Consider the following 72,089-nt stretch of genomic DNA (forward strand, 5'->3'; position numbering starts at 1 on the left):
ATACTCCCTAAACCAGGCAACATCCTGGTAAATTGCCTCTGTACCCTTTCCAATGCTTCCACATCCTTCCTCTAGTGAGGCAACCAGAACTGGACACAGTACTCCAAGTGTGGCCTAACTAGAGTTTTATAGAGCTGCATCATTACATCGCGTCTCTTAAACTCTATCCCTCGACTTATGAAAGCTAACACCCCATAAGCTTTCTTAACTACCCTATCTACCTGTGAGGCAACTTTTAAGGATCTGTGGACATGTACTCCCAGATCCCTCTGCTCCTCCACACTACCAAGTACCTTGTCATTAACTTTGTGCTCTGCCTTGGAGTTTGTCCTTCCAAAATGTACCACCTCACACTTCTCAGGTAGAAGGAGTCAATTTTAGAAAACCTAGCACATTTATTTTTCCTATATTTACACATTTAGTCCAGCAGTCATGGAGCATACGGATCTCTTCTTTGTAGAAGGGGTCCACCGCAGGGGTGATTGATAAATTTGTGGCCTAGGGTAGAAGGAGATGAGTTATTAACTTCAAACTTTCTGCATTATCACTGAGTTGAACTGCACGTGCATGTAATGAGAGTGTCTCGGACCTCCAGGTGATCCACAGCAGGGGTGATTGATAATTTCAACTGAATGATCTCTGTGAGTTTTTCTGGATCAAACAAAATTGAAGGAGAGTTTTTTCCCAGGGCTGAATTAGTTGCCAAAAGAGGACACAGGTTTAGGGTGCTGGGGAGTAGGTACAGAGGAGATGTCAGGGGTAAGTATTTTTACTCAGAGAGTGGTGAGTGCGTGGAATGGGCTGCCGGCAATGGTGGTGGAGGTGGATACAATAGGGTCTTTTAAGAGACTTTTCGATAGGTACATGGAGCTTAGAAAAATAGAAGGCTATGGGAAAGTCTAGTAATTTCAAGTTCAGGGACATGATCGGCACAAGTTTGTGTGCCAAAGGGCCTGTATTGTGCTATAGGTTTTCTATGAAGGAGACTAAATGCTCAGTAAGCGAGGCAGCATCAACAGAGAGAGGAACAGGATTAATGTTTCTGGCTGAAGACATTTAATTACAATTGTTACTTTTGGTTCGCTGATGACCTGTTGTCATTGTGTCATAGTGAAAACGGATGGAGAATAAACAGTCGTCATATTGTTCACCGTTAAGTCGCATCTGGAATTTCCAGTTGGCGGACGATTTCCCTCCACGCCGTTCTGACATATTGGGAAATCATGTACTCAGCATGTTAGAGCAGTGGTTTGCCTTTGCCTTCTGCCAGGTGAGTTTAAAGAGATCACCACCTCTTGCAGTGGATGACCAGGACATCTGGGAGCCCTGTGGTGCTCTTAGCGCTCCACTAACGCCTGCTGGCCTGCCTTCTTGACCGTTGGACCATTAATCAGTCTCCACCACTCAATCTGCCAGGGCCAGACTTCACACGCTGGGATAGGCAGATCCCCTACCTCATCCAGGGTCGAAGACCTCTCAGCTACCCTCACCGGGTTTGGCCCGTCTGCCGAGACAGTTTATCGGGGTGTGACCGCTATGTGTGCTACAGCTACTTGGAGCGACAGGTAAGAGCTGAGTGCCAGGTGGGGACCAAAGGTTGTCGAGCTGTCCTGAAAAAGGGCATGTCAGGCCCCCTATCAGAGGTGCTACCCCTCCCTAGACACCCCATACACCACGTCAAATTATTAGTGTCATAATAATGTGAAAGATATCATTCCCGAGGACAGGAAGATAATAAATTCGGGAGGTCTGCAACTTTGCATCTTGTTAGCAACCCCTGATATACTGTGCAGCAGCATTGATGTTAAATCAAAATCTGTAGCAAATGCTTACTTTTCAATCTTTGCATGTTGCTTTTTCATCTAAATTATTTCCCTACAGTTCCTTGCACATCACAGTGAGATTTTCAGAGATTTGCAAAAGTAAAATTCAGCACTTTAAGCTCTTGTCCATTGAATTGCAGATGTTCTTGCCTTCTGGCTGTGGGTGATGCTTAGGAATTCCTAGATCGCTCTCCCCACTGAATCAACAGTAGACCACAAGAAATTCTTTGATGTCCATCTAACATGACAGGGAAGCAAACTCAGCATCTACTTCATTTCCAACTGCCTGATGCTGGGCAGCTGATGCAGCACTGAAGTCAGACAAAATAACTGGAAACTTGCTTCAGAATTTGAAACTTTCTAGTTCTGTGCTTGCTGCAGGAAATGGATGCTGGCCTCTTGACTGACATTTACTCTGCATCAGGAGATCAAATTCCTCTCTTCAACCAGCTAGCAAATCCCTCAGCTACCAGTTACCTGGCAATTTAATTCTCCACCCACTCCCACTCTAACGTTTTCACCCTACTTCTCTTTCAATATTTTTATTAGTTTCTGCATAAAGAAATAGAGTACAAGAAGATATATATTATAAGTCAAAAAAAAGTACCAAATACATTGTGTTAAAATACAGTTACAATCACAAAACTGTGTATTCATAAAAATTAAATTATATTGTAATATTGAAATATAATAATTTTGTTATACAGAAGAAAAACCTAAACCCACTACCAAAGCCAGAGCTGTTAGGAAAATCAAGAAAAAAGGGGAAAAACTCTTGTCATTTAGTAAAATATATTATTAGCCACCATCTGTACTTCTACAACAAATCAAAGGTTTTGAAAATAACTCAAAAATGGTCCCAAAAACATTTAAAAGTCTTGACTAGATTCAAAAACTGAACATCAGATTTTCTCTAAACTTAAGCATGACATAACATCCTGTAACCATTGAGCATGAGTAGGCGGAACGGCATCCTTCCATTTAAACAACAGTGCCCTCCTAGCTATAAGAGAAATAAAAGCCAAAATATGCAAATCAGGTGTCTCCAAAATAAAGTATTTTCCTCCAACAAACCCAAATAATGCGGTCAAAGGGTTAGGCTTAAAATTTACTTTGAAAAGTACCAAGAAAGTTTGGAATACTTCCTTCCAGTATCTTTACCCTACTTTTACTAAAAACCGCAACTTATCTTCCCACAATACAGATCAAGACCCAATGTTCATTATGAATACATCACATAATTGCCCGATTTTTGCCATTGCCATCGCCTCTAGACCACCATTTCCTCCTCTTTTACCCCATTTTCATTTCCTTTTGCCTTGCTCAGCTGACCATTTCATCACTGAATAACACTTGCAAATTATACCTTCCATTTTGATCTCTTCCTCGTCACCAGCCTACCTCCTACTATATTCAAAACTGTTTTATTGTTTATTCCACTTCTGATGGAAAAGCATTGATCCAAAGTTTTCACCTCGGGCAGGTTCACATGAATCGATACCTCAGCACAGGATCAGGGGAGTTACTGCAAGTGTATGCTTATTACTAAGCTGTGTGTGAAGTCTAATACTGGAGCATAGATAGGAAAGCATTGGTAAAATTCACCCAGCAAGTCCGGCTCTGCCACATGGCTCCCAAACTTCATGATCCTGGTGGGAGATTAAGTAATTTCCCAGCAAGCTCCTGACCACTAATATTCTTTTATTGAGATACAGCACAGGACAGGCCCCGTTGGTTCCTTGAGCCTTGCCGCCCAACAAACCCAGATTTAATCCCAGCCTGATCATGGGAAAATTCACAATGACCAATTATCCTACTAACCAGTATGTCTTTGTTCTGTGGGAGGAAACCAGAGCTCAGAGGGACCTCATGTGATCACCAGCAGAACGTACAAACTCCTTACAGGCTGCAGCAGGAATTGAACTTGTGTCTCCTATACAGTAAACCGTTGTGCTAACCACTCTACTACCATATTTCCTCAGTCTTGATGTTATACTTGATCTGCACTAACAGTAAATCAGGCAGCTTCTATGGAGGTGACTCAACAGGTGACATTTTGGGCCAAGACCCTTCACCAGGAGCCCTGATAAAGGAGCTCGGTATGAAGCATCGACTGTTTATTCCCCTGCTGAACTCCTACAGCATTTTGTGTGTTGCTCAAGATCTCGGCATCTGTAGGATCTTGTCTGTTTATATTTTCACAATACCTTTAACCTCACCCTTGTCTCAGCTGTTCTGCTGCCGAAACTGTTCCAATTGACAACTACAAATGAGCTCTCTGAATTTTTTAATAAAAATGCTGGCAACACATGACGCGTCAGGCAGTATCTGTGGTGAGAGAATCAGAAGTACTGTTTCAGGTTGATGACTTTCCACTCATTTATTTATTTCGAGACACGACGCGGAATGAGCCCTTCTGGCCCTTTGAGCCATGTTGCCCAGCAACCTCACAACCCTGATTTTACCCTAACCTAATCACTGGGCAATTTATAATGACCAATTAGCCTACCTGATATGACTTTGGACTGTGGGAGGAAACCCGAGCATTTGGGGAAAAGCCACACATTCCATGGAGAGGCCATGCGGAGAGTCCTAACAGAACGACGTTGGAACTGAAGTCGGAAACACCCAAGATTGTAATAGCATCACGCTAGCCACTGCACTACCGTGGGGCTAAATATGAGATAATATGTAAAGATAAGGTAAACTTAACATACACCAAGTGACTCTTGTGCTTTCTTGCTCTCAGTGGCTCAACAATACCTTGATTTGAACACTATTATTCTTGTTTTCAAGTCCTTCTAGAGCCAAAGGTTCAAAGGTCAAATTTAATGTCAGAGAAGTGTATACAATATACATCCTGAAATGCTTTTTCTTCGCAAACATCCACGAAAACAGAGAAGTGTCCCAAAGAATGAACAACAGATAAACATAAGAACCCAGAAGTACCCCCCCTAGCTCCCCCCTCCCGTGCATAGGCAGCAGTAAGCAACAATCCCCCCCTCCCCCCACCGGCAAAAAAAAGTATTGGTACCACCACTGAGCACTCAAGCGTGAACAAAACAATAGCACGGACACAGACTTGCAGTTACCCAAGACTTTGTGTTTCACCTAGCATTCAATGTACCACAGGTTCCCTCTCTCCCTCATAACAGAGAAGAAGTTGTCTCCATTTTCCCAGCGAACAGGGAGACATAACAAGCAACTCGTTGGTTTACGATATTAAAAGTCTGTTGTGTTGCTTTTTCCGAGCTCCGTTCCCAAAGATTGCAAAGATCCCAGGTCTCTGGGCACACAGCAGTAGATTTTCCAACTCCCCCAATGACACATGGTTCTCCTGCCGACCCTTGATCCACCCGTCTCCAGAGCCCCAAGATCTTAGGCGCCCAAATCTGAGCCGGGCTCTCAGGCCAAACCCTTGGCGTGCAGAACAATGGCAAGTCCTGAGGCCCTGAGAACGGGTCCCATTCCCACAAAGAACTGAACTCAGCATGTAACTCCAGGTCAGGGTCTTCAAAAGAACACTGAAAGGGAAAAATGAAGATATTAAAGATGGAAATAGAGCTGTTCCCAAAAATGCAAGCAAAGGAGTCGCTGTTTAACGTCATCTTAACTTTGCTCTGCCTCCTTACTTCTTCCCTGTACTGACACCTCTTCAAGACCTATCTATCTCCAAGTTCTCTCCATTTCTTAAACACCTCTCATTGAGCTCCACACAGGCACAACTCTCTCCACCAGCAAGAACATCATCAAAAAGTGGTTTGTCAAGAAGACAGCATCCATCACTAAGGATCCTCACAATTTGCACGTGCCCTTTTCTCATTATGGGGAGGAGATACAACAGCCTAAAGATCCAAACTCAGCGACTGACTAACAGCTCCTTCCTCTCCACTGTCAGATTTTGAGTAGTCCATGAATCTACCTGGTAATTCCTTATTTTGCACTGTTCATGTAGTTCCGTAATTTATAGTAATTTTATATCTTTGCACTGTTCTGCTGCCAGAAAAGAATAAATATCATGTCATCTATGTCAGTGATAATAAATCTGAATATGGTTCTGATTTATCAATCCACTGTTGGCAGGAGTGCCTTCAGAGCAACACACACAAAATTCTGGAGGAACTCAGCAGGCCAGTCAGCATCTATGGAAAAGAGTAAATAGTCGACGTTTCAGGCCAAGACCCTTTGTCGGGACTGGAGAAAAAGGATGAGAAGTTAAAGTAAGAAGGCAGAGGGAGGGGAGGCCTCAGAGGGTAAGTTCAAAGCTCCGCCATTCCTCCTTGAACCCTCTCTTCCTCTCTATGCTTCTTCTCTCTCAAAGGACCTTGAAATCTATGACCTATAAGACCTTAAGTGTTACCAAGCCCTCACAGCGATTTGCAGCGAGGCATGGGATGTTTGGTACGTTCAAAAACAACTTTTAAATGGAATATGAAACAAAATGCAGGATGCATTCAGGAGCTCAAACAACATTTGGCCAGAAGCCCATTATTAGAAGGTCCAGTTCTGATAAAAGGTCTTCAATTCAGAATAGTAACTCTGTTTCTCTTTCCACAGTTGCTGCCCAACACGTCAGGTGTTTCCAGCATGTCCTGGTTTGTTCTAGATTTCTGGCACATGCATTTTATTGGTTTTTGCTTTTCATTTAAATAGAGCATTGTTGTTGTTGTTGACAGGGAGGTCACCTACCGAGGTAACATGAGCACTCTTGACTAGCTCAGTTCTATCCAGATTCAATCACCTTATACTAATGAGATTAGCAAGCAATCCTTCCCGTAACCAGATATTAGGCAATACCCATAATGTGTCATCAACGTGTTAAGTGGGACTGTGGGGACTACGCGTCCATCCAGCTCTCTCTTATCTTTAGTCTCATGCTGCTGAAATGTTTGATTTATTTTCCCTGGAGCCAGAATGCTTGTAATCCAGCATCCATTGCAACTTTTAAAATATTAATGGAATGGTCATAGACAGGTTGAATCAATTTCCTAACTCCAGAGCCAGAGGGAAATAAAGAATAAATGGTTTCATAATGGAACTTTACTTCCCTGCAACAGTATTGCAGTGCAATATGAGGCTACTTGTTAAAAGAGAGAGAAGTAGAACAGAGAAGAGAGACGGAGATGAGGCCGCTCTGTTTTTTCATCATTCCTCTTTATTATGAGAGGGTTTCCTCACAGGGGTAAGAAAGTCTTCTGGAATCTGTATAGGGCCTCAGGAATTTTGCACCTGGAGTACTATTCTTATCTACAGTAAGAACACTTTACGTAGAGGGATTGTAAAAGATGTAATCAACTGTTTTTGGTGGGCTTCCCATTCAAAGCAAGGTTGAGTAGAGTGAGTGGAATCTAGAAGAATGAGAAGAGATCTCAGCAAAATATTCAAAGTTTTTGAAGATCTTGACAAACCTGATGCAGGGAAGGTGTTTCTCCTGCCCAGGGAACAAAGTCGAGGGATAATGAAAAGGCTCCTTAGGACTGGCAATAGGGAATGCTGAAGCTGAGGGCCAGGAGATTCTCAGTCACTGAGTTCATTTGGAACACAGTCCAATTGATTATTGGATATCCAGGGGACCAAAGGACCATGGGGATAGTGTAGGATAATAATGCTGAGGTGCAGGATCACTCATGATCTTGATGATGGAGTGAGCTGAAAGGGCTGGAAGGTCCACTCTTGTTCCTAATTCCTATCTTCATATGTAACAGAGCCAGTCCTTTCAGGAGTGAAATTAAACAGATTCTTCTCTGAGGCAGTGGGAATTTTTGGAACTCTCTTCATTGGGATAGGTGGTGAAAAGACCTAAACTTGGGTCATGGTCAAGGCTGCAGGTAAATTTCTTTCAGTTAGCTTCCTTGTCTGACTTTTCTCCATTTTACCATTCCACCCTTTCCTTGAAGATTTATATGCATCAACCTTTCCATATAGGATATCTATATTCCATTAGTTCTGGCCTTAATGTACTTGAGGCTCCCAACCTCGGCTTAAATCATTTCCCTGAATAGTGCCACCCCCACCATAATCATCTTTTTAGCTCTCCAACTAGTCACCTTCCTATATCACATTATCCACACCACTCCACTCAGCTTTGTCTTCTTCCTGATCAACCACAGACCCTTCCAAAACGAGAATACTTCTTAACCCCACCCTACTCCATTAACTCTACATCTGCCCTCAGGCACACATTTCCATCTGATCGCTGCTCATTAGTTTCCTCTCCCTACCATGCTACCAAAGTTTTCCTCATTAATCATCCCTTCCCCTTAAATCCTTTGGACCTTGTGTATGCCAGAATTTTGGAGTTTGGGGGCTTCATTCCAAACAGGCATGGACCTCCCCCATGACAACTTTTATTTCTATATGGAGAAGAATTTTTAAGCCAGCCATTGGACTTCTTAACCCTTCTGACTTCTGAACACTAGCCATTTGTCTTCAAGACTGAATGGGCAGGAGACCAGAAGATAGATTAATGGTCTGTGCAACTGTCACTTTAAGAAGAAACAATAAAAGGACATTCAGCCCTTCAAGCTCTGCTCTGATCCTTCAAGATCACTTTCCTACCCACTCACCATGCTCCTTTACTTGCTTGCCTGACAATCTATCTTTTTCAGCCTTACATTACATGTACCTACCAGTCAGCCCTGTTCGCAGTAAACAACAATGTGTCCTGCATAACTAATACTTAGAGTTTACACATGGAAGCTTGTTTACAAATTTTTGCCTCTCGCTGTATGCGTAAACACTGCCAGCTTTATAACCCTGTAGGCTATCTATGCTCCATTAACTCTGGCCTTTTGAAACACCTCAGTTGTAATCTCTCCACCGCTGGAAAATGTGCTTACACCTGTCTGACCTCAAGGCTCTAGAATTCCCTTGTAAGTCTCTTACCCTTTTCTCTCTCGTATAAAATGCTTCTTAAAACTATAACTAAAGCCATGGTTCAACACAGTGGCACAGCTGGTAGAGCCACTGCGCAAAGCAGCAGAGTTGAGGGTTTGATCCTGAACTCTGCTGTTGCAAATGAACCAAGTTATTGTTTAAAAGGAGCATCTTGAAGACAGATTCACACAGCTCTCTGCATATAAAAGGAGAAGGACTGCACATTGGTGTAATTAGTAGAACCATTGCCTCAAGCACTAGAATCATGGGTTCAGTCCTGATATCGGTTACTGTATCACACACAAAATGATGGAGGGACTCGGCAGGTCAGGCAACTTCCATGGGAATGAACAAACATTCAACATTTTGGGCTGAGTCTCTTCTTCAGGACCGGAAAGGAAGGGCGAAGATACCAGAGTAAACAGGTCAGGGTAGGGGAAGCAGGAAAGCTGGAAGATGATAGGGGAAGCCAGGCGGATGGGAAAGGTAAAGAGCAGGAGAGGAGAGCAGACCACAGGAGAAAGGGGAGGAGGAGGAGTACCTGGGGGAGGTGATAGGCATAAGAAGAGGTAAGAGGACAGAGTAGGGAATAGAAAAAGAGAGGCGGGGAAGGGAAGATCTTTTCACCGGAAGGAGAAACCGATATTCATGTCATCAGTTTGGAGTCTACCCTGATGGAATGTCACTCCTCCACCCTGAGGATGGCCTCATTGTGGCACAAGAGGACGCCATGAAACAACATGTCAAAGGGAATGGGAATTAAAATGTTTGGTCAGCAGGAAGTTCTGGGTTGGGGTGAATGAAGTGGAGGTGCTCGACGAAGTGGTCTCACCAATATAAAGGAGGAGCATGTGGTACAATAGATGACCCCAGTGGATTCACAGATGAAATGTTGCCTCATCTGGAAGAACTGTTTAGAGCCCTGAATGGAAGTGATGGAGGAGGTGTATGGGCAGGTGTAACACTACGGCTGCTTGCAGGATAAATGCTGGGAGAGAGATTAGTGGGGAAGTCATGAATGGACAAAGGAATCATGGAGTGAGTGATCCATGCAGAAAGCAGAGAGTGGGAGAGAGGTGTTTTTAGTGGAAGGATCCCTTTGGAGAAGGCATAAGTTGTCAAGAAAGATGTGTTGGTTGCAGAGGCTCATAGGATTAGAGCCTAATATAAGATTAGAGTAACTGCAGTTTAATGACAGGCGTAAACACAATAAGCTAAAAGGCCTATTTTTGTGGTGTTCCTCTCCATAACTAACTTCATTGTGATTCAGCCTCTCACTCGCAGCTCCCAAAGGAAGATCCCTGAGTCTGAATGATCTTTCTCTCCCTCAGTGCTGTTGGAGGATGGTGCTGGAGCAAACTTTAACCAATGTGGTTTGTTGATTGGACGATAAACTCCACGTCGTGATGTATTTCTACTATCTGGTCACTTCTTTTTGTTGCTGTTTTGGGTGATTTTGAATCAGGGTGGCCTGCAGATAATGAAAACTGAGCTGAATTGAACGCATGGACTCTTTCAATTTTGTGTTTTGTATTCTGTGTTTTTCACCCTTTTTTTGTTGCCATTTGTGCGTGGCGGTGGGTCAGATTGTTTTTCTTTGAATTGGTTCCATGGTTTTTCTTTATTTCATGGTTGGCAGTGGGGAAGACAGATCTCAAGGCTGTATAGCTTGATAATAAATGTACTTTGAACCTCTGTAATTTACTATGATAATGCTCCTGTGAAAATTGTTGGAGCACTTTGCTGCATTAAAGTCACTATTAAAGTCATCAATGCACTATTTTGTTATTATGGACAGTTTTCTCCAGGGAGGCACCCATTTTACCATAGTGCTGGCAAGGACTGATTGCTCCATTTGAGGAGAAGTGGTGTTGCTTCAAGATTCGAGGCACGTGTTAAGCAAGACTTCACTACGCTGTGGTCGGTTTTGTTTTATTTCAGATGGATGTAGAGCACTGGAGCAGCTCTTTACAATAGAAAGGTGGTGATGACCTAGATACATTTGTTGAGCTGTTTGAGATTCTATGTTACAAGAGCATTGACAGAATTGACACTGTCACTGCTATTGTAATCAGGATAGAACAGGCTTGGCACATCACATTTTCTTGAACTATAGCAAGCCCTGAAGGAATAATGGCTTTTTTCAAAGGCCTGTCAAGCGATGCTACAACATTCCATGACGGATGCTGGTTTTATAAGTCTTTGATGGACTTGCAACTTGCTAATTGATGTGATGCGTTTTTCTGTTTCTAAAGGTATTATGATACTTTGCCAACTCCTCCGGCCATTCTCTGTCAATTACAGCAGCACTTTAGCCACCAGATTGTCTAGTGCACAAAGCAACTTCAGTAGGTTTAGAATATTATTAGCCCTTCTGAGTCTGTTCAGCTAATGTGACCCTGGATTGTTGCCTTGAAGGGGTTGAAGAGACTGGGAATTCTCTGAATACTGATAGTACATATGCAGTACATAATGTCACAAAGATCCAAAATAATTTTCCAGACTTCTGAGGTCTGGTCAGTATAGTAATGTTGAATATCTGCCAGCCAGTTTGTGCATGGTTATCGCCCACAGACCGAAATGAAATAATTATGAGGCAAACTGCTATTGTGATGTTGATCTTGGTCAAGACATCATAGGGCAATCCGAAAATTTTCTTCTAAATTAGCTGCCAATCTTCAAGTGACAAACAATCCAGTGTTTAACTGAGAAGAGCTCTGCTTTAATAACGGGTGCGCAGTGGTGATACAATGATTGGTGGAAGGGGCAAGTAGTGTTGAGGAAACAGGTAGAATGCAGAAGGAGTTAGACAGAGAATGGGCAAGAAAGCGGCAAATGAAATACAGTGTTGGAAAATGCATGGTCATGCACTTTAGTAGTAGAAATAAATGTGCAGGGTATTTAATAAATGGGGAGAATCTAGGACAAGAGGGTAGAGCCTCAGGATAGAGGGGGTGCCCATTCAAAACAGAGATGCGGAGAAATTTCTTCAGCCAAAGGGTGGTGAATTTGTGGAAATTGTTGCCACATGCAGCTGTGGCCAGGTCGAAGGGTGTATTTAAGGCAGAGGTTGATAGGTTCTTGACTGGACACAGCATCAAAGGTTAAGGAGGGAATGATGGGAACTGTATTTGAGATGGAGATAGAAAAAAAAATCAGCCATGATTGAATGGCGGAGCAGCCTCGATGGGCCAGACAGCCTAATCCTGCTCCTAATGTCTTATGGTGCAGATAGCAAAATTGCTGCCTCACAGATCCAGTGATGTGGGGTTACCCTTACCGTCTGCGTGGAGTTTGCACATTCTCTCCTTGTGATTGTGTGGGTTTCCTCCTGGTGCCCTCTTTTCCTCACACATCCCAAAGACATGCAGGTTAACTGGCGGCTGTACATGCATCGAGTGTTTATGTGATTGGAAGAATCTGGGCAGAGCTGATGGAAACGTGAGGAGAATAAAGTGGGATTAGTGCAAGATTAGTGTTATTGGTTGTTGGGGACTTGCTGGACTGAAGGGTCACTTCTCTTGTTGTGTGATTCCACAACATTTCTCACCACAGGCAGCTAGAGTAAACAAACAGGAGAAAATCTGCTAATGCTGGAAACCAAGCAACACACACAAAGTGCTGGACGAACTCAGCGAGCCAGGCAACACCTACGGAAAAAAGTACAATCGACGTTTTGGGCCGAGACACTTCAGCAGGACCTGATATGTCACACAGGTTCTTGGTCTATATATGTGCTTTTTTTGCATGACTATATATCTTTTTTGCTCACTATTTTAAATGTGCTGCATATGTTTTGCACCTTGGCCCCTGAGGAATGCTGTTTCGTTGGGCTGTATCCATGTACGGTTGAATGATAATTAAACTTGATTTGATTTGATTTGTTTTGATTTTAATCTCTGGATTCCAACTTAACCTCAGATCAGAATAAAAATCAAGTTTATTATCATTGACATATGTCATGTAATTTGTGCTTTTTGAGGCAGCAGTATTGCATATGACATTAATATTGCTCTAACCTTCAAAAATAAATAAATAGCTCAAAAGATGAATAACAAGGTAGTGTACATGATCTATTAGGACAAGGTAGGGTTCATGAATGATTAGAAAATCTGATGACAGAGTGGAACAAGCTGTTCTTAAAACAATGATTGTGGGTCTTTAGGTTCCTATATCTCCTCCTTGAAAGTAGATATAAAAAGAGGCATGTTTCAGATAATGAGGGCTTTTAATGATAGAAATCTGCCTCAAGAAAATGTCCTTGATTGCAAGGAGGTTTGTACCCATGATAGTACTGGCGGAGGTTACATCCCTCTGCACCCTCTTGTGATCCTGTGCACTGGAGCCTCCATATCAGAGGTGAAGCAACCAATCAGAATATTCCTCACTGTACACCTGTAGAAATTTTCAGGTGACATTCCATGATGAGGAAGGAAGCATTGGCCATGGATTCACTGCTAAAACTTGTCAATGTCTGAGGATGCTCAGAAATCGTACTTATATTGGTACTCTTTTTTTATATGGTTAAATCATTGAATTTTAATCATTGTATGTTAATTGCTAAATCTGCTGTTGAACTTCTTCCATCAGAGCTGGATCTCACTGTGGATGGGTAGAGGAACCAATCTCAGTGTTCTCTCCCAGGTCAGTGCTAGGAACGTCCAGGTCCCAAATGGTCTCCATTTTCTTCATCAGCCTGTATACTTGCTTCACCTTCCCAATAACAGACAGCCACACCAGATATTCTCTTCTGTGCCCTGTTGTGGTAGGAAATATGTTGGTGGACCATGAAAATGGGTTTAAACAAGATGCCCAAAGTCTTCTTGAGAAAGGGATCCTCTGGCCCATGATCATGAAGAAGTGGGGGGGGGGGGAAAATTCCAGATAACATCGAGAACCTCAGATTCAGAATCAGAATCAGAATCAGGTTTATTATCACCGGCATGTGATGTTAACTTTGTTAACTTAGCAGCAGCAGTTCAATGCAATACATAATATAGCAGAGAGAGACAAAAAATAATAATAAATAAAATAAAACATAATAATAAATAAATAAATCAATTAAGTGTGCTAAACTTTTTTTTTAAATGTGCAAAAAAACAGAAATACTGTATATTTCTATTTTGGTAGTGTCCACAGCAGAAGTAGTAAATCACCTCACAAGCTACCGACCCACTCACCAATCCGACACTTCCTGCCCTATCCGTGGAAGAGTCTGTGTTTCCATATTGAACTTCTCAGCCACTTTAAAACCCACAAAACCAGAGCTGAAACAAATCACCCTTAGACCCAAAGGACTGCCTCAGAATGAAAAAATCCTTGAAAACAATTGACAAATATAGTCCCAGAAAAGAGTTATTTCTTGATAGTTCCTTTCTATTTTGCTGCCAGCAATTTGCAAATAAATTTCCTTCTCAAAGACTAGGTAGATAGAATCACATGGTCAATTATCACAACCAGAACAATTGTGTGATATCAGGTCAAGCACAAAACCTATCAGTTTCTGTCAAGTGGATTGTAAGATGCTTTATATAGACTGTTTATTTCTCAATCATTGTCCATGGGGAGAAATTGGCATTCTTCAATCATAAGGTATTTCATTCTTTTGTCTTCTGCAGTTCAATTAGCTAATCACAGTTTAGCACCTCAAAAGAAGAGCAGTTCTACTTCCTGACCCCCCCCCCCCCAAATAAGGCTGAGAGTGTTAATCCAGATGTGTTGATAGGGAAAAATAATGGTGAAAATGTCACCAAAGTTAAATATTGCTAAGATGGTGTGGTGTTTAACATACAGGCAAGAATTTCCCGAAAGAGTTTCTCAGAACCCAAGAGAGAATATTGACAAAGTGTGTATTAAATTGTACAAGCCTTGTACTGCAGCCTTTTGTGGAAGCTCAGAATTTATTTGCTTAACATTTCCAGCCTTCTTTCCTTTTCCTAGATCCATCCACAACCCTTCTTTATTGACTGAATATTTCAACAAATTCACTCCTCAATTTTCCAGCAACCACACTAAAGCAATGTCTTTGTGTGCCCGCTCAACCCTGTCCGAAGCCAAAGGCTGCTGTCGAAATGTAAGTCATCAGGAAAACATTTCTTTCCTTTCAGAATTAAGGGTAATATTGTAACACTTGTGTAGTGCTTGTCTTATCTCATGGAACTGGTCACCACACTCTTTATGAGAAAAATCAAAACAGATGCTAGTAGGCCATCAGAAACCCTAAATATTGGAAGGTGGCAGCGAATAGAAAACACACACTTCTGGAGGTAAGTTTTGTTTATAAAAATATAAGATATACAAAATATTTACATAATAAGAACAATTCAAAATTCCAACATTCTGTTAGGTTCCAAATCTCAGAGATCAACAAAAACCACATTCCTGTTTAGATAGAATCTGTTATATTCATTAGAATAATAACCTTTTTACTCAATATCTCTAACTAATTAGATCTAGTGTTATTCTTTATTTAAACGTTTACAGACTAACCGTACATTTTTCCCCTATTAGTTAGAATTGAATTCCTATTCTTAAGTATTACGGTTAACTTCAGTTTCAGTTCAAGTCAGTATGTCTACAAATTGAAATTCAAATTCAAAAATTATATATCTATACAGCTTAACTCATTTCACAGCAATTCTCCAACATCACAACTTTTCAACAAAAGAAATTTTGTTCAGTAACTTACCAAAGTCATTACAAAAATAATCAGTTCTTGCAGAAAATCAAATTCAGATCCTTCAAATGAAAATAAACTTATACTTCCAATTGTATGAAATCCTCTACCTCATGAAACATTTTGTTTCCGTGCTGGTTCTTCATCTTGGGCGGCTTGCCAGCTTGTTTCTTGTTTCATTGGATGAAATAGTTAATCATCCACAGGAAGTTGATTCACAATACCTACACAAAAAAAAAACTGACCAAATCTGTATGATTTAACAGAACTAATTCCTGGTTACACAGCAAGATTTTGGACAATTGTCTGCCGCTATTGTCTCGTTACAGATCTTTTATTGCTATCGTCTCTCCTCCAAGGGTTTCACCCTGAGGTTTTCAAGTAAGTAAGGTAGAGTACTCACTACCAATTCCACTTCTAACTTATTATATCTTTAGTTTCTTATAGTTTGCTGTATTTCTCTCACTTCCCTGCACTGCGTTAGCCATGCCTCTTTCTCGCATAACTTTTTTTTCCAAGTTGCTTTTTTTAAAATTCAGCAAGCCTTGTTTTCATCCCTCCACAGCTGGAGCTTTCTAACGTTACATCTTCAGGGTTTAATTAACCTGGGCTACACCCTTCCCCTTTGCATACGGCTACAGGTTGCACTGTAATGGGTTTGGGGTGTTCAACAATTCTCTGTGTCTAGAAAACCATTTTAGTTCAGGCTCTTCTTTGTGAGAATTTTCAGATGTCACATCCTTTCTAGTCAACACTTCATCACATGTCTCTTTTACTTGTCAAATCCCAGAGTCATTTGGCACTGACAAGATTTCCAGGCTTCTTTCATCAGGTAGGATACACTGATTATGCATTTCCTCACTTGTTGTTTCTCCCACAGGGTTTTCTTCAGGTCAGGACTGACAGGTACGTTATTTTCTACAGTGGTTTTCTCTACATTAGGTGAGTAACTTGCACTTCTTCGGGATTCCAGCACTGGGTCTGCAACCGGAGTGGCTTTAATCGATTGGTTTGGGCTTGGGTTGAAGCCCACAATTCTTCTGTGCGACTGTTCAGAATTTTCTCGATTCTTGGAAGATTCATCTTCAATATCAGGTCTTGCTCTGAGGTCATAAACCTCATTCTCGTCCTCTTCAGAGTCAGTTGGATTTTCTTCCTCTTCAACCAACTGTTCATTCTTAGTGTGAGCTGTGTACTTGTGAAAAGGGACAGGAGAAAGTTGTTCATTGTCTTACACCCCTTCCACTTAGACCCCTCCAGTTCGCCTATCAGCCCCGACTAGGAGTTGAGGATGCCATCATCTACCTGCTGAACCGTGTCTACGCCCACCTGGACAAGCCGGCGAGCACTGTGAGGGTCATGTTTTTTGACTTCTCCAGTACGTTGAACACCATCCGCCCTGCTCTGCTGGGTGAGAAGCTGACAGTGATGCAGGTGGATGCTTCCCTGGTCTCATGGATTATTGATTACCTGACTGGCAAACCACAGTACGTGCGCTTGCAACACTATGTGTCAGACAGAGTGGTCAGCAGCACTGCGGCTCCACAGGGGACTGTCCTGTCTCCCTTTCTCTTCACCATCTACACCTCGGACTTCAACTACTGCACAGAGTCTTGCCATCTTCAGAAGTTTTCTGATGACTCTGCCATAGTTGGATGCATCAGCAAGGGAGATGAGGCTGAGTACAGGGCTATGGTGGGAAACTTTGTCACATGGTGTGAGCAGAATCATCTGCAGCTTAATGTGAAAAAGACTAAGGAGCTGGTGGTGAACCTGAGGAGGGCTAAGGCAACGGTGACCCCTGTTTCCATCCAAGGGGTCAGTGTGGACATGGTGGAGGATTACACATACCTGGGGATACGAATTGACAATAAACTGGACTGGTCAAAGAACACTGAGGCTGTCTACAAGAAGGGTCAGAGCCGTCTCTATTTCCTGAGGAGACTGAGGTCCTTTAACATCTGCCAGTTGATGCTGAGGATGTTCTATGAGTGTGTGGTGGCCAGTGCTATCATGTTTGCTGTTGTGTGCTGGGGCAGCAGGCTGAGGGTAGCAGACACCAACAGAATCAACAAGCTCATTGGTAAAGCCAGTGATGTTGTGGGGGTGGAACTGGACTCTCTGACGGTGGTGTCTGAAAAGAGGATGCTGTCCAAGTTGCATGCCATCTTGGACAATGTCTCCCATCCACTCCATAATGTACTGGTTAGGCACAGGAGTACATTCAGCCAGAGACTCATTCCACCGAGATGTAACACTGAGCGGCATAGGAAGTCATTCCTGCCTGTGGCCATCAAACTTTACAACTCATCACTCGGAGTGTCAGACACCCTGAGCCAATAGGCTGGTCCTGGACTTATTTCCACTTGGCATGATTAACTTATTATTATTTAATTATTTATGGTTTTATATTGCTATATTTCTACACTATTCTTGGTTGGTGCGACTGTAACGAAACCTATTTTCCCTTGGGATCAATAAAGTATGTCTGTCTGTCTGTCTGTCTTCAGAAGGAAGAAATCCACAAGGAAGTAATAGATCGCTATGTAATGTTCGTATGGGCCCTGACTGGTTCTCAGGATGTACCTTGTAGACCGGGAGATCACCATCTTCGGTCACCACTGCATAGACTACTTCTTCCCATTTATCAGCAAGTTTGATTTTTCCTTGTAGGCACACGTTCCTTACTAGCACTCGGTCTCCTCCTTTCGACTCGGAAGCTGTCACTTGTTTGTCATACCTGGTCATGTTTCGCTCTCCCATTTTCTGTGAGTTTCTCATGGCTACCTTGGTGTTTTCCTCACGATGAGATTTCAAATTTTGTACGCGCTGAGAGTGTGGTGTACCATGTTTGTCTTTCACGGGCAGTCCAGAAGCTAAGTCAGCTGGAAGTCTGGGTTGTCGTTCCAACATCAGTTCATACAGACTAAAGCCAGTCTTCTCATTCCTAGTATAATTATAAGCATGGACCAGGGGTTTCACAAATTCTTGCCGGCTACATTTATATTTCGGTTCCGGAGTTCCCAATGTATTTAAGAGGGTTGTGTTAAAACTCTCGACAAGGTTTCCTCAGGGATGATATTGTGTAGTTCTGACTTTTTGAATTCCAGCTATCTCACATAGTCAAATGGGATTCAAAGTCAGGCCCTCTATCACTGTGTCGGCCCTCGGGGTAACCAGAATGTGAGATGAAATGCTCCCGTAAGCACTTCACAACAGTTTATATCTTCAATTTCTAATAGTTTGCTGCACTTCTCTCGCTTTCCCATGCTGCATAAGCCAAGGCCTTCATAGAAAAATGTATTCCACTCTGCCAACACATGGAGGTAGTCACCCTTTCTAAGTCAAGGACAAAATTATTTTTAGAGTGAGGTATTGGGTTGTTACTCCCTGAGCCTGTTTGGGATTGAACAGTCTCCCTCCACAGATGCTGCTTAACCTGTTGATTGTTTTTTGTCTTGGGGTGAAAAATTTGTGAAATTTGTGAGGAAAAGTTGTGAACCTCATCCACTCAATATTTCTAATGTATAGGAACATAAGAAACGGGAGGAAGAGTAGGCCATCTGGTCAGTCGAGCCTTCTCTGCCTTTCAATAAGATCATGGCTGATCTACGTATGGACACAGATCCATCTACCTGCCATTTCCCCATAATCCTTACTTCCCCTACTATGTAAAAATCTACTAGAATCAGAATCAGAGTCAGGTTTATTATCATCGGTATGCTACGTGAAATTTGTTAACTTAGCAGTAGCGGTTCAATGCAATACATAATCTAGCAGAGAAAAAAATAATAAGAAATAAAATAATACATAATAATAATATTTAAACAAGTAAATCAATTATATATATTGAATAGATTTTAAAAATGTGCAAAAACAGAAATACTGTATATTAAAAAAGGTGAGGTAATGTCCAAAAATTCACTGTCTATTTAGGAATCGAATGGCAGAGGGGAAGAAGCTGTTCCTGAAAATCGCTGAGTGTGTGCCTTTTGGCTTCTGTACCCCTATCTGATGGTAACAGTGAGAAAAGGGCATGCCCTGGGTGCTGGGGATCCTTAATAATGGACGATACCTTTCTGAGACACTGCACCCTAACGATGTCCTGGGTACTTTGTAAGCTAGTACCCAAGATGGGGCTGACTAGATTTACAACCCTCTGCAGCTTCTTTTGGTCCTGTGCAGTAGCCCCTCCATACCAGACAGTGATGCAGCCTGTCAGAATGCTCTCCCCAGTACAACTATAGAAGTTTTTGAGTGTATTTGTTGACATGCCAAATCTCATCAAACTCCTAATAAAGTATAGCCGCTGTCTTGCCTGCCTTGTAACTACATCCATATATTGGGACCAGGTTAGATCCTCAAAGAGTTTGACACCCAGGAACTTGAAGCTGCTCACTCTCTCAACTTCTGATCCCTCTATGAGGATTGGTATGTTTTCCTTTGTCTTATCCTTCCTGAAGCCCACAATTAGCTCTTTCATCTTACCGATGTTGGGTGCCAGGTTGTTGCTGCGGCACCATTACACTAGTTGGCATATCTTAGCCCTGTACGCCCTCTCATTATCACCTAAGATTCTATCAACAATGGTTGTATCGTCAGCGAATTTATAGATGGTATTTGAGCCAAACAGTCATGTTTATATAGAGAGTAGAACAGTGGGCTAAGCACACACTCCTGAGGTGGGCCAGTGTTGATCGTCAGCAAGGAGGATATGTTATCACCAATCCGCACAGACTGTGATCTTCCGGTGAGGACGTCGGTTACTAAACTGTCTTCTCTGTACTTTCTATCAGGGAAATATGCGAAGCCCAATTATCACATGTGAATTGAAGAATCAACATAAGAATCAAATGCAGTGGACATTGGATGAACTTTGCCTCTCTACAGGAAAGATGTGATCAAGCCAGAGAGGATACAGAAAACACATACAAAATGCTGAAGGAACTCAGCAGGCCAGGTAGCATCTCTGGACTTTTCAGGATGAGATTCTTCACCAGATCTGGAGAACAAAGCTGAGAAGTCAGCGTAAGAAGGTGAGGGCAAGGAGATGAAGATACATAAGGTGGTAGGTGATGGGTGAAACTGGGAGGGGAGAGTGGTGAAGTAAAGAGCTGGGAAATTGATTGATGAAAGATTAAGGGCTGAAGAAAGGGGAATCGGAGAGGACAGAAGGCCATGATAGTAAGGGAAGGTGGAGGCAGAGAGAGGTAATGGTTGGAAAGGGGAGAAGGTGAGAGAGGGAAATGGGAATATGGAATTGTGAACGAAAGGGTTTGGGGGGATGCTGGGGGGCATTACCAGAAGTTTGAGCAATCGATGTTATGCCATCAGTTTGGAGGCTACCCAGGTGGAATATAAGGTGTTCCTCCAAACTGAGTGTGGCTTCATTGCGGCAGTAGAGGAGGCCATGGACTGACATGTTGGAATGGGAGTGAAAGTGGAATTAAAATGGGTGGCCACTGGGAGATCCTGCTTCTTCTGGTAGATGCTCAGCGACGTGGTCTTCCCATCTACATCGGGTCTCACTGATTATAAAGGAGGAAAGATGTGTAGGGGCAGGTGTAGCGCTTATTCCACTTACAATAAGTGCCAGGAGGAAGATCAGTGGGGAGGGATGTGTGGACAAGGGAGTCTCGTAGGGTGTGATCCCCGTGGAAAGTACAAAGTAGGGGGAGGGAAAGATGTGCTTGTTGGTGGGATCCTGCTGGAGATGGCAAAGGTTACGGAGAATTAGGTGCTGATGAAATTACTGAGAGTAACGACCAGTTCCACCAGACAGAGGGGACTGGTTAGGTGGTGTCCAAAAAGCAATGGAGAGCTTTGAGGCCATCCTAGTGGGGAATGGAGTTGAAAAAGGACCATACATCCACAGTGAAAATAAGATAATCAGGGTCAGGGAGCTTGAAATCATCGAAAAGATCAAGAGCGTGTGAAGTGTCACAGATGTAGGTAGGAAGGGGATAAAGCTGAGTTGAGATATACAGAGATAAGTTCAAGTGGGGCAGGAACAAGCAGAAACAGTGAGCCAATCGGAGAGGCAGGTCTGTGGATCTTTGGTAGGAGGCAGAAATGGGAGGTGTGGTGTGAGAGAACTGTGAAGTTCCCTAATGCAGTACCTTGTAGTTCCCTCTTTAAGAACCTCATAGTTCCCCTCCAACATCACTCTCCTCTATTTGGTGGAACTGGCCTGCATCCCTTGTTTGGTGCTGAGACAGGTGGCATAGGAGCTGCATAGTCTAGGTTTTAATGAAGATTAGGCCTCAAGCAGCGGGCTTGCCTGCTGTTGCAGTACGGATGAGGAGACGCCGGAGGCAGTGCAGGGTGGCATCTGCGCTCAGTTGGGGGCTGGCCTCTCCCATTGGTGCTGCCCTCCAGTGTTCGATCAGGGGAATGATAGGCTGGATTGCTTGAGTCTGCACTCTGCCAGGAGACTGTACCATCAATTGGCGGGACATGTCACTCAGGGTCTTGGTCGAAAAATGCATGACCATTTGTTTTTTGTTCATTATTTTAAATGCGCTGAGTATGCTTTGCACCTTGGCCCCAGAGGAATGCCGTTTCTTTGGGCTGTATCCATGTATGATTAATTGATAATTAAACTTGATTTGATTTGATTTAATTTTAATCTCTGGATTGCAACTTAACTTCAGATCAGAATAAGAATCGAGTTTATTATTATTGACTTATGTCATGTAACTTGTTGTATCTGGAGCAGTAGTAATGTATATGACATAAATATTGCTATAACTATCTAAAATAAATAAATAGCTCAAAAGATGAATAACAAGGTAGTGCTTATGATCTTTTAGAACAAGGCAGGGAAAATCTGATGACAGAATGGAAGAAGCTGTTCTTAAAATAATGATTGTGGGTCTTCAGGTTCCTATACCTCCTCACTGACAGTAGGAACAGAAAAGAGGTATGTTCCAGATAATGGGAATCTTTAATGATGGATGCTACCTTCTTGAGGTACTACCTCAAGAAAATGTCCTTGATTGCAAGGAGGTTTGTACCCATGATATAGTACTGGCTGAGGATACATCCCTCTGCACTCTCTTGTGATCCTGTGCACTGGAGCCTCCATATCAGAGGTGAAGCAACCAATCAGAATATTCCTCACTGTACACCTGTAGAAATATGCAGGTGACATTCCATGATGAGGAAGGAAGCATTGGCCATGGATTCACTGCTGAAACTTGTCAATGTCTGAGGATGCTCAGAAATCATATTAAATTGGTACTCTTTTTTATATCTCAAAGCATTATGTAGTCGGTTAAATCACTGAACATTCAATATGATACTGCCACACGTTAATTGCTAAAACTGGTGTTGCAGTTCTTCTATGAGAGCTGGATCTCACTGGACAGATAGGAAACCAGTCTCAGTGTTCTCTGCATTGGTGAGGGGGGCACACAAAGACATTGCTTTAAGTGTGGATGCTGGAAAACTGAGGAGAAAATTTGTTGAAATATTCAGTCAATAAAGAAGGGTTGTGGATGGATCTTGAAAAAGGAAAGAAGGCTAGAAGAGTTAAACAAAGAAATTCCACAGAAGGTTGCAGTACAAGGCTTGTGCAATTTAATACACACTTTGTCAATATTCTTTCTTGGGTTCTGAGAAGATCTTTTGGGAAATTCTTGCCTGTATGTTAAGCGCCACACTATCTTAGCAACACTTATATTTGGTGACATTTGCACCATTATTTTTCAACACATTTGGATTAACACTCTCAGGGTTTATGGGGGTCAGGAAGTAGAACTGCTCCTCTCTTAAGGTGCTAAACTGTGATTAGATAATTGAACTGCAGTAGACAAAAGAATGAAATATCTTATGAGTGAAGAAGGCTAATTTCATCCCATGGACAGTGACTAAAAGATAAACAGTCTATATAAAGCATCTTCCAATCCACTTGACAGAAACTGATGAGTTTTGTGCTTGACCTGATATCACACTATTGTTTTGGTTGTGATTATGACCATTTGATTCTATAAACCTAATCTTGAGAAGGAAATTAATTTGTAAATTGCTGGCAGCAAAATAGACTATCAAAAAATAACACTGTATTGGAACTATATTTGTCAGGTGTCTTCAAAGGTTTTTCATTCTGAGTCAGTCCTTTGGGTCTAAGGATGATTTGCTTCAGCTCTGCTTTTCTGGGTTTTAAGGTGGCTGAGAAGTTCAATACGGAAACACAGACTCTTCCACGGATAGGGCAGGAAGTGTCAGATAGGTGAATGGTTTATGAGGTGATTTACTCCTTCTGCTGTGGACACTACTAGTGCCTGAAACTGAGGTTCTTGATGTTATCTGGAATTTTGCTTCTCCACTTCTGGATGATCATGGGCCAGAGGATCCCTTTTTCAAAAGACTTTGGGCATCTTGTTTAAACCCAGTTTTTTCAGTCCACCTACTAATTTCCTACCATGACAGAGCAGAGAAGAGAGTGTCTGGTGTGGCTATCTGTTATTGGGAAGGTGAAGCTGATGAAGAAAATGGAGACCATTTCTGACCTTAATGTTCCAGATTTTGATCTGGGAGAGAACACTAAGCTTGGTTCCCCTATCAGGAAAAGGAATTCTTTCCTTTCATAATTAGTCTCTTTTACTAATATTTCTCAAATGTCATGCTCTCGCCTTGCACTCTTATGCAATCTGGATATAACTTCCCTTTCAGAACCAACATACTAGTCCACTTCTTTATGAGGGCATACAGGAAGACTTCAGCCAAGAAAGCCTTCATAGGATAATAGATTCCTCTCTGCCAACACCCTTTCTAAGTTAAGGACAGAATTATTTTTAGAGTCAGGTATTGGGATGTTCAGGATTGACCAGTCTCCTTCTATAGATGCTGCTTAAGCTGTTGACTGATTTCTGCATTCTCTGTTTTTTTGACTTGGGGGTGAACAATTTGTGAAAGTTGTGAGGAAAAGATGTGAACCTGACCCAGTCAATATTTCTACTGTATAAGAACACAAGAAATGGGCAGAGGAGTAGGCCATCTGGTCAGTTGAGCCTTCTCCGCCATTCAATAAGATCATGGCTGGAGAATGAGATCCAGATCCACCTACTTGTCATTTCCCCATAACCCTGACTTCCCCTACTATGCAAAAATCTGCTGAACTGTGCATTCTTTCTACTTTCAGTCAGGGAGATATGTGAAGCACAATTATCACGTGTGAATTGAAAAATCAACCTAAGAGTTCAATGCAGTGGACATTTGATGAAATGTGATCAAGCTAGATAGGATACAGAAAACACACACAAAATACTGGAGGAACTCAGCAGGCCAGGAAGTGTCTCTGGAAAAGAGTAAACAATTGACGTTTAAGGCCGAGACCGTTCACCAGATCTGGAGAAAAAAGCTGAGAAGTCAGGGTAAGAAGGTGAGGGGGGGTGGTTATGAAGAAATACAAGCTAGTAGGTGATAGGTGAAACCAGGAAGGCGGAGCTCTGATGTAAAGATCTGGGAAGTTGATTGGTGAAAGAGATTAAGGGCTGGAAAGGAGAAATCTGATAGGAGAGGACAGAAGGTCATGAAAGAAGGAGAGGACGAGGAGCACCAGAGGGAGGTAATGGGCATGTAAGGAGAGAAGGTGAGAGAGGAAAATGGAGAGGGAGAGGGTTTGGGTGGGCCACCATTACCATAAGTTCAAAAAGTTGATGTTCATGCCATCAGGTTGGAAGCTCCCTATACAGTTACTTCTCCAACCTGCATTTGGCCTCATCATAGAGGAGGCTGTGGGCTGACATATTTGAATGGGAATGGGAAGTGGAATTAAAATTAAAATGGATGGCCACTGGGGGATCCCGCTTTTTCTGGCATACTGAGTGTAGGTGCTTGGCGAAGCGGTCTCCCAATCTACATTGGGCCTCATCAATAATCAGGAGGCCACAGCGGGAGCACCTGATGCAGTAGATGACCTTAACAGTCTCACAGGTGAAGTGTCATCTCACCTGGAAGGATTGTTTCAGGCCCTGAATGGTAATGAGGGAGGAAGTGTAGGTGCAGGTATAGCACTTGTTCTGCTTGCAAGGTTAAGTGCCAGGAGGGAAATCAGTGGGGAGGTATGAATGGACATGGGAGCCACATAGGGAGCGATTCCCTCGGAAAACAGAAAATGGGGGGGGGGGGGGTGGTCAGAGAAAGATGTGCTTAGTGTTGGGAACCCATTGGAGATGATGGAAGTTATGGAGACTTATGTGCTGGACGTGAAGCCTGGTGAGGTGGTAGATGAGAACAAGAGGAATTCTATCCCTGGTGGGGTGGCAGGTGGATGGGTGAGGGGAGACATGCATGAAATAGAAGAGATGTGGTAGAGGAGTGCATTGATGATGAAGGAAGGAAGCCCCTTTCTATGAAGAAGGAGGACATCTCCTTAGTTCTGGAACAAAAAGCTTCATCCTGAGAGTAGATGCTGCAGAGACAGAGAAATTGAGAGAAGGGGGATGGTGTTTTTAAAAGGAAGAGGATGGGAAGAGGTATAGTCAAGGTAGCTGTGATAATAGACATGAGCAGAAAAGCTGTCTCCAGATATAGAGACAAAGAGATCAAAAAGGGGAGGGAGGTGTTGAAAATGGACCAGGTAAATTTGAGGGCAGGCAGGAAGTTGGAGCAAAGTTGACGAACTCAGCATGGGTGCAGGAGGCAGCGCCAATGCAGTCGTTAATGTAGTGTAGGAAAGGTTGGGGAGTGATACCAGTGTAGGCCTGGAACATAGACTGTCCACATAACCGACAAAAAGGCAGGCATATCTGGGACCCATGCTAGTGCCAATGGCTACACCTTTGGTTTGAAGAAGTGGAAGGAACCGAAGGAGAAATTATTGAGAGTGAAGACAAGTTCCACCACACTGAGGAGAATTGTGGCGGAGGGGAGCTGGTTGGCTCTGGTGTCCAGAAAGAAAGCAACCTTCCTGGTGGGAGATGGAGGTGTAGAGGGACTAGACATCCATAGTGAAATAAGGTCACTGGAGTCAGGGAACTTGAAATCATTGAGATGATCAAGACTGTGTGAAGTGTCACGGATGTAGGTAGGAAGGAGTAAAACTGAGTTGAGATATGTAGATATGAGTTCAGTGGAGCAGGAACAAACAGAAAAAATGGGTTTACCTTGACAGGCAGGTTTGTGGATCTTGGGTAGGAGGCAAAAATTGGAGGATTAGGGAATGGGGGAGGCAGAAATGGGGGGGTTAGGGAAATAAGAGGTTCCCTCATGCTGCACCTCATAGTTCCCTATGAGGGATCCTCACAGTTTCCCTCCACCATCATTCTCCTCTGCCTGGTGAAACTTGTCCTCACACTCAATAATTTCTCATTTGGTTTCTCCCACTTCCTTCAAACAAAAAGTGTAGCCATGGGCACTTGCATGGGTCCCACCGATGCTTGCCTTTCTGTTGGCTGCGTTGAACAGTCTATGTTCCAAGCCTACACTGGTATCACTCCCTAACTTTTCCTACACTACATCAACGACTGCATTGGTGCTGCTTCCTGCACCCATGCGAAGCTCATCAACTTAATCAACTTTGCCTCCAACTTCCACCATGCCCTCAAATTCACCTGGTCTATTTCCAACACCTCCCTCCCCTTTCTCGTTCTCTGTTTCTGGAGGCAACTTATCTACTTATGTTTTTTTTATGAACTCAGTGATTTTCACAGCTACAGCTGAAGTCAGAAGTTTACATACACTTAGGTTGAAGTAATTGAAACTCATTGCTTAACCACTCCACAGATTTCATATTAGCAAGACGTTGAGGACATCTGCTTTGTGCATGACACGAGTAATTTTTCCAACAATGTTTACAGACAGATTATTTCACTTTTAATTGACTATATCACAATTCCAGTGGGTCAGAAGTTTACAAACAAGATCAAAAGAAATCATCCAAGACCTCAGAAAAAAAAATTGTGGACCTCCAGAAGGCTGGTTCATCCTTGGGAGCAATTTCCAAATGCCTGAAGGTACCACGTTCATCTATACAAACAATGGAACGTAAGTATAAACACCATGGAACCACACAGCCATCATGCCACTCAGGAAGGAGATGCATTCTGTCTCCTAGAGAAGAACATACTTTGGCGCGAGAAGTGCAATCCAATCCCAGAACAACAGCAAAGGACCTTGCGAAGATGCTGGAGGAAACAGGTAGACAAGTATCTATATCCACAGTAAAACGAGTCCTATATCGATATAACCTGAAAGGCTGCTCAGCAAGGAAGAAGCCACTGCTCCAAAACCGTCATAAAAAAGCCAGACTACAGTTTGCAAGTGCACATGGGGACAAAGATGTTAATTTCTGGAGAAATGTCCTCTGCTCTGATGAAACAAAAATTGAACTGTTTGGCCATAATGACCATTGTTATGTTTGGAGGAAAAAGGGTAAGGCTTGCAAGCCAGAGAACACCGTCCTAACCGTGAAGCAGGGGGGTGGCAGCATCATATTGTGGGGGTGCTTTGCTGCAGGAGGGACTGGTGCACTTCACAAAATAGATGGCATCATAAGGAAGGAAAATTATATGGATATATTGAAGCAACATCAGCCAGGAAGTTAAAGCTTGGTCGCAAATGGGTCTTCCAAATGGACAATGACCACAAACGTGCCTCCAAAGTTGTGGCAAAATTGCTTATGGACAATAAAGTCAAGGTACCGGAGTGGCCATTACAAAGCCCTACCCTCCGATTGAAAATTTGTGGGCAGAACTGAAAAAGCATGTGCAAGCAAGGAGGCCTACAAACCTAACTCAATTACACCAGTTCTGTCTGGAAGAATGGAACAAAATTCCAGCAACTTATTGTGAGAAGCTTGTGGAAGGCTACCCAAAATGTTTGACCCAAGTTAAACATTTTAAAGGCAATGCTGCCAAATAATAACAAAGTATATGTAAACTTCTAACCCACTGGGAAAGTGATGAAAGAAATAAAAGCTGAAATAAATCATTCTTTCTACTATTATTCTGATGTTTCACATTCTTAAAATAAAGTTGTGATCCTAACTGACCTAAGACAGGAAATGTTTTCAAGGATTAAACATCAGGAATTGTGAAAAACTGAGTTTAAATGTATTTGGCTAAGGTGTATGTAAACTTCTGACTTCAACTGGACCTGGACTATACCTCTTCCCATGCTATCACTTGTTGAAATGCCATCCCCTTCTCTCAATTCCTCTTTCTCCACCACCTCTGCTTTCAGCATGAGGCTTTTCATTTCAAAACTAAGGAGCTGTTTTCCCTCTTCAAAGAAAGGGGCTTCCCTTCTTCCATCATCAACACTGCCCTCTACACATCTCTTCTATTTCACATACATCTGCCCTCACTGCATTATCCCACCCCCCCTACCAGAGATGGGGTTCCTCTTGACCTCACCTACCACCCCACTAGACTTCACATCCAGAACACAATTCTCCATAACTTTCACCATATCAAAAGGGATCCCATCACCAAGCACATCTTTCCCTCTCCCTTCACTTTCTGCTTTCCACTGGGTCACTCGCTACGCCACTCCCTCATCCATTCGTCCCTCCCCACTGATCTCCCTCGTGGCATGTATCATGGCAAGTGGAACAAGCGCTACACCTGTCCCTACTTTTCCTCCCTCACTGCCATTCAGGGCCCCAAACTGTCCTTCCAGATGAGGCAACACTTCACCGGTGAGTCTTTTGGTGTCATCTGCTGTATCTGATGCTTCCGGTCAGGCCTCCTGCATATAGCTGAGACCCGATGTACAAACGTTTGTAGATTGGGAGACCACTTCACCGAGTACCTGCACTCTGTCCACCAGAGAAAGTGGGATCTCCCTGTGGCTACCCATTTTAATACCACTCCCCATTCCCATTCCGACATGTCAGTTCATAGCCTTCTCTACTGCTGCAATGAGGCCTCCCTTTGGTTGGAGGAGCAACACCTTATATTCCATCTAGGTAGCCTCCAACTTGATGAACATTGATTTCTTGAACTTTTGTTAATGCTCCCCCCACCAACCCATCTCCCTCATTCACCTCCATATTCCCATTTCCCTCTCTCACCTTCTCTCGTTACCTGCTCATTGCCTCCCTCTGATGCTCCCCCCTCCCTTTCCTTACTTTTGTGGCCTTCTGTCCTCTCCTATCAGACTCCCCCTTCTCCATCTCTCATTCTTTCACCAATCAGTCGGAAGAAGGAAATCATCAACATTTTGGGTTGCAACCCTGCATAAGAACTGAGAGTCAATAAGCAAGATGGGCAGCGTAGAGAAGGAATGGGAAGTGCCAAGACAGGATTCCAAGGTAATTGGCGGACTAAGGATGAGTGTCATTTGATGGACTGACAGTGAAAAATGGGAGCGGTGAAAGGGGGTAGAGTTGGAAGACTGTGGTAGGTGATAGATAACACGAGTCTGGTTCTAATGGTTAGGATCCCCAAAACTGGAGGGCACAGAATTAAAGTGAGAGGGTAGTGTGAAATTAATGCATGAAAGTGGGATTAATGTAGAAAAGCATGATGGTTGGCACAGACATTATGGGCTGAATGGCCAACTTCTAGATGTGAAGAGCATTAACACTATGAGTTCTTGATGTCCATTATCTCCCTTCTGAGATAGATAGATAGATAGATAGATAGATAGATAGATAGATAGATAGATAGATAGATAGATAGATAGATAGATAGATAGATAGATTATTCATCCCCATGGGGAAATTCAACTTTTTTTTCCAATGTCCCATACACTTGTTGTAGCAAAACTAATTACATACAATACTTAACTCAGTAAAAAAAATATGATATGCATCTCAATCACTATCTCAAAAAGCATTAATAATAGCTTTTAAAAAGTTCTTAAGTCCTGGCAGTTGAATTGTAAAGCCTAATGGCATTGGGGAGTATTGACCTCTTCATCCTGTCTGAGGAGCATTGCATCGATAGTAACCTGTCGCTGAAACTGCTTCTCTGTCTCTGGATGGTGCTATGTAGAGGATGTTCAGAGTTTTCCATAATTGACCGTAGCCTACTCAGCGCCCTTCGCTCAGCTACCGATGTTAAACTCTCCAGTACTTTGCCCATGACAGAGCCCGCCTTCCTTACCAGCTTATTAAGACGTGAGGCGTCCCTCTTCTTAATGCTTCCTCCCCAACACGCCACCACAAAGAAGAGGGCGCTCTCCACAACTGACCTATAGAACATCTTCAGCATCTCACTACAGACATTGAATGACGCCAACCTTCTAAGGAAGTACAGTCGACTCTGTGCCTTCCTGCACAAGGCATCTGTGTTGGCAGTCCAGTCTAGCTTCTCGTCTAACTGTACTCCCAGATACTTGTAGGTCTTAACCTGCTCCACACATTCTCCATTAATGATCACTGGCTCCATATGAGGCCTAGATCTCCTAAAGTCCACCACCATCTCCTTGGTCTTGGTGATATTGAGACACAGAGATATTGAGATAGTCAACATATCGATGGACCAAGTTAGCAGGAAGCATGGTTCTGTGTCCTTATCTCTCCTTACTATTCCTGTAGTTTACCCTGGGATCTCCTGCCTAAGGTGATGTAGCATGATGTAACATATTTACTCCATGGTAACACACATAGTGATGCATTTTTGGGGAGAGCTAAATTTACAAGCATCATTGCCTTCTCACTGTAACTAACTAAATCTGCACACGATCCATTTCTCTCTAGGTTAATAGAACCAATGGCTTTTGTGTGGTTAAGAGGCCACTTACAGTGCTTGAGGCCATTTCCTGGGTTTCCCTTGGAGCTGTTGCATGGAATATAGGATATAAACCCACTGTTTATCACATGTATTAAGGGTGCATTGGAATTGGATATGTACACACACATACACAGTGGTGCATACACACATTCTCTCTCCCTCTCTCTCTCTCTCACACACACACACACAATGCGCATACACATATGCACACACATTCACCTCGATAGACACATGAATACACAGAATACATACAGTATTTGCACATGCACATATGAACAAAGATTCATGTACATGACCACACACACACACACACACACACACACACACACACACACACACACACACACACACACACACACACACACACACACACACACACACACACACACACACACACACACACACACACACACACACCAGCTAAAACAGTGAAAAGAAGCATTCAAATGGGTTTAAATCCTTATTATTTCAGATAGTAGAAGATTAGAACCAGATGCTGTGAGGCCTTAAATGCTCTGACCGCCACCACAGAGGCAGCTTGAAGCTTCTTCCAAACATATTGGATTAATCAGCTGGGATCTGCCTTTAGGAGAGCGTTGGTCACCATCAGGTCTGTCAGCGCTGACCTTCATGCCTCAACAAGGTCAGCTGGGCAGCAAACTGCTCCTTCAGCTGGGCGTGCCGGCTCTGTCTGACCATGACATATTGTGACATGTCAGAGTCAGGGAGCATCAGTAAATATTCTTCTCCATGATGAGTTTGGTCAGAAAGTCACAGAAATAGGCTCTTTGGTCCAACTAAGCTAGAATCCCATCTAAGATAGTCTTATTTGCCTGCACTTGGCCCATATCAGGGGTTCCCAACCTAGGGTCCACAGACGCCTTGGTTAATAGTAGGGATCAATGGCTTAAAAAAGATTGGGAACCCTTTCTAAACCTCATTCAAGTGTCATCAAGCTGTTGCTAAAGTATTTGCCTCAACCACACACCCTGGTCCAATGTTCTAATGTGCGAGCTGTATAGCAAAGTTCAGGTTCATTTAATAAAGAGATCTAATGTTCTCCTGTGGGTCTGTCTTTAACTTACCCATGTTGCTTCTGCTTCATTTGTGAATGGAATATATGCCACTTTAACTGTGGGGAATTTTCATTCGATTTGTCTCAGACAGCTATTCAGTGAACAGGGTGATTGTTGAAGTAGTTTCTCACTGCTTGACCAGCATCCAAAATAACTTATCCAGATCAGTGTTGAAATTTAACATTTAAAGGCTATTCATGTCCTGATAGCATTCTGCAGAGAGGAAAATGTTCAGGAAAAGCGGGTAAATGTGGACGCTGATTAATGGATCGTGCCCAAGTTCAGTTAGTCACAGTGACAAAACAGTGGTGCTTTCTACTGACAGATCTGTGCTGATTCCAATTATGAAATTGTGACCTTTAGTGTCCCTGTGGATGTTCACCCACTATGACCATTAACTTTACTCTCAAGATACACTTTCTGGCTGGGGGGATAAATGGGAAATAAACACTCACGTTCAATTTTGAGATTATCATCAGAGGCAGACATTCGCAGGGTAAAAAAGCCATGAAAGTTAGATTTTTGTAGCACAGTACATTACAAACACAAGCAAAAGTTTCATTTTCATTTTAAAATCTTTTTTATTAATTATTATTGAAGATGAACAAAACAAGATACATTTATAGTCAATATGTCATTATATACAATAAAGAATTAAATTAGCAAATAACTAATTAATAAAGCTAAGCAATATATCAATAATAAGAAAAAATAAAGTGTTAAGAATACTTTTGAAAGAAAAGGGAAAAAAACCCTTGCTAACTAAAAAAAAAACCCTACTAACTTAAAAAAAACAACAAAGAAAAAAAACCCCATTGGGAGCACAACCCCAGAGCTATACATCACACAAGCTTCCAAAAAAAAATCAATCCGCCAACTCAAATTTACTTAAAGAAAAATCGGAAGGAAACCATATTAATTAAGTCAAATCAGATGATAGTAGCGGGCGAATGCACCCCACCTTTTCTCAAAATCAAATCGAGGATCAAAAGTTCGGCTTCTGATTTTCTCCAAACTAAGACATAACATCACCTGAGAAAACTATTGTATCAAAGTAGGAGCAGAAGCATCTTTCCATTTCAACAAAATAACCCTTCTGGCCAATAATGTAACGAATGCAATTACATGTTGGTCTGATGGAAAAATACCATGAATATATTGAGGAATTATACCAAATAAACCTGTCAATTTATTAGGTTGTAAATTAATTTTTAAAGCTTTAGAAATTGTAGAGAAAATAGTCTTCCAGTACAGAACACGACCAAAACATACGTGTCAATGTGGCTGTCTCGGTTTTACATCTGTCACACTGACTATCAACATTAGGAAACATTTTAGACAGTCTCTCCTTTATCAGTAATGATGTACAATTTTAAATTGAATTAAAGAGTGATTGGCACAAATCGAAGAATTGACCAAATTCAATTGACCAACTTTGTCGATGGAATCCACTTACACTTTCGTTAGTTGATCGGATTCATGCAGTTAAAATGATGATTCTACCAAAATTTTTATATATATTTCAGAATATTCCTATTTTTTTTAACTAAGAAGTTCTTTGATCAGGTTGACTCCATTATTTCATCTTTTGTTTGGAATAATAAAAGACAAAGAATTGGTAAATATCATTTACAAACATTTAAAAAAGATGGAGCTCTTGCTTTGCCTAATTTAAGAATGTATTATTGGGCTGTTAATATACGTTATATGTGTTTTTGGTTATGTTGGGCTGATAGAGATGAACGACCACCTTGGGCTGATTTGGAATTAAATGCTGTGAAACAGTTTCACTTAACCTCATTATTAGGAGCTTCTCTACCTGTACAACTGACCAAAATTACTACCGGTAATTTAAATTTATATCCTGTGATTAAGCAGTCAATACAAATTTGGTTCCAGTTTCGTAATTTTTTTAATCTTAAAAAATTTAAAGTATTTAGTTTAATTTAACGAAATTATTTATTTAAACCTTCATTAAGTGATCCTACCTTTCTTTTTTGGAGGAATAAAGGGGTTTATTCCTTCACGGATCTGTTTCAAGATGGCCGACTGATGTCTTTTGAGAAATTAGTAACTAAATACTCTCTCTCATATTCACATTTCCTGCAATATCTTCAGGTCAGACACTTCTTACAAAAATACTTAAGTAATTTTCCACATATACAAGATTCCGACCTGTTAGATATTATTCTAAAAATGAATCCTTTAGTTGACGGGTTTTATTGGGAAAATTTATAATTTATTGTTACAACAGCACAATTATCCTTCACTTAAGTTTAAGCAAGATTGGGAGAGAGAGCTTAGCATGACCCTGATAACAGAACAAGCAAAAGTTAACATAAGGTTAAGTTGGCATAATCTACACATACTGTACACAACAAAATACATGTTAGAAATAAATGTAAATTGAGAGAGAGAGAGAGAGAGAGAGAGAGAGAGAGAGAGAGAGAGAGAGAGAGAGAGAGAGAGAGAGAGAGAGAGAGAGAGAGAGAGAGAGAGAGAGAATAAAGAAATTGTCTGAAGTATTGTTAGGGTTTTTCAGATCAGTTCAAGAACCTGATTGGAGTGAGGAAAAAACGGTTATTAAACTTTTATTCACCCCTTCTGGATCACTCTTCATTCTCCTGTGCTCCAGTGAATAAAATCCCAAACTGCTTTATCTTTCTCTTTAGCTCAGTCTCTCAAGTCCAAGCAGCATGCTCATAGATCTTCTCAGCACTCTTTTTCACTTAATGGCATCTTTGCCACGACAGGAAGACCAAAGCTGAACACACATCTCCTGGCCAATGTGCCTAAAGCTTTCATCACCTCCCTGTCTACCTGTGATGTCACTTTCAAGGGTGGGATTGAAAGGGAGAAAAAAAACATAGCACCTTACATACAGGATGCTCCAAAGTATTTTACAGCAGATAAAACACTTTTAAAGCACAGCTGGGATACAGTTAACATTAACAAATAATTTTCACACAGCAAGATCTCACCAACAGCAATGAAATAAAAAGCCTGCTATCCAGTTTCTTTCTGAAGAATGATTGCAGAGTCCTAAGTTTAAAAGGACACAATAATGCTCTCACACTGAGTTTTATTCTTGTTACTAGACCTTTTGGCTGCAATGTGCATCAGCCCTGCATATACAGTAGAGGGCTTTATACAGCAGAGAGGTAAGCCATTCTGAGCCATAGCTTTGTATAACCCCTGCACGCTCTTTCCAACATTCTTCTCTGCAGCCACTGATGTATCGTATTCATTTTCCTCTCAGGGATACTGTGGTTTGGTATTATAATTGGAATTGGCTTATTATTATCACATGTATCGAGGTACAGCTTATCTTGCATACTCTTCATACAGATCCATTTATTATGCAGTGCATTAGGACAATTATGGAATGTAGAAAAAAGTGTAATTACTATGAGGAAAGTGCAGCGTAATCAGACAACACGGCACAAGGTAATAACGAGGTAGATTGCAAGGTCAAGAGTTCACCTTGTCCTATGAGGGAGCATTCGATAATCTTATAACAGTGGAGTAGAAGTTGTCTTTGAGCCTGGTGGTTATTGTATTTTCTGCCAGTGGGAAAGGGGAGAAGAGAGAATGTGCAACACTTAGCATTCACATATCCGCCTTTTAAACGTTTCTACATTTAGTATATGTTGAACCACCTGCAAGTCGATGACATCCATTAGTGGCCATTCCTTCAACCACCAAAAGCAAAGTCAATGTCACGGTTCAGAATCAGGTTGGTTATCACTGATGTGCAGTATGTCATGACGTTTGTTGTTTTGTGCCCTCAGTACAATAAGGAAAATAAAATAAATGTGTAAGCAAAAGAGGGCAAAATACTGATGTAGTGTTCATGTATCCATAGACCATTCAGAAATTTGATGGTAGAGGGGAAGAAGCTCTTTCTAAAACATTGAATGTGTGCCTTAAAGCTCCTGTATCTCCTCCCTGATGCTAGTAATGATAACAGCACATGTCCTGGGTGGTGGTGGTCCTTAATGATGGATGTCACCTTTTTAACTCATCACCCTTGAAGGAAGTTATTGTAACATGCAGAAGTACATGAATGTGTAATTGAAACAGAGAACCTACTTGCAGCAGTATCATGTATAGTGCCATCTTGACTCCTGAAATTCCCTCCCTGGTTAATCATCTCTTTACCTGTTATAGTGATGTGGAGATAAATCCTAGGATACACTGAGACACATCATCAGCGATGTAGTCGAGGGTCATCAGTTGCTTCAGGTCTTTTAGCATCAGACACTGTTGGCCAGGCAACCTTGCCAGGATTGATCAGACCCTGGCTGGTGTCCCACTGGGTACACTTCTTGATCCATAGCTATCTAGAGGTTTGCTCAGCAGCCTCCGTGACGGTGCTGATGGCTCTTTTATTTGCAGCCCCCATAATGTCAAGGAGAGAGTAGGTTCTGCAGAGCGATTAGCCAACAAAAGCTTTACATCCCACCTCTATGAGCTCGCATTGTGATCTCCACCCTTGTCTCTGGAACTGCTCCACCAGCTCCTGGTATTTGGCATTCTTACGGTCAGATGCATCTTCAATCCGGTCTTCCCAAGGAACTGTCATTTCTACCATGACCACTGCTTTGAGTATTGTGATAGAATGGCCATGTCAGGTTTCAAGGGTGATGATGTGATGAAGCCAGTGACCTTTAGTTGCTCGCCAAGATCAACTTTCAGATGCCATGGCGGGCAAACCTGCTGGTGATCTGGGTTGAGGCTGTGGTTGGTCTCCAGCTTTCACAAAGGCTATGAGCATTCTGGGTTGGTGGAGGTGTAAATGCTGAGCTATAGTCAATGAACAGCATCCTGACATAGGTGCTTGTGTTGTCCAGCTGGTCAAAAGCCATGTGCAGAGCCATTGAGATTGCGTCTGCCATTATGGCGATAGGCAAATTACAATGGGTCCAGGAGTTCAGTCTAGACATGACCAACCTCTCAAAGCATTTCATCACTGTCAATGTGAGTGCTATTGGGCGATAGTCATTAAGGCAGCCCACATTATTTTTCTTAGGCACTGGTATAATTGTTACCTTTTTGAAGCAAGTGGGAACTTCCGCCCACAGCAGTGAGAGGTCGACAATGTCCTTGAATATTCTCGCCAGTTGGTTGGCAGAGGTTTTCAGAGCCTTACCGGGTACTCCATCAGGACCTTCCACTTTGTAAGGGTTCACACTCTTTAAAGACAGCCTCTGAGATGGAGATTACAGAGTCATCAGGTGCAGCAGGGATCTTCACAGCTGTAGTTATATTCTCCCTTTTAAAGTGGGCATAGAAGGCGTTGAGGGTTATCTGGTAAGTGAAGCATTGCTGTCATTCATGCTATTGGGTTTCGCTTTGTAGGAAGTAATGTCTTGCAGACCCTGCCAGAGTTGCTGTGCATCTGATGTCACTTCCAACCTTGTTCAAAATTGTCTCTTCACCCTTGAAATAGACCTCCACAAATTATACCTGGTTTTCTGGTACAGGCCTGGGTTGCCAGACTTGAATGCCACAGATCTAGCTTTCAGCAGATGACGAACCTCCTGCTTCATCCACAGCTTTTGGTTTAAATATACAGTAAGTCTTTGTGGGCACACACTCATCCACACAGGTTTTAATGAAGTCAGTAACAACTGCAGCATACTCATCCAGGTTTGAAGATGAATCCCTGAATACAGTCCAGTCCACCAATTCAAAGCAGTCCTGTAGGCACTTCTGTGCTTCCTTTGTCCATACCTTCTTAGTCCTCACCGCTGGTGCTACTGTCTTCAGTCTCTGCCTATACTCAGGGAGTAGAAGTACAGCCAGGTGATCAGACTTCCCGAAGTGAGGGCGTGGAATAGCACAGTGGGCATTCTTGATGGTGGTGTAGCAATGGTCCATGGTCCAGTGTGTTGTTTCCTCAGGTTTTGCAAGTGTTCTGTTGATGGTAGTTGCATAGTGATTTTTTTTCAGACTAGCTTGGTTAAAATCTCCCAAAATGATGGTGAAGGCATTAGGGTGTGCTGTTTCATGCATGTTGATCCCATTGCTCAGATCATCTAAAGCCTGCTTGACATTGGCCTGAGGTGGAATGTAAAATGCTACCAAAATAACCCCAGAGAACTCCCGTGGTAGATAAAAAGGACGGCACTTTACTGCTAGATATTCCAGGTCTGATGAGCAGAATTGGGACAGCACTGGTATATTTGTGCGCCAAGAAGAGTTGATCATGAGGCATACTCCTCCACCTCTGCTTTTGAGAGACTCTATAGATCTATCCTGACGGTGTATAGTAAATCCGTCGATCTGGATTTCTGCATCCGGTATGGAAGGAGTTAACCAGGATTCCGTGAAACAAAGGACACACGTGGTCCTAATGCCTCTCTGATTCAGCACCCTGGATCTGAGATCATTGATCTTATTTATCAGAGACTGCACATTCCCCAGCAAGATAGTCAGTATAGAGAGTTTAAAACCCCATTTCCTTAAATGCACTTGTAGCCCCGATCTACACGGGTACATCCTTCGAGGTGTCCTCCGTGGGCACTTCCAACCACAATCGGTGTTGTTTCCATTGGTTTTAAGCAGCGATAGGTCATTTAAACGCATTAAGACATCTTTGTTGACTAAACTGACCTTGGAAGCAGTTGTGCTTTTTAGCTGTATCAGGCTGGAACGGGAATATTTAATCGTATCCATTGAGAGGACTGCTGCTACTCGAGTCGTGCCTAGGCATCTCGGACATTAAATGTACCTATTGAAACTATTGAAACCTATTGTTGAAAGACCCGCAATACCCAATGACCCCAGTTTGCATTAATGAAGATGTGTTCCAGTGCATGTTAGGATGTATCTCAATTTCATTATAAAACTACTCCTTATAGCCTATTCCTGTCTCCACCATTCAGTCACCACTTTTCAGTTCTTGATCATCCAGCTTTGGACAAAACTCCTATAAAGAGTTTTGAGACTTTATCACGACAAAGGTATTAACACTTTTTTTTGCCCAAAAAACAGATTGCTCTGAATTGTTGAACTGTGGAGAAATAACATTAAAATTTTCCCTGTGCTGTGTTGAATCATTTCCCTGTGGCAAACTAATGAAATTTCAATGGGCTTTTGTTGACAAGAATGCAGTTCATACAGAGGGAGTACACTGACAATGTCAGCACCACATATCAATCTAAATTCGCTGCAAGTGACCTTTGTCTGAGATATTTCGGATGATTTTAGATGATCTTGACCTAGATTCACAATTTATTCATTCACAAAGATTGACAATACCCTTGATGAGAAAACCGCCCTATTTCACTGTGTAAAAATGCATTCTAAAGCAGCACAGACTAATTGAATTATACATTCTTTGCTGGCTTTCAGAGTATACATTGGAAATTTAAAAGTTTTACAAACGCTGTAATGCTGAAATGAAAATAGAAAATGCTGGAATTACAGACTCAAAAGAGAATGTTGTTGCTAGAATCTCGAACAACACACAAAATACTGGAGAAACTCTATGGTCAGGCAGAACCTATGGAAGGAATTGATGCTTCAGGTAGAGATGTATGATCAACACTAATGAAAATAAATAACAATAAATATTAAAGATTAACTTCAGTTGTCACATCTACATTGAAACTTACAGTAAACTACACTCACTTGCCCATCCATTGAGTTGTTCACACAACAAATGATTCCCTTTTAAATACCGTAGATTCCGGACTACAGAGCGCACCTGATTAAAAGCCGCTGGCTCTAATTTTAGAAATAAAATCAATTTTTTAAATGTACAGGCCGCACCGGATTTTAGGCCGCACCGAATTTCCGGCGGACCGGATTTTCGGCGCACTCGATTTCCGGCGGACCGGATTTTCGGCGCACTGGATTTCCGGCGGACCGGATTTTCGGCGCACCGGATTTTCGGCCGCTTGTAATATGAGATATTTACACAGAAAGATATTACACGTGTTGGGCTTCAAATTTTGCCCTGTGTTCGTTTTGGAAGAGAGACAACCAACACCGGATTACAGTGCAGCGTGGCTTTATTGCAGAACGCGTTTTGCCTTCCCCTTACATTCTGCTCTTATTTATACTCCTTTTTCCCCCAAACCAAACCCTCGCTACACATATTTGGTAAGGCTAAACTTTGTTATACCTACCGGTATTTGGTAACATCGGACACTTGTGTCCTTATTGGCCCGATACCATTCACACACGAGTTTTACTGTTTTTTTGTTTACTGAATCGCTAGCAGTTTCGGTGCAGCGGAATCCTCAGTTTCGCTCCCTCCCTCCCTTGTACTGCTGTCTAATATCACGTGAGCCATTCCTGACCTGAAGCGGCAGTCCCAAATTAAATCCTAACACACGTGAGGATTTTTTAAACTTTTAATTAAATCTGTATGGTAACATAAACAAATACATATTGCAAATGCTTTTTTTCGAACCGTGCCTGTAACACGGCTACTTTTAAAATACATACCTATCGGTAACACACAAATTACGTTGGGTATACTTTTTTACTGAACAGTGCATGAACAACATTCCAACATCTCCTAACGACTGGTTAAAAAATATATATATTCTGCAGCCTACCAGGAAAAGTTATTGATCGCCTTCTTCATCTTCCTCCTGCGCACTAAAACCATCAAAGTCCTCTTCTTCAGTGTCTGAATTGAACAACCTCAGGATCTCATCACTCACTTCAGTCTCTTCGTTGTCGCTCTCACTTGAGCGCACGCGATCCTCTTCATCACGCAGCAGTCCAGCCTTTCGAAACCCGTTGGTGATGGTGGATGTTGTGACATGGCTCCAAGCATTTAGGATCCACTGGCAGACTTGAGTTAAAGATGCTCTTCGCATGTGGCCTGTTTTGGTAAAGGATTTCTCGCCGCTCGTCATCCAAGTCTCCCACTCAATGCGTAGTGCCACTTTAAATGCCCGGTTCACGCTGATGTCCAGTGGCTGCAAATACTTCGTGGTGCCCCCAGGAATCACAGCTGGAATTGAGTTTGTACTCTTGATGGCAGCTTTCACTGAATCTGTTATATGAGCCCTCATGCTGTCCATAACGAGCAATGCTTTTTTTATGTGAAAAAATCCCCCCGGTCGCTTGGCGTAGCACTCTCTGAGCCAATCCTTCATTAGACTCTCCATCATCCAACCTTTCTTATTGACTTTCACCATGATTTCTTTTGGGAATTTTTCCTTTGGCATTGTCAGCCGCTTAAAAATCACCATCGGTGGAAGCTTTAGTCCAGATGCTGTGCAGCTCAGAACACAAGTAAAATGCGTTCTCTCATGGCCACTTGTTTTCAGTATGATGGACGAGTCACCTTTTTTATTAACAGTCCGAGTGAGAGGCAGGTCAAACGTCAAAGGTACTTCATCCATATTTATGATTTCATCTGGCCCGATGGAATTCTCCGCTATCTTTGTTTGAGTGAATGTGCGGAAGTTAGCAAGTTTTTCCTCATGGTCGGGAGGGAGCTGCTCACAGAGAGTCGTGCGTACCCTGATGGACAGGCCTTTTCGTCTCATAAATCTAAAACACCACGATGGCCCACCTCTAAAATCTTCGATTTTCATTTTGGTGGCGATTGCTTTAGCCTTCAGTCTGATCTGCACGGTGGAAACACCGCGGCCGCCTGCTCTCTGTGTGTTAACCCAGTCTTCAAGAAAGTTTTCAAGTTCGGGCCATCTGCTGTGATTACCTCTGAAAGCTTTTGTCGTCTTTTTGCATTGATTCAGTTCTTCGCGCTGGCGTCTCCACCGTCTCACCATCGATTCATGTATGCCAAGATTACGCGCAGCAGCTCGATTTCCTTGTTCAACCGCCAGATTGATTGCCTTTAACTTAAAAGCTGCATCATATGCTTTTCTTCGAGTGTTTTCCATGTTGATGAGGGTGAGTACAAATGGCTGATTTACAATAATTTGTGAAGTGCGCTTGATTTATCGTACAATTTCATTGGACCTCTGTGAACTACTCATCAATTTTATTGGTCTACTGTTACGAGGCAAAATGTTTTGGCGGCATGGGAAAAAACCTTCTATTAGCCGCACCTTATTATAAGCCGCTATGTTCAATGCTGTTCAAAGCATGGGAAAAAAGTAGCGGCTTATAATCCGACATCTACGGTACTCTTTTTCTCATTATCTGACGGTCTCATTATTTATTGCTATTTATTATATTTTCACTTGCACGGCCTGTTGTCTTCTGCACTCTAGTTGATCCTTCATTGATCTTGTTATAGATTTGCTGAGTATTCCCTCAAGAAAATGAATCTCATGGTTGCATATGGTGACATATATGAATGGAATTGAAATGTATTGACTTTACTTCTTTCATCCTTCACATACATGAGGAGTAAAAATAGAACAGTCAATGTAACATAGAAACACACTCAAATCAGCATGAGTTAATCAGTCTGATGGCCTGGTGGAAGAAGCTGCCCCATTTTCTAGGTGGTAGCAGCCGGCATAGATTGTGGTTGGGGTGACTCGGGTCCCCGATGATTCCTCGGGCCCTTTTTCTCACACCTGTCTTTGCAAATGTCCCAAATCACGGGAAGTTCACAACTGCAGATGCGCTGGGCTGTCCGCACTACTCTCTGCAGAATCCTGCGATTAAGGGAGGTACAGTTCCCATACCAGGCAGTGATGCAGCCAGTCAGGATGCTCTCAATTGTGCCCCTGTTGAAAGTTCTTAGGATTTGGGGGCCCATACCAAACTTCCTCAACCATCTGAGGTGAAAGAGACACTGTTGTGCTTTTTTCACCACATAGCTGAAGTTTGATAATAAAATTTACCTTGAAATTTACTTTGAACATTGAAATACATTCTTTGCAGCAACAAATCTAAGTAGCAAGGATTGTGCTTGGGCAGCTGAAGTCCCAACACAGCATACCTGCACTTACAAAACCCTGACTCTAACCAAACATCTTTTGAAGATATGAGGAAGCCCCCACAGTCACAGGGAGAACATACAAACAGCGGCAAGAATCAAAACCCGATCAGTGATCACTTGTGCTATAAAGCAATTGCGCTAACCGTTAGGCTACTGTGCTGCCCTACTCAAATAGTCAGATAGCAAATGAGGAAAGAGACAACAAGTTAATATTTCAACTCTGAGATCTTTCACTGGAACTGGGAATAAAGAGGAAATCATTTCTGTCAGCCTCTATTCTATGTTGACATATATTCAAAATAAAACATTTCTGGATTGATTTATGAATCAGTCTTGATTAAAGACCATTAGCCTGAAACTTAAACTCCATTTTTCTCTCTCTCCAGAAGCTGTTTGATTTGCTGAGTATTTCCAATGTAGTCAATTTTATTTCCAATTTTTATTATTAACAGCTGTCCTGTGCATGGCATCTCATTCAGGGAGATATCTACAATTCAAAATGGAAATTCCTCACTTGAGGACATTTCTTTTCATTTCATAGATAAAAATTCTAACTGCACAACTGAGTGTTTGCTACACTGACAGAGGGGAATGCCTTTCAAATGAGACATTAAATTGATTTCTTGTGCATAGAGGGGTGGGTTTATATAAAGTACCACTCAGGTTCTGTACATGTGGCAGAATCAGGATAATGATGAGGTGGAAACAGGAATGCTGAACAAATGGCTACTGACATACCGTGGAAAGTGTCCTGACTAGTGCATCATGGTCTTGTATGACAACTTGTATACACAGGAATGTAAGATTCTTGCTGAACGTCATGGATTCAGTCCAGTACCTCACAGGGACATCCCTCCTCACCACTGGTATCACCTATAGGAAGCACTACCTCAAGATGGCAACATCTACCATCAAAGATTCCCTCCATCCTGGTCATGCTATCTTCTTGCAGCTACCATTGAATAGGAAGTACGCAAACCTGAAGTCTCACACCATCAGGTTTAACCTCAATTATGTGGTTCTCGAATCTACTGGCGAAACCCGAATTACTATTTCAGTATAACAATACTAGACCACTTTGACCATTTTGCACAACAATGAATTTTGTTTCTTTTTGTTCCAATTCTGTTCTTTTCCATTAATAAGACCATAAGGTATAAGAGTAGATTTAGGCCATTTGGCTCATCGAGACTGCTCAACCATTTCATCATGGCTGATCCATTTTCCCTCTCAGCCCCAATGTCCTGTCTTTTCCCCATATCCCTTCATGCCCATGACCAATCAAGAATGTATCAACCTCTCCCTTAAATATACCCTATGACTTGGCCTCCACAGCCGCTTGCGGCAATGAATTCCACAGATTCACCACCCTCTGGCTCAAGAAATTCCTCCTCATCTCTGTTCTAAAAGGATGCCTCCCTTTTCTGAGGCCGTGTCCTCGGTCCTAGACTCAAGAATCATAGGAAATATCCTCTCCACATCCTCTGTATCAAGGCCCTTCAATATTCAATAGGTTTCAATGAGGTCATCCCTTATTCTTCTGTATTCCAGTGAGTGCGGGCCCGAAGCCATCAAACACCCTTCCTATGACAAGCTTTTCAATCCCACTATCGTTTTTATGAACTTCCATTGAACCCTCTCCAATCTCAGCACGTCCCTTCTGAGATAAGGGGCCTTTGCATAACTTTTTTTTAACTTTGTATAATCTGTGTTTTTTTTGTGAACACTGCATCTGATTCCCTATGCCCAAGATGCTGTTACAGATAAGGTTTTCATTGCACCTGTTCATACATGCACATGGCAATAAAGTGGAATTTGATTTTGCGGAGGGTGAAAAGGGCGCTTGATTTAGGTCAAATTGTTGATTGAATAAAACGGCGATAAGCAGCATGTCAGTCTGCTGTAGATTTAAACACGTACAAGGCATACTTCACTCACTTGGCCTTGATCTGAAGTAGAATGTATAAAAAAGAGTAATACTCGAATTTGGAAGTTAATCTGAACCATAAATAAGTTACTCCATAATAATGTAAAATTTGATTTATTCCTACAGTTGGATTACATAAAATAATGAGAAAGTGCTCCATAAACTTGGCCCAAGTAAAATCGGGAAGGTTGGAAGTAATTGGATATTGCAGCTGTGGCCAATAGTTCATTTTCATCACCTCATATAATATAATTATTAATACAGTATATTATGACCTGTAATATTTTTAAAAATATTTAAAATCAAATCCAAGTTAATTTATAAGTACAAAATTTACATTTAAAAAATACATTAAGAAACAACACACAATCAAAGGTGAATACCGGTGTCATTACATTACTAACCACAATTGAATTATTCTGTGTACCCACCACTGTAATCAATGCGAATGATCATTCAGGCTTTCCACTTACATAAAGGAATAAATGGCATAAAGAAAGCAAATGATTCCTGCACTTGTATTTTCATCAATTAACGGCTGGCAAATCAAATCAATGTTTTTTCTTGAATTTGCTTGGAGCTAATGTCAATTCTAAATACAGGTGATGTTGAGCAGTAATGGATTATTGATGTTCCGTTTATTATATCCACGACTGGCAGGCATGGACTGCTGAGAGGATTTGACGCCACATTTTCCTGCTGCTCGTTTGATACCCATCAGCGCAAGGAGTTGAGCCCGGTGGATAAAATTCAAGTGTGGTATTTCTATATGTTGAGCTACATAGGTGTGCATGTGTTTAAGTACGCTGTGCATTTGTGTGTGCTCATACAGACTTGTATATCAGTGTTTGTGGTATGCATGGCTGTACTTGTATTCGGAATGTATGACACTGAGATGAATTTCAGGGTTGTATACTGCATACACACCTAGATAGTAATTAGAACTCTGAACTTTGGTTGGCTGTGCATGATTGTGTCTGTGCATTCCTGTAAATGCATTTGCATGTGTCTGCGTGTGCATGTATGTGAACATGTGCTTATATGCATTCATTTGTCAGTATATCTGTGCATATTATACATACCTATATCTCTGTGTACACATAGATATGTGTCTGGCACACAAAATGCTGGGGCAATTCAGCAGCTCGGGCAGCATCTATGGAAAAAGGTAAACTGACTTCCTCATGTTTAGATATGTTAATGTTTATTTCTACATTTTGAGAGAGAGAAAGAGAGAGAGAGAGAGAGCGAGAGAGAGAGAGAGAGAGAGAGAGAGTGTGTGTGTGTGCATGTACAAATGTTTGTAAGTTTCCCCCCCCCCACCCCAAAGCCAAGGGAGAGAAGGAAGTGAGCTTCATTTTTTTTGTTCACTCTTAATGCAATTTATTGGCTAAAACCGTTTTTTAAATTCCAGGGAGATTTAGAGAGGATAATTGAATAAAAGAGAAAGACTTGCTTTACTCTTCTGCAGCAAAACCATCCTCTGTTGTTTCATAGAAACACTGGCAAGCAGGATATAATGCTGAACTACTGGGGATGATGTGGGGCAGGTTCCCGGTCCTAGTTGGAAGTGTTTGACGTCTGGTGAAAGGTGGCACTTTGCAACGTAGGTGATGCAATATCTGTCCAATGACTGACACAGCAACCTACACTCAGTGGCCACTTTATTAGGTACACCTGCTGGTTAATGCAAATAACTAATCGTCCAATTACGTGGCAGCAACTCAACGTGTAACAGCAAGCAGACATGGCCAAGAAGTTCAGTCGTTCAGACCACACATCAGAATGGGGAAGGAATGTGATCTAAGTAACTTTGACCTTGGAATGATTGTTGATGCCAGATGATGTGGTTTAAGTATCTTAGAAACTGCTGACCTCATGGGATTTTTCATGCATACCAGTCTCTTGAGTTTACAAAGCTCAATAGTTCCACTTAATGTCAGAGAATGCATGCAATGGATAACCTGAATTTTTTTACACTCTGCCGACATCCTTGAAACAGGAAAAAAAAACGAAGAATGAATGACAGAAAAAAAGATACAAGAACCCTAAAGACATTTCCCACAGCATCAACCCTCCCCCTCCCCCATCAGGATCCCACCACCCACCATCCCAGCAACAGCAAAGCCTCAAAAGAGAGGCCATTGTCTACAGTACATCAAAAACCAACTGTTCACTCCAACATTTTGACATCCCACAGGATTTTTTTCTTTCACTAACAAGGGAGTGACAGATATCGCTCTTTCCACAACAACAGGGGAGACAAGAGTTGCTATTTCGTTGCTGCAGTCAGTCTGAAGCATTACTTTTTATTTCAAGCTCTCCAACCTGAAAGTCGGCAAATCGATTACCTCCAACAGCCACTCTTGATGTCTTTGGCGTTCCGGCTTCCGCTATGCTTCAGTGGCCAACACCAGTGAGAGTTCGTGTCCACAGGTCTGCACAGGCCTCAAAGTTGGCCAACTTCAGTCTGAACCTGGACGCAACCGAAACGTGGCCGATCAGCGGGCTCCAAGAACAGGAATACACTGTTGTACAGAACTGCAGTTTTCTAAGTGTGTTACTACAGTGGTGTGCAGAAGAGCATCTCTGAATGCGCAACATGTCAAAACTTGAAGTAGGTGAGCTAAAGCTGCAGAAGATCACAAGCTTACACTGGAAGGCCACCTTATAGATACAGGAGGTACCTAATAAAATGGTCTCTAAATGTATGTTAACCACACAGGTTTCAAGCTTTTACATTGTCTGTATGACGGGATAAGAGAGAATGGGAAACTACAGATTCCATATGATACAACAGCTGCCTTCTATACTTCAATTTGTGTATTTGGAAACAAGTAGCACAAAGTTAAATAGATATCAAAAAAATACATGGTCCTTTAATAGCTCAGATTATCACTGGGCTGCTTTCAGCTTCAGATAACAATAGCTGAGCTCATTCAGTCACATTTTGAATCATATAAATGGTACATTACTTTCCATTGTAATTTGACAGATGTGGTATTTACGCAGAATCACCATGTAGCAGGCTGTCAATGCTAACCTGCTCACTGAACTGTTACAGAATGAAAATCCATATCTTAAGTCAGAATCAACAAATCATTGCTTCCAGCAGTCAGAAAAAAACCACATTGCTGTTAAAAAATGTTCAACACACTATCACAGTCCTTAAAAAAATGCCTGGTTGTAATTAATCTGTATATTATTTCTGTGTCAAACAACACACACAAAATGCTGGTGGAACACAGCAGGCCAGGCAGCATCTATAGGGAGAAGCACTGTCGACATTTCGGGCCGAGACCCTTCGTCAGGACATCAAAAACCAACTGTTCACTCCAACATTTTGTCATTCCACAGGATTTTTTTCTTTCACTAACAAGGGAGTGACGGATGTCGCTCTTTTCACAACAACAGGGGAGATAACAGTTGCTATTTCATTGTTGCAGTCAGTCTGAAGCATTGCTTTTTATTTCAAGCTCTCCAACCTGAGAGTTGGCAATATTTCTGTGTCTATCTTTTGGCATTATACTAATCATCTCAGAGTAGTTCTCTGTGTAAACAATTTTATTCAAAGTGTGAAATTAGGTAGTAATTCCTGCAATGAATAATTACAGAAACATTCCAATAATTTCACCAATCCTGTCTTGAATCTGTTTCCACATGGACTGTCTTGTCTTCAAACATTTAGCCAGAGTTTTGTGGCCCATTTAGAACCAGTGAGATCAGGATTGTTTAGGGCATGCTTCAGAATTTTAATAAAAGTGCACAGTTGTGCATTCATCTGTGGAACTTAAAAACTAAAGAATTAACTCAGTTGTAATATATTCAGATGAAATTACCATACCTAGTATTTTAACAATTGAATTGAGCAGTTATTTTATTTAAAGATACAGCATGGAATAGGCCTTTCCAGACCATCAAGCCATACCATCTAGCAATCCACTTATTTAACCCTAGCCAAATCAGGACAATTCACAATAACCAATTAACATCACAACCAGCTGTGAAACAAGTTCTTAATTAGTGTATTAATAAACTTAATTATAATATTTCATATGATGCAATTTCTCTCATAAAGCTTCTTCTTCTTCTTGAGCCCTTGGCTCCCAATGAAGCATAGGCCATTGATGAACTTCTGTCTCCATCGTCAATGCTGTGGTTGGAATTCATCAATGTTTCTGTAAATCATTGTATCCACTGTACAGGGTATTGGCCTATACAGCTTCACCAGAATCCTGCTGGTCAGCCTTACCCGTTTCCACCTCTCATGACGGGCGTGGGTTTGGATGTTGAGAGGCTCTTGAAGCTTCACAGAAAGGATTTGCATACAGTGCCTATCAAAAGTATTCACTGCCCTCAGAAGTTTTCATCTTTTATTATTTTACAATGTTGAATCACAGTGGATTTAAATTAACTTTTTTGACACTGATCAACAGTAAAGACTCTTTCATGTCAAAGTAAAACAAATCTCTACAAAGTGATCTAAATTAATTACAAATATAAGACACAAAATAATCGATTGCATAAGTATCCACCCCTTCACGTCAGTATTTAGTAGATGCACCTTTAGCAATTACCTCCTTGAGTCTGTGTGGATAGACCTCTATCAGATTTGCACTTCTGAAGATTGCAAAGTGTCCCTCTTCTTCTTTACAAAACTACTCAAGCTCTGTCAACTTGCACGGGGATCATGAGTGAACAGCCCGTTTCAAGTCCAGCCACAAATTACCAATTGGTTTGAGGTCTAGACTCTAACTTGTCCACTCCAGGATATTTTTAAGCTATTTCCATGTGGCTTTGGCTTTATGCTTGGGGTCACTGTCTTGCTAGAAAACAAATCTTCTCCCAAGTTGCAGTTCTCTTGCAGACTGCATGAAGAGTTTGTGACATTCACTTTACCTTCTACCTTCATATGCCTTCCAGGGTCTACTGCAGTGAAGCACCCCCAGAGCATGATGCAACCTTCACAGTGGGGATGGTGTGATTTTGATGATGTGTGGTGTTTAGTCCGATAGTCAAAACGCTCATCAGACCACAGAACCTTCTTCTAGCTGACTTCAGAGTCTCCCACATGCCTTCTGGAAGTGTTTTTTTCAACAGTGGCTTTTTCTTTACCACTCTCCCATAAAGCTGCAACTGGTGAAGCACCTGGGCAACAGTTGTTGTATGCCCAGTCCCTCCCATCTCAGCCGCTGAAACTTGTAGCTCCTCTAGAGGTGTTTTAGGTATCCTAGTGGCCTTCCTCTCTAGTCCCCTTCTTGCATGGTCACTCAGTTTTTGAGGACGGCCTGTTCTAGCCAGATTTACAGATGTGCCATTTTCTTTCCATTTCTTGGTGATTAACTTAAACATACTCCAAGAGATATTTAGTGACTTTTAAATTTTCTTGTATCCATCTCCTGACTTGTACTTTTCAATCACCTTTTTGTGGAGTGGCGTGGAGTGTTAATTTTTCTTCATGGTATGGTTTTTGCCAGGATACTAACTCACCAGCAGTTGGACCTTCCAGATACAGGTGTACTTTTGCTACAATCAATTGAAACACTTTGACTGCACACAGGTCTCCAAAAACAGATCTGCATTTAACCAATCACATGATTTCTAAAATCGATTGGCTGGACCAGTGGATGACTTGGTGTGTTATATTAAAGGGGGGGGGGTGAATATTTATGCAATCAATTATTTTGCGTTTTATATTTGTAATGAATTTAGATCACTTTGTAGAGATCTGTCTTTTTCTGTTGATCATTGACAAAAAAAGCCAAATTAAATCCATTGTGATTCAATGTAGAAGAACAATAAAAGCATGAAAATTTCTGGGGGTGGGCGGGGTGAATACCTCTTTCAATATCCCAATATGCTAATATTAGTTTAGAGTTAATGGTGTCAGAGTTGGCGCGTGGCCTAGTGGGCAAGGCATCAGACTAGTAACCTGAAGGTCACTGGTTCGAGCCTCAGCTGAGGCAGCGTGTTTGTGTCCTTGAGCAAGGCACTTAACAACACATTGCTCTGGGACGTCACTGGTGCCAAGCTGCATGGGTCCTAGTGCCCTTCCCTTGGACAACATCGGTGGTGTGGAGAGGGGAAGGCCTGCAGCTTGGGCAACTGCCAGTCTCCCATACAACCCTGCCCAGGCCTGTCCCCTGGAAACTCCAGGCGCAGTTTCTCTCGAGACCGACGGATGCCACCACAACTGATGGTGTCAGATCTGTCATCAAAGATCCATACCATTCAGGCTGTGCCATCTTCTCACAGTCATCATTGAGCAGGAAGTACAGAAACTTGAAGCCCTACATCACCAGTTCAAGAACTGTTACTTCCCTCTAAACATTCGGATCTTGAACCATTCTGCACAACCCTAATCACAACCTCAGTATGGGTCTGACCACTTTGCACTATAAAGAATGTTTTTCTGTTTTATTTTTCTTGTGAAAACGGACGTTGTGTGTACCTGTGATGCTGCTGTAAGAAGTTTATCATTGCATTTGTGCGTACATATGCACATGACAATAAACTCAACTTTGACTCTCCACGATACACGACAGCTAATTTGCATGCAATTTGCTCCAATAACAGCAATGTGGAAATGAACAGCTGTATTACCGTAGATTCCGGATTTTAAGCCGCTACTTTTTTCCCACATTTTGAACAGCTTTGAACTTTGCGGCCTTTAATCCGGAGCGGCTAATACATGATTTTTTTCATGCCGCCTCGTAAACATTTTGCCTCATAACAGTAGACCAATAAAATTGATGAGTAGTTCACAGAGGTCCAAAGAAATTGTACGATAAATCAAGCGCACTTTCACAATTAAATTATTGTAAATCAGTCATTTGTACTCACCCTCATCAACATGGAAAACACTCGAAGCATTGTGCTGCCTTATGGCAGTTATTTAGTTTATAATATTTTCGCTTAGTAATTCATTTTCTAGTTAAAGTTAGAAGAGTTTTAACTATATTTGTTTTCTGTACTACATCGCGGGATGCTATGACGTCACACCCGGTTTTGCGGTGTCTTGTGGGAAAACGCCATTTGCGAATAAACGGAAAGGTGGGGGTCGAGCGGCGGAGCGGCATCAGACCCGAGCGAAAACGCTGCTTTTAAGTTAAAGGCGATCAATAACTTTTCCTGGTAGGCTGCAGTATATATATTTTTTACCAGTCGTTAGGAGATATTGGAATGTTGTTCAGTAAAGAAGTATACGCAACGTATATTTAAAAGTAGCCGCGTTACGGGCACGGTTCAAAAAAAAGCATTTGCAATATGTATTTGTTTTTGTTACCATATGGATTTAATTAAAAGTTAAAAAATCCTCACGTGTAATATCTTTCTGTGTAAATATCTCATATTACAACGTGGGACACCTGCGGCCGAAAATCCGGTGCGGCCTTTACAATTAAAAAATTGATTTTATTTCTAAAATTAGAGCCAGCGGCTTTTAATCCGGTGCGCTCTGTAGTCCAGAATCTACGGTAGCTTAGTGATGTTAAAGAGAGAATTAACCCTCTTCAAAATAGTAGAATAGTACCTAATGCAACCATCTGAGAGAGCAGACCGCTGAACTTTTCCTTTAAACTTGGTTAAATTGTTTGAAAAATTCTGTTACTGCTGTGACAGAATAAGTTTGCATTCATGGGTCTCTGATGTAGGTCACAAAACCGTGTCTTTCTCTCTGTAGGGCAAGGACACCTTAAAAACAAGAATGACTCAGTCACAGGAGAGTATAGGTTTAGATATGATGAAGTGAGAGATTTAATAGGGAACTGAGAGAGGGCAGCACGGTAGCAGAGTGGTTAGCACAATGCTTTTCAGTGCCAGTGACTCGGGTTCAATTCCCGTAAAGAGTTTGTATGTTCTCCCCATGGTCGCATGGGTTTCCTCCAGGTGCTCTGGCCTTCTCCAAAGCTGTACAGGTTGGCAGGTTAATTGATGATTGTAAATTGTCCTGCGGTAAGGCTCGCGTTAAATCGAGGGTTGCTGGGCAATGAGGCTCAAAGGGCCAGACGGGCCTATTCTGCACTGGATATAAATAAATAAATAAAGCTGCATTTCTTTTTTCACAGAGAGAATGGCTGATTGCTGGAATTCGTTGCTGGAGGAGGTGGTGGGATCAGATACAATCATTACATTTAAAAGGGCATTTTGACAGACACTTAAACAGGCCAAAGTGTAAAATGATACAGACCTAATGTGGGCATATTTGTGTGTGGAGGCAGAAGAGTCAGCACAAAGACAGTGGGACACGAGGTCCATTTCGGTGCTGTACCACTTGAAGAATGCCAGCTTGTTATCCATATTCATCCACTTTACAGTTCAATCATGTAGCCGTGCACTTTGGATAGTCTCACTACATCTGTATCTTTATCATTTAGTGCTGACTCCCACTCCAGTGAGTTAAATCCTCTGGTGCTGTCTGGGTGGAGTTTGCAAGTTCTCCTTGTCATCCTTTGGGTTTACCACAGGTTCTCTTCTCTTCTCAAAGACATGGAGGTTAGGGGTTGGGGGGAAGGTAATTGGTAATAGTGAATTGCCCTTGGTGGTAGAGTTTGCCACCGAGGTAGGGGTGGGATTGGGTAGTTAATAGAAGCAGTATGGTAACAGGCCCTATGAGCCTGTCCCACCTGTTTATGGCATCTGACTAAGTAAACTACTGATCCATACGGAATGGGAATGTGTGAGGAAGTCGAAGCACCAGATGAAACCTACGTGGTCACAGGGAGAACACGCAAGCTCCTTACTGGCGGTGGTGGAGCTGAACTCAGGTCACTGGTGCCGTAACAGTGGTAAGCCAACCACAGCACTACAGTGCTAACCAAATTGGAATGGAATGGAATGGGAATTAATGAGAACCCATGGAAATGAGTCAGTGTAAAGAGGTGATTGAGGGTTGGTGCAGATTCACTGGGCTGAAGTCCCCCTGTGGCCCTGACTTTCAATTTACATCATTCTTTTCATTTTGCTTTTCAAGAGTCATAATGGTTATTGAGCTAAATCTTGTCAAAATGTTTTCTGCATATTAATATTGATAAAATGTGTATCTGCATGAAGTTGAACCTCATAATATTCATTCCTGTCTCCACTTTACTCCAATACAAGAAGCTCATGCCATCCAGGAATGTCCAATACAACCCTCATCGCTCCAAGTGTTCTCTCCCTCCACTTTGCTACAGCTGACACTCAACAGCAGCTGCCCAAGGCTGCTCTGGCACCACTGTTCATATCCCTGATCGCAAGGTCTCAACAACCAGGACAGGTGAGGCTAGCAGACACATGAGAACCTGAGAGGACTGCTCCAACTCATGCACAACATTGCCTTATAAACACATCAGCCAATCCTTCATCACCACAGGGTCTAAATCCTAGGAAGTTTCTCTGCAGTGGCCAACTGCTAACACTTTCACTAGAAAGTTTGCAATAGTTCAAAACAGTTTGCTGCTACCCCTCTCAAGTATAATTAAGGATGGGTAATAAATGCTAACCAGATTAGCTAGGGTCAGACGACATAAAATGGAAACAGACACATTAAAATATGCTAAAGGTAAACTATTTTTAACTAAACTCATTGCTTACACCTAAGCAAGCCAAGAACACAAATGAAATTCATTCATATTCTTCTTAAACTTATACCACACTTTATTTCAACCACTATTATTTATTTGAAAGATATATAATGATAAATTTTCCAGTGGATCACCTGTTTCAATTCCCTAAGCACAAAACTGTTTATTAAGACAATTGATGGTTCTCCCTAATACTAAAAGAATGATAGATTGCTATTTATATTAAATGTGGGGTTGTGTTTGCATGAATGTGATGTGAACTATTACTAATTCACTTCAAAGGGCACGAGATCCTTGTGGTAGGTTGCAACTCCCAATGTTAGCACTGATCTACAGAACAACACTGTGGGACGTCCATGTAATGAGTGCTTATGTCTATTTAAGCAGTGAACTGGCATTTCAAGAATTTCATTTTTGTTAATGTAAAACTTAAGGTACGATTTAATGAAATGTAGAATAAACTTGTCAATCTCTTCCAGCTTTACACAAAGGAAGACAATTCTGAGTGTCATATTGAAGTGAAGCCGTATTTGAATTGGGGAGTTGGATCACTGGGAGATCAGATGGGAGATTAGGTCCTCAGTTTAATAGGGATAGGACAAGGATATTGAATAGCTCAGAGTGGGCTTCATAATTAACCAGGTTTTATTGTTCTAGTTTTGCCTCCCCATTTGCTCTGCTCCTCGCCAAACAAACTCTGCCAGATTTGCAATTCTCAGTCAGGCTTCAGCACTTTGGAGAAAGTCAGCCCGCAAGGACTTTAATGTGCAGATGCAATTAATTTGACACCAGTACTGAAGTAATGAAGTTTTCCTCAATCTTCAGCCCCCCTCTGAACCATTTTCTTTCTCTCTTTCTCTTTCTCCTCAATCTCTCTCATTACATCATTATCTCACTTTATCTCGATCTGATTTCTCCCTTTATCTTCCTGTCTGTCTCTCTCTCTCAACCACACACATGCACACACAGGAATAACATTCTATCTTCCTGTCCCTCTCTTCCTGTATTTCTGAATATCTCTATCTCAATATCAGTTTCTCTTTATGTATTTCTCCAATTGCCAATACTTCACTCACTATTGGTTCGGAAGGTATACGGTGCATTGGCCTTCATCAATCGTGGGATTGAGTTTAAGAGCCAAGTGATAATGTTGCATCTATATAGGACCCTGGTCAGACCTCACTTGGAGTACTGTGCTCAGTTCTGGTCGCCTCACTACAGAAAGGATGTGGAAACCATAGAAAGGGTGCAGAGGAGATTTACACGGATGTTGCCTGGATTGGGGAGCATGTCTTATGAAAATAGGTTGAGTGAATTTGGCCTTTTCTCCTTGGAGCGATGGAGGATGAGAGGTGACCTGATAGAGGTGCATAAAATTATGAGAGGCATTGATTGTGTGGCTAGTCGGAGGCTTTTTCCCAGGGCTGAAACAGCTATCACAGGAGAGCACAGTTTTAAGGTGCCTGGAAGCTGGTACAGAGGAGATGTCAGGGGTATGTTTTTACACAGAGAGTGGTGACTGCGTGGAATGGGCTCCCAATAATGGTGGTGGAGGGGGATATGATAGGGTCTTTTAAGAGACTCCTGGATAGGTACACAGAGCTCAGAAAAATAGAGGGCTATGGGTAACCCTGGGTAATTTCTAAGGTGAGGACATGTTCAGCACAGCTTTGTGGGCTGAAGGGCCTGTATCGTGCTGTAGGTTTTCTATGTTTTTGTGTTTCTATGTTCTATTTGTTGTAGGAGCAATATCTCTCTCTCTCTCTTGCTAGTGAGAGAGAGAAGGAGCCTGTCTGAGATGTCGAAGTGTTGGGATGGACAGTGGTTTTTGAAGGACTCATGGTCTCTGGGGGTTTTGCTATAGTTTGCATGCTGGGTGGTGGGAGAGTGATACTTCTGCTGGAGCAAGGGAGGGGGAAGTTTGATGCTTTGCTGTTACTTGTGTGTATGGGGGAGTGGGGCTTTGGCTTCTAATGTTTTTCAGTCATACATTCTTCGGGGTTTTTTCTACTGTTTTGTCTGCAAAGAGTGAGGATTTCAGGTTGTTTACTGTGTACATTTTCTGATATTAAATTGAACTATTGAACCATTGAGCTATTTCTCTTGGATCTTTCCTGCTAACTATCTATTTCAAGGGCTACATGACCTCTTTCTTTCAGATTACATTTTATGTTTCATTCTTAACTGCTCCTGCACACCCACACACTGAACTCCTCCTTGACAGTGACAATCCTGTGACAAAAGTTGTTTGTTTGAGTGATGGGATTCTGGATAAATCAGCCCTTCCATAGCTGGCACTGTTCATCACTGTTCTGGCCCTTTTATTAGTTGCTCTCAGTACTGCAGTTCATTAGGATATTCCGCCTGGTTAGGTTTTTTTTCTGTGGTGTTGTTTCACCAGTAGCATACTTAACACCTCTGCCCTAGTATGCAATGGATAGACAATAGACAATAGGTGCAGGAGAAGGCCATTCGGCCCTTCAAGCCAGAACCACCATTCACTGTGATCATGGCTGATCATCCACAGATGGCACGGTCCTTGGTGACCTGGGCAGTGACTGATCCAGTATGGGGTCTGTTGCTGTGCCCATCATGTCATGTGTCTTGGGCTGGTGAGGCCTGGCAGTGCCCATCCCTCTCCAGGCCTGCCCACCGCCAATGTCCTCCAACTCGGTTGTTCCCCCAGGTCTCGAACGTGTGGCCATTGCAGTTCTTAGGGGGACTCATCCACCCTGGCTGGTGACTTCGTCAATGAGATGCATTGCCCAGTCGTGCTTTGTAAGCACCACCCCCTCACGTCGTTTAGCCCACCAGCCGAAGTGTCGTACCGGGGTGTGACTCCTGGGGGCAGACGTGAGAGATCTAGGACATGGATGAGGACCATTGATGCCTGTCCACCCTAGAAGGTAGAGTGCAGCTGCCAGACATCAAAGGCACCAGCTCTATCCAGAAGAACTACATCTCATTAGCCACATGGAATGTGAGAACGCCTGCCCAACCAGGGAAACTGCAGGAGCTCACATATGAGCTGGAGAAGTATACCTGGTACGCCACAGGACTCTGTGAAGTCAGGTGAAAAAACCTCGGTGAACAGCTGACTGAAGAAGACCACATTCTATACTGCAATGGAGAATTTGACACTTGCCAATGGTGTAGGTTTTCTTGTCAACAAGAGCATCAAGAACTCAGCACTCGGGTGTCGCCCAGTATCCAGCAAGCTTGTTTCCATCAGCCTTACAGCAGCACCTTTCAACATTACAATAACACAGGCCTACACACCAACAGCTGACTATGAAGATGACCAAGTAGAGGAATTCTACACCCAACTCCCGGGCATTATTGACAAGGTGGACAAAACGGGCATTCTAATCACCTATGGGACTGGCATTGCAAGGTGGGTGCAGATGCACTGAAAGACTGGAAAGAATTTTGTGACCCCCTCCTGCGATGCTGTAACCAATGAGTGAGGACTACGCCAACTTGAGTTCACCAGCAACAACAACATAGTGCTTGCAAACACCATTGCAGAGCACAAAACATCACAGCGCTGGACTTGGCATGCACCCAATGGAATACATCATAGTCAGATTGATTGAAAACTGGTTCAAACCCAAGAAAGCCACAACAGGGACATCCCCAGGTGCTGATATTGGAAGTGATCGCAACCTGGTGATAATAAATTTTGGAATCAGGCTGAAGAAAGTCAAGAAGCCCAAGAACATCAGAATGAAATTCAGCTTGGACAGAATGAAGGACCCCTCCATCTCTGAATCCTTCAAAGGACGACAGTGTGGAAAATTTGCACCACTGCTGACACTTAACGAAGATACTGAAATGTTGACAGCTATGTTTCATGAAGTGATGACAGAAACAGCCAATGAGATGCTTGGAAAATGCCACCGGAAGACCCAGCCCTGAGTCACAGAGGACTTCCTGGAAATGTGTGACACTCGAAGAGACCTGAAGAAAACTAAGAACACAACAACTGGAGCTGAGGCATACAGACAGATCAGCAAGAAGATCAGGAAAAACATAATCAAGGCCAAGGAAGAATAAATTGAGAGGAAGCGAAAAGAGATAGAAGATAGCCTGGACAAGAACAACAGCAGGCGAGCCTTTCAAATTATGAAGGTTCTCAGTAAACAGAGACAATCTCAAATCAGCACCATCCAAGACAAAGAAGGTATCTATCTCATAGAAGATGAAGACATTCTCAACAGATGGATAGGGTGTTGTTCAGACCTTTAGAAATATCAGCTCCAAGGAGACCCCAGCATACTCGCAAGCCAGGACTTGTCAAACAACGATGGCTTATCAATTCTGCAGAAACAAGCAGAAGCAACCAAAAGATCACTGAAGAACAAGAAAGACAACATCCCGGCTGAGCTGATAAAACATGGAGGAGAGACAGTAATAGGCATCCTCACCAATATCTGGCAGACTGGAGAATGACCAACAGCCTGAATAAAATCATTCATCATCACTCTCCCCAAGAGAGACAACCTACAGGAGTGTCAGAATTATATGAACTGTAAGTCTTATCTGTCATGCAAGCAAAGGGATTATGAAAGAATACCTACACAACACTGGAAGAACTCAGCAGGTCAGGCAGCATCTGCAAGAAAAGAATAGTCAACGTTTCAGGCCGAGAACCTTCATCAGGAATTATGAAAGTCATCTTGAACAGACTGAAACCACAGACAGAAGAAATAATCACTGAAGAGCAGGCTGGATTCAGAAGTGGAAGAAGTACAACAGAACATATATTCAACCTTTGAGTATTGCGCGAGAGATACAACCAACATCAACAGGACAAATTCAACGTGTTCAAAGACTTCAAGAAGGCATTTGATAGGGTGGGGCATGATGCACTCTAGGCCACAATGAAGAGGTGCAACATGGGCCAGAAGCTGATCCAAACCATCAAGCAGCTCTACATCAAAACTAGCAGTGCGGAATTTGTTCAAGGCACAGTTGGAGAGTGGTTCCTCACATCAGTTCAAATCCAACAATGCTGCTTCCTTTTACTTATGCTGTTTAACATTTTACTGGAGCAAATAATGACAGATGCCCTGGAAGACAATATCGACGCAATCAGCATTGGAGGACAGATCATAACCAACCTCAGGTTCACCGAATGACATTGATGGGCTGGGAGGAAGTGAGGATGAATTGACCTGGCCTGTGAATCATCTGGATAATACATCTACCAGATATGGCATGGAGTTCAGTGCAGAGAAAGCCAAGTTGATGAGAAACAGTGACGAGCCAGTCATGACAAAAATCACAGTCAGTGGAGTAGAACTAGGGACTGTCAAATGGTTCAAGTACCTTGGCGCCATCATCAACCAAGAAGGGTCAAAGTCCGAAGTCCTTGCAAGGACAGCCCAAACAACAGCAACACTGGTTAAACTAAAACCAATCTGAAGAGACAATAACATCACTGTTCCATGTTGAAACTCCTGCATGCAATTATGCTCTCCATCTTCTTGTATGCATGTGAATCATGGATTTTGACAGCAGAACTGCAAAAGAAGATCCAGACAGTAGAAATAAGATGCTTCAGAAGGTTTCTTGGATTCTCCTATACAGGCCATGTCTCAAACAACAAAGTACAAAGAACCATCACCCAGCACATGAGACTCTACAAAGATCTACCGTCCACAGTAAAGAAGAGGAAACTGAGATAGTATCGCCACATAACAAGATCAAGTGGATTGTCAAAGACCATTCCTCAGGGAACGGTGTAGGGGAAAAGAAAAACGAGCAGACAGAGGGGAAAATGGGTGGACAACATTGCAGAGTGGACCAGAGAGAGCTTTGCCACAACCCAGGCACTTGCCCAAAACCTTGAGAGATGGAGACAACTGGTACAGCACTCATCTGTACAGCACCCATACAGCCCAGGTCAGCTGAAGGATCCATAACCATAATCATAAACTTGTTAGACTATCTGTCTTTTACCAATATAAGACCATAATCTAAATTAGTGCTTTGAGTTCCACACCCTGCAATTCTCTTGCAGTACATTCTTTGTAGTGAGCACTTTTGTTGACTCAGTTAACCATCACTCTTTGCTTCTCAGCCTTATGCTATTTACAGTAATACAGAATCAATACTTGTTATCAACAATTGTTACAACACTGCTTTGTGGCTGCAATAATTCCAAAGCCTGAAACAGCAGTACTGTGCATGTATAGTTAGGGTGCATAGTACTGTATTTGTCAAAGTGAGTTTGTAAATCTAGCAGGAGGAAAGGATGTTTCCAATGGTGAGGGTGGGGCACTATGGGAAGGGTTTGTGACATGTGACAGAGAAAGAGTGCCAGGGGCAGGACGTAGCACAGGTGCAGACTCACCTAGCCTGAGGCACCAGGCAAGGTCATTTGATTTGAAACAATTGGTTTATTGATCATGCAAATTTCTACAGATGTACAGCGGAAAGCATTCTAACTGGCTTCATTACCATCTGGCATGGGAGGGACATTGCACGGGATGAAAATAAACTGCAGAAAGTTGTCAGCTCAGTCGGCACCAGCATCACGGGCACCAGCCTCCCCAGCATCCGGGACGATGTCAAGGAGCAATGGCTCAAAAAGCCAACATCCATCATTAAGGACGCCCATCTCCCAGGACATGCCCTATTCCCATTGCTACCATCACGGAGAAGGTACAGAAGCCTAAAGGCACACACTCAGTGATTCAGCTCCTCTGCATCAGATTTGTGAATGAACGCTACCTCACTACAATGCTTTTCTTTTTGCACTACTTATTTAATTTAGCTTTTTAAACACATATATATACTTCTTAGTATAATTTACAGTTTTTATTATTATGTATTGCAATGTACTTCTGCCACATAACAACAAATTTCATGACATATGCCAGTGATATTAAATCTGTTTCTGATGCTGACACAGAAGGTCTCTCTGGTGTTTCCTGCCCCATCCACTTTCCCCAATCAAGTTTCCCCTCTCCCTGCCCCTCTTCCCACTCTCCGTCCAGAATAGAGACCCATGTAACCATATAACAATTACAGCATGGAAACAGGCCATCTCGGCCCTTCCAGTCCATGCTGAATCAGAATCAGCATATCAAAATCAGGTTTATTATCACTCACATATATAATGAAATATGTTTTTCATGCTGTACAGAGCTATACATAAAATTACTACAGTATTGTGCAAAAGTCTCAGACACCCTAGCTATATATGCACCTAAGAATTTTGCACAGTATTGTACAGAATTTTAAAAATACTATGTCAGGCAATAGGCAATATGAAATAAATAAATAAATAGTGCGAAAAGAGAGCAAAGTGGGGAGGTACTGTTCATATGTTCATGAACAGTTCAGAAAGCTGATGCAGATGGGAGAAACTGTTTGTAAAATGTTGAGTGTTTGCTTTCATGCCTCTGCAACTTTTCCCTGATGGTAGTAATGAGAACAGGATATGTCCTTGGTGGGGTTCTCAGTGATGGATGTCAATCACTTCCTTGCAGCAACATCAAATGTTGGAGGGAAGAAGCTGTTATTCAATATGGTGGTGTGGAACTGTAGTACTTAGAGCAACGAACAGTCACTTTGGCCCATCTAATCCATGCTGAACTATTAATCTGCCTAGTCCCATTGACCTGCACCTGGACCATAGCCCTCCATACCCCTCCCAGCCACGTACGTATCCAAACTTCTCGCCAATGTTGAAATCATATCCACTTCTACTGGCAGCTTATTCCACGCTCTCACCAACCTCTGAATGAAGACTTCCCACTCATTTTCCTCTTAAACATTTTACCTTTCACCTTTAACCCATACCCTCTAGTTTTACTCTTACCCGACCTCTGAGGAAAAAGCCTGTTTACCTTTGCCCAACCCTACCCCTCATAATTTTGTACACCTCTATCAAATCTCCTCTCATACTTCTACACTCTTGGGAATAAAGTCTAAACATATTTAACCATTTCCTATAACTCAGGTCCTCAAGTCCTGGCAAAAACTTGTAAATTTTCTCTGCACTCGTTCAATCTAATTGACATCTTTCCTGTAGGTAGTTGGCCATAACTGCATGCAGTACTCCAGGTCAGGCCTCACCAACATTTTATACAACTTCAATATAACGTCCCAACTCCTGTACTCAATACTTTGATTTATGAAGGCCAACATGTGAAAAGCTTTCTTTACAACCCTATCTGTGGTGAACTAGATATACCTGTCTGACTGCTCCTGTGGCTCCTCCCACAGACCCTGCTGACTGCTCCTGTGGCTCCTCCCACAGACCCCTGTATAAAGGCGACTGTGGGCTGCTGCTCTCCCTCATTTTCCCCAGGATGTAGTGCTATTTATTCTTCCAGTCAATAAAAGCCGATAACTCGCTTCCTAAGTCTCAACGTGAGTTATTGATGGTGCATCACTATCTAACTATAGACCACTTTCATGGAATAATGGATCTGAGTTCCCAGACCACTCTGTTCTATTATACCGCTCAGTGCACAACTGCTCACTGTGCAAGTCCTATCCTAGTCCGTCCTTGCAAAGTGCAACATCACACACTTGTCTGTATTAAATTCCATCTGCCATTTTTCAGTCCTTTTTCCCAGATGGTCCAGATCCCGCTGCAAGCTTTGGTAGTCCTCCGCGCTGTGCATAACACCCCCAATCATGGTATCATCCGCACATTTGTTGATCCAGTTTACTACATTATCATCCAGATCATTGATATAATGACAGACAACAACAGACCCAGTGTTAGTCAGAAAGGCACCCCTCTACTATCACTCTCTAGCTTCTACTTTGAAGCCAAAGTCTAATCCAATTTGCTACCTCATTTTGAATGGCAAGAGACGGAAACTTCTTGACCATCCTCTCATCTGAGTATTTGGTAAAGGCCTTGCTAAAGTCCATGTCAACAACATCCACTGCCTTACCTTCATCAACTTTTCTGGTAACTTCCTCAAAAAACTCTATAAGAGTAGCTGGACATAACCAACCACAAACACGGCCATGTTTACTATCCCAAATTAGCTCCTGTCTATCCAAATACTTATATATCCAGTCCCTAGAATACCTTCCAATAACTTTCTCACCAGCCCATAATTTCCTGTCTTATTCTTAGAGCTTTTCTTTAAACAACAGAACAACAGTAACTATCCTCCAATCTACCGGCACCTCACCTGGGGCCAAGCATGTTTCAAGTATCTCTGCCAGGGCCCCTGCAATTTCCGCACTTCTATTCTGACAGGAACATACAGGGTGAGAGAGAACACCTTGTCAGGTCCTGGGGATTTATATATCCTCATTTGCCTCAAGACAGCAAGTGCCTCCTCCTCTGTCCTTGCCCTCGCTGCTGCTTCACCTCATTTCCATAGACTCTGTGTCCATTTCCCAAGTAATTCAGGATCAGGTTCAATATCATTGGCATATGTCATGAAATTTATTTACTCTGTGGCAGCAGCAAAATGCAATACATGATAAATATAGGAACAACATATGAATTGCAGTAATTATATATATATATAAATAGTTAGGTTTAATAAGTAGAGCAAACAAAACAGAAATAAAAAGGTAGTGAAGTTGTGCATAGTGAGTAATGTGTGCAAAAACTCCATTTAAAATTGCCCCCATCTCTTTTGGCTCCATGCATAGATGACCACTCTGATCTTCTGGATGACCAATTTTGTATCTTGTTATCCTTTTGCTCTTATTATACCTTGGAACCCTCCTTCACCTTGTCTGCTAGAGCAACCTCATGCCTTCTTTTGGCCTTCCTGATTTTGTTCTTAAGTGTTCTCTTTCATTTCTTGTACTCCTCAAGTACCTCACTTGTTTCTGCCTGCCTATATCTGCTGGGCACCTTCTTCTTTCTTTTTTGAACCTGGTCTGTTTTTTAACCATATATCTTGAAATCCAAGGTTCATTAAACCTGTTATCCTGGCCTTTTATTCTGACAGGAACATACAGTACAAACTCCGTATTCTCAAACTTTCACTTTTGCAGGACTCCCATTTACCAAATACACCTTTCACAGAAACCAACCTGTCCCAATCCACACTTGCCAAATCCTTTCAAATGCCACCAAAACTGGCCTTCCCTCACTTCTATAGATGGTGTCCAGCTCCAGATTAAATACAGATGCAATTTACAATCTTCCCCATTTTGGAACTTTAACCCAAGGACCAGATCTATCCTTCTCCATAATTATCTTGATATAACTGGCATTATAGTCACTAGAAGCGTTCCCCTAAACAAATTTCTGTCACCTCCCCTGTCTCATTCTTTGATAGAAGATTTAGTATTACACTGCCTCTATGTACTGATTAAGGAAATTTTCCTGATTACATTTGACAAGCTCTATCTCATCCAGCCCTTTTACAGTATGGGAGTCCCAGTCAATATATGGAAAGTTAAAATCACCTACCATCACAACCTTATGTTTCTTGCAACATTCTGTGACCTCTATAGAAATTTGCTCTTCTAAATCCCACTGACTGTTGGATATTCTATAATATAATCCCATTAACGTGGCCATCTCTTTCATAATCCTCACTTCCACCCATATAGCCTCAGTAGACAAGCTCTCTCATCTGTCCTGTCCGAGCATTGCCATGACATTTTCCTTTAGTAATTTCTCACACTCTATTACATCTAAAGCAACAGAACCGTGGAACATGGAGCTGCCAATCCTACCCCTCCTTTAACCAAGTCTCCCTAAGGGGTACAATGTCATAATTTAATGTTGTGATCCATGCCTTAAACTCCTTGCATTGGAATATACCAAACTCAGAACGTTAGTCCCACCATGCTAAGATATTAGTTTCCCTCCAGTTCAGGTGCAAACTGTTCTGTCTGTACAGGTCCCACATTCCCTGGAAGAGAACCCAGTGATCCAAAAATCTGAAAACTTCATTCCTGCCCCATCCTTTTAATCATGTGTTAAATTGTATGATTTTCCTATTTCTGGCCTCACTAGCAGATGGCACAAGTAGCAATTCTGAGATCACAACCATGGAAGTCCCGTCCTTTAACTTAGCACCTAACTCCCTGAACTCACTTTGCAGGACCTTATCCCCCTTCCTACCCATGTCATTGGTACAGATATGGACCACAACCTCTGGCTGATCACGTCCCACTTAAGAATGATGCAGAGTTGATTGAAGAGTCCCTGACCCTGGCACCTGAGAATTTTGTTTTCATCCACTGATCCTCCTGTCTGTTTCCTAATCCAATGAATCTCTGATTACTACAACTCACCTCTTTTCTCCCATTCCCTTCTGAGCCAGAGAACTAAACTCAGTGCCAGAGACCTGGCCACTGTGGCTTTCCTCTGCTAGGTCATCTCCCCCAACAGTATCTAAAGTGGTATACCTGTTGTTGAGGGGAATGTCCACAAGGGTATTCTGCACTGGCTGTCCCCCTTCCCTCTCCTGATGGTCACTGTGTCCTGCAACTTGGGTGTAACCACCTCCCTGAAGTCCTAGCTACTGTATCAACGCCTTAGTCTCTCAAATCATCCAGAGTTCATCTATCTCCTGCTCTAATTCCTTAACATGGTCTGAAAGAAGTTGCGGATGGATGCACTTCTTGCAAGTGTAGTCATCAAGGATACTAGAGGTTTACTTGCCTTCCCACAAGAGGAGCAGTCCACTATCCTGCCTAGCATCCCCACTGTTCTAACCGTGCAATAAGAAAAAAAGAAAAAATAAATGAAAAAATCTGTATACAGCCTACACCTCTCCTCGCCAAAGCCTCTAAGAGCCAAAGCATGAACTCTGCACTGACCCAGTCACACAATAACCACTCCACTGAAACAAAACTTCTTTTTATTGTCCCTTTGTCTAAGCTATATTTTGCTACGGTGAATGGTTGAATGCCTTATATATCTAAGATAAAAGACATTTGTTATGTTGATAGAAAAGTGAATATTTCCACTTTGAACCAAAGGAGAGCAAAGCAAAGTATATGTTAAGTGGACAGAACCTATGTAATATTGTGAAAGGAAAGGACCTGCAAGTCATCGTACATGAATCATGAAGTACGTAGAACGGAATACTGGACTTTCTTGGAAGGGGATAGAGTATAACTGTATACATGTTTTACTGCTACTGTACAGGAACAGTGAGACCCTACCAGGTATTGGCAGGAGACACTGTATATCAGTGAGAACACCCACTGCCTGGTATTGCTGATACATCTGATAGCAGTGAGACCATTCGTCTCACCATTGCATACAGTGCCAGACCATAGAACATAGAAAGTCACAGCAATTTACAGGCCCTTCCACCCACAGTGTTGTGCTGACCATGTAATCTACTCTAGAAACTGCCTAGAATTTCCCTAGGGCATAGTCCTCTATTTTTCTAAGCTCCATATGTACCTATCTAAGAGGCTCTTAAAAGACCCTATTGTATCTGCTTCCATCACTGCCGCTGGCGGTGCATTCCATGCACCCACCCCCCCCCCCCCCTTTTGTGTGAAAAACTTATCCCTGACTTCCCCTTGGTGCTATTTCCAAACATCATAAAACTATGCCCCCTCGTGTTAGCCATTTCAGCTCTGGGAAAAAGCCTCTGGCTATCCACATGAAATGCCCCTCATTATCTTATATACCTCTATCAAGTCCTATCTCATCCTCCGTCACTTCAAGGAGAAAAGGCCAATTACACTCAACCTATCCTGTTAAGGTATGCCCTCCAGTCCAGGCAACACCATTGTAAATCTCCTCAGCACTCTCTCTATAGTATCCACATCCTTCCTGTAATGAGGTGACCAGAACTGAACACAGTACTCCAAGTGGGATCTGACCAAGATCGTATATAGCTGTAACATTACCTCATGGCTCTTAAACTCAATCCCACGGTGTTTGAATGCCAATACACCATGCATCTTCTTAACAACACTATCAACCTGTGCAGCAGCTTTGAGTGTCCTATCAACACAGACCCCATGATCTCTCAGATCCTCCACATTGTCAAGAGTCTTATCACTTATATTCTGTCTTCAAATTTGACCTACCAAAATGAACAACTTCACGCTTATCTAGTTTGAAGTCCATCTGCCACTTCTCAGCCCAGTTCTGCATCCTATTGATGTCCAGCTGTAACCTCTGACAACCCTCCAGACTATCCACAACACACCCAACCTTTATGTCGTCAGCAAACTTACTAAACCACCCTTCTACTTCTTCATCAAGGTCACTTATTCACTTATTAAAAAAAATCACACAGAGGAGGGGTCCCAGATCATATCCCTGAAGAACACCACTGACCTCTATGAAGAATATGAACCATCTACAACCACCCTTTGCCTTCTGTAGGCAAGCCAATTGTAGATCCACAAAACAAGGTCTCCTTGGATCCCATGCCTCCTCACTTTCTGAAGGAGACTTGCATGGGAACCTTATCAAACGGCTTACTGAAATCCATTCACACTATATCCACTGCTGTATTTTCATCAATGTGCTTTGTTACATCCTCAGAGAATTCATTTAGGCTCGTAAGGCACGACCTGCCCTTGACAAAGCCATGTTGACTATCCCTAATCAGATCATGTCTCTCCGAATGCTCATAAATCCTGCCTCTCAGGATCTTCTCCAACAACTTGCCCACCACTGAAGTCAGACTCACTGGTCTATAATTTCCTGGGGTTATCTCTACTCCCTTTCTTGAACAAGGGAACAAAATTTGCAACCCTCCAATCCTCCGGTACTTCTCTGGTACTGCATTGATCATCACAAGAGGCTCAGCAGTCTCCTCCCTCACTTCCCACAATAGCCTGGGGTATATCTCATCTGGTCCCAGTGACTTAACTAACTTAATGCTTTTCAAAAGCTCCAGCACATCCCCTTTCTTAATATCTATATGCACAAGTGTTTCAGTCCGCTGTAAGTCATCTCCATAACTGCCAAGGTATTTTTGCCTGGTGAATACTGAAGCAAAGTATTTATTAACTACCTCTTCTACCTCCTCCGACTCCATGCACACATTTCCACTATCACATTTGATTGGTCCTATTCTCGCACGGCTCATCCTCTTGCTCTTCACATACATGTAGAATGCCTTGGGGTTTTCCTTAATCCTGCTCACAAAGGCCTTCTCATGGCCCCTTCTGGCTCTCCTAATTCCATTCTTTAACTCCTTCCTAGCAACCTTGTAATTTTCTAGAGCTCTAATGGTACTTAGTTTCTTGAAGTTCCTTAACTAGATTTTTAACATCCTTTGTACACCATGGTTCTTTAACTCTACCATCCTTTCCCTGCCTCAATGGAACATACCTATACAGAAATCCATGCAAATGTTCCCTGAAAACTTGCCACATTTCTGCCGTGTATTTCCCTGAGAACATTTGCTCCCAAGTTCCTGCCTAATAGTACCACACTTTCCACAACCCCAATTAAATATTTTCTGAAATTGTCTGCTCCCATCCAGCACTACGGTGAAGGAGGTAGAGTTATGGTCGCTACCTCCAAAGTGTTCTCCCACCAAGAGATCTGACACCTGACCAGGTTCATTTCCCAGTACCAGATCAAGTACAGCCTCTCCTCTAGTTGGCTTATCTACACATTGCATCAGGAAACCTTCCTGAACACAGCTAACTAACTTTACCCCATCTAAACCCCTTGCGCTAAGAATTGCCAATCAATATTAGGAAAGTTAAAATCTCCCATCACAACAAACCTATCATTATTGCAACGTCCCAAAATCTGCCTCCCTATCTGCTCCTCAATGTCTCTGTTACTATTGGGGAGTCTATAAAAACACCCAGTTGAGTTATTGTCCCTTTCCTCTTTCTGAACTCCACCCATACTGACTCAGTAGACTATCCTTCCATGGTTTCCTCTTTTTCTGCAACCGCGGCACTATCCCTAATTAGCAATGCCACACTCCCACCCCTTGTGCCTCCCTTCTCTGTTCTTTTTGAAACATCTGACTGGTTTCAGTGAGATCACCCCCACCCCATCATTCTTCTAAACTCCACTAATTACAGGCCCAGAACAGCCAAATGCCTCACGTACATTAACTCTTTCATTCCGAGGACCATTTTTGTGAACCTCTTCTGGACCTCCTTTAAGAAATAAACTCAAAAAGTACGGAAGATGGATGAGGAGAGTAATAATTCAGCTTGCTTCCTGGAGAGAGGAGAGATTGACTTGTTGTTGGTTTGATAGACACTAAAGTTTATATCAACAAGCAAGATGTGAGAGGAACTCAGCTATGTGCAGAGCGTCTGCAGAGGGAAATGGACAAACAATAATTCGGGTCAAGACACTTTATCAGTCCGGATGAAGGGTCTTGTGCCCAAATATTTATTTTCCATCTCACTCTACAGATGCTGCCTGACCTGCTGAGTTCTTCCAGTACCTTGTTTATCACTCCAGAATCAGGCATCTGTAGTTTCTGTCACTCTTTTGGGGCTTAGAAGATTGAAAGGCAATCTTATTGGAATATATAAATTTCTAAGAAGGCTTGAGAGGATAGAATTGATAGAATATTTCCCATCTGAGGGAAATTAGAACTAAGGATGTGCTTTTGGAATAAAATGTCACCATTTAAAATAAAAATGTCATCTCTAGACTGGCAATTGGAATTGGCTTATTATTGTCACATGGAGTGAGATGTAATGGAGAGCTTTTTGTTTGCATGCCATCCAGACAGATCATTTCATACATAAGCACATCAAGGTACAAGGTAGATGATCAAGGAAAAAAAATTGCAGAGTGAAGTGTTACAGTTACAGAGAAAGTGCGGGGCAGTCAGGCGATAAGATACAAGGCCATAACACAATCAAGAGTCCATCATATTGTTCTAGGGAACCATTCAATCATCTTATTACAGTGGGATAGAAGCTCGGCTTCAGCTTGGTAGCACATGCTCTCAGGTTATTATATCTTCAGCCTAATGGTGGAGGGTGGGGTTGAAGAGAGTATGTAGGAGTGGGTGGGTCTTCAATTATTTTGGGTTCTTTACTAAGTAAATTGCTCTAGCATTGAACAGATCATACTCAATAAACAGAATGTCTTCCTTCCAGGCTCTAACCCGTGGAGAGATTAGTGGTTCTGTAAAGAGATTAGTTACCAGGTCTTGGTGGTGGATCCAGATTTAACACATTGAAAATATCTAAGTAGCACAACAGAGATGATAATGGTAATGATAGTATTGGGACAATAATACCTCGATGCCATAACATCCTCTTTAAGGTTGCACGTTGTCTGACATGTGAGCAAAGCCAGTAGCCCCAGGCTATTTCAGAGAAAAGTACCATCTGGTCGGCAACAATCTGTGCTAAAGAGGGAAAGATGCTCACTCAGCATTCTTTAGAGAATTGTTGATGGATGACTGTGTCTATACTGACCTGAAATGCGCTGGGTATGCTGCAAAATAATAACCTACTTTTGCTCTTTCCGTTTACTAAAAGAGGGTCTCACTGGCAAGACCAATACCTAAGCCCATCCCTAATTACCTCTGAGAAGGTGCAAGTGATTAACCTTCTTTAACTGCTGTGTTCCTTCTGGTGACAGCTCTCCCATGACGCTGTTTGTGGAGAGCTCCAGGATTTAGAGGCATAGTCACACACAGCACAGAAACAGATCTTTTGGCCCACCAGATTCATGTTGACCATCAAGCGTCCATCACAAAATTCACATAGACCCTTTTTATTCTCGCCATACTTCCATCAACTGTCCCCTGATTCTATCCCTCACCTACACACTTGGCAAAATCGTTGTGGCTAATTAGCCCACCAACCAGCATAACTTTGGGATGTGATAGGAAATGGGAGTACACAGAGGAAACCACTGCAGTCACAGAGAGAATGTCCAAACTCCACACAGACTGTGCTTAAATTCAGTATTGATCCCGAGTTATTGCCATTGTGAGAGAGGTGTTCTGTTATCTGTTCCGCTGTGCTAGCCCAACAACAATAAGGGAACAGCAATACGTTCAATGTCGCGATGATGGGTGATATAGAGAGGTCAGTAAGTGCTAGTGATTCCAAAGACCTCATGCCCTTTTTGGCAGTAGAATTTGTAGGGTTGGGAGATGCACTCAGGATAGTCTCATTGAAAAATCTGTACCAACTGCAAGATAGTAGACATAGTACTCACAGTGGGCTGATAGCAGTAGAAATTAATATTTAGAGCATTAGTATTAATTTATTATTGTCACGTATACCAAAATACAGTGAGAATTTGTCTTTATACAGCACTTCTTACAGATCAAATTATTACACAATGCATTGAGCTTAAATAATGTAAAAGAATAACAATGCAGAATAAAGTTTTAAAACCTCTGGGCAGAGTGCAGTGCCAGTAAGCAATACAGTACAAGATCATAATAAAGTAAATTATAAGGCCAGGAGTCCATCTTGCCATACAAGTAGTTAATTTAAGATTCTGATAACAGAGGCATAGGAGCTATCCTTGAGCCTGCTGGTATCTACTTTCAGGTTATTGAGTCTTCTGCTTGTTAGGAGAAGGCTGCAGAGAGAATGATAGGGTGAGTGGGTCTTAGATTGTGCTGGTTGCTACAGAGGCCATGGGAAGTATAGATCACATCCAAAGACGGGAATGCTGTTTCTTGTGATGAG

The sequence above is a fragment of the Hemitrygon akajei genome, chromosome 2 (assembly GCF_048418815.1).
Source record: "Hemitrygon akajei chromosome 2, sHemAka1.3, whole genome shotgun sequence".
In the NCBI taxonomy this organism is placed as follows: Eukaryota; Metazoa; Chordata; class Chondrichthyes; order Myliobatiformes; family Dasyatidae; genus Hemitrygon; species Hemitrygon akajei.